This window comes from Drosophila melanogaster, chromosome 2L (assembly GCF_000001215.4).
Source record: "Drosophila melanogaster chromosome 2L".
Classification (NCBI taxonomy): domain Eukaryota; kingdom Metazoa; phylum Arthropoda; class Insecta; order Diptera; family Drosophilidae; genus Drosophila; species Drosophila melanogaster.
Genome location: NT_033779.5, coordinates 20213196 through 20274143, shown reverse-complemented (window position 1 = coordinate 20274143; position 60948 = coordinate 20213196). Strand labels below are relative to the sequence as shown.

Sequence of the window (60948 nt, the reverse complement as noted above, 5' to 3'; positions counted from 1 at the left end):
CCACACTGTCGGTATACAGCGACTCATCATTTATAAGATGGTCACTAGCACCAGAATCAAGGACAAACCCGCAGTTGTCCATCACTGAAGTATTATTCACTTCTTTTACCATAAACGCAATGCCGTGTGATGTTGCAGTTTGAACTTGTTTTTCATTTTCTTTATTTTTATTATTTAATATTCTTTTATAATGGAAACAATCTTTTTTAATGTGGCCTTCTCTGCCACAGTGGTGACACTTGACTTTATACTTTGAATTTCCCTTGAATATTTTCTTTGGTTTAGTTACCCGATTTTTAAACAAATTATTTTTATAAGTGTTATTATTGTTGTGCACGATCGCATTCATAACTTTCTTGCTTGTATCGTTGTGGTCATTTTTAATTTTAATTTCTTGATCCAGCAATCTATTTTTCACAAACGCCAATGTCAAATTTTCTTCAGATAATGTCTCTATCGCTGTAATAATTCCATCGTAACACGAAGGCAATGTGATCAGTAGATGAGAAATTTTATCCATCTCTTCTATTTTTGCACCAGCTGCCAACAATTCACTTATAAGTTCGTCAAAAATATGAAAATGGCTTAATAGTGACATCTCACTCGATAGCTTCAGAGAAAGCAAACGTTTTCGCAGCGCCAGTTGCGACGCCAAACTTTTTCGTTCATAAACGGCGTCCAAATTCTCAAGAATCTGACGCGCCGTAATGTCGCTTGTTGCGAAATTTAAAAACGAGTCGCTTAGGTACTCTATTATTGTACTTTTTGCACAACGCTCTGCCTTTTTCCAGGAGTCATCTACCTCGTTAGGCATTAAACCATCAACTACTTTAAGCACATCTTGCTCGGCTAAAAGAGCCCTAATTCTAAATTTCCAAATCGCGTACTTCTCGCCATCAAACGGCTTAATATTACGTTTAGCCTTGTCCATTTTTCACTCAAATTCTGAGAAGGAAATAATTTCACAAGAATGTGAAAAAAAAAGCTATTTCACAAGAATGTGAAAAAATGCTATTTCACAATTTATTTTCACAATCTTTAATTCACAATTTAATTGTTTATTAGGCATGGACTGGGCCCATAACCTGTTGTAATTTATAATTTATATTTCCTTTCTTAATAAATAAATAAATAGTCAAGTTTATGTTTGAGTTTTATGATTTATATTTTAAGTTATTTCAACTGCAACACCAGCACCACGACCTACTCACAGCAAAAAACGTACAAGAAGGAAAGAAGGAATAAAAAGAGTGGTATTCTCTTACAATATGTTTTATGGCATAAAAGGTGTGGCCATTCATATCAAATATAAAGTAGTGTTGTTTAACGTTATTTTTGTAGGTTGAATAGTATATTCCAACAGAGCATACAGAATATAAAACACTGGCAAAGAAAAATTAAGAGTCTACAAAATAGAAAGTATAATTTGAGAAACTCTGTACAAAATAGAAAGTATAATTTGAGAAACTCTGTACAAAATAGAAAGTATAATTTAAGAAACTCTGTACGAAATCGAAAGTATAATTTAAGAAGCAATTGTAAAACAAAGAAAACAAACAAGAAGAAAAGAAAACCAAAAAAATGTTTAAGACCGTTCAAAAGTATCTCCACTAAGAAGAATAAAATAAGAAACAGGACCCTTAGCTTTAAGAAACGTTAATTGTTATAAAATCCTACGATCGGGAGATCTAGTTGTCAGGACGGCCGAGTTGTAGTAGGCTGCTCCTTCTACCCTCTTCCTTTACTCTTAGTCATACATACCTAATTATACATAGCCAATCTAGTCATAAGCTTATACACTCATACACCCATCCTTAACATACAAATATTATCGAGAAACTTATCGACTAATCGACTCGCCACTCTGCAGAGAGCGCGGCAGTCAGTCGCTGTTGAACCAAGCTAAAGGACAGATCAAAAATAAAAGAGACACGTGAAATTGTATTAGAATATTAACTTCTGTAAACGGCGGCTAAAGCACTATAAGTGCATTTTGATTGAGCTGCCTTTTGCTGTTATTTTAGCACCTTACGGCATGTTTAAAAGATTTTCCGTTTTTGCATATATGTATGTAGTGTTCGAACGCTCAGTTGGGGAAGCTCGCAATAATTTCGCCCATATATATATATGGATAATACTTCCCTAACTGGCGCCCGTTCCCCAGTTTTATCTTTAAAGTTTACCCCAACTTTTGTCAAGCCCCACCTGATGACGCTCCCCGACTATAATGGCAAGCTCGGAACTTCCGCTTTGTGGCTGGCAAACGCCGACGGACCCCCCCTCCCTCCACCACTTTTCAGTACGTGTTGTGTGGGAATGCACACGCTGTGCGCTTAATTTCTCAATAATGCGCGCCAGCACAAGGCGAGAAATTTGCCTGATAAGCGGTTTCCTCGGCATCCCCAGTCCTCCGTGCGATTCTACTGCCTTTCAACCCATTCACGCCTTGGAGAAAGAGCCCGGAGCCGATAAAACCAGATGCACAGTGGGGTTTGCCAGGGCACGATGGGGCAGGAGGAGACAAAACTCAGACATTTTATTGGCCTGGCCCGAAAAAGTCAAAAAAGGGCTGACTGAAGGTAAACGGCAGTGGGCGCTTCTATGCAGGGGAAATAATAATGGCGCCCAGCTGTGAGCTGCATTTGAAGAAGTCCCGTTGAGTGTGGGCCAATTAAAGAACCCCAGGACCCAACAGCCACAACAAAAAGCATTAAACGTGCGAGAAAAAATGAGAAAGAAAATGGAACTTGCAACTGCTTTTTAAAGTCGATTGCGGCGTCCATTGAAGTCGTATTCGAGTAACTCCAGCTCCAGCTCCCGCTCCAACTCCAACTCCAGCTCCAACTCCAACCGTTCTCCGCTCGATTTCTTTTCATATAATAATTGCATACTTTGCGGTTGCGGTGAGCGGTATGAATGGAAGTCATTTTCAGGGATAGAGCGGAGAAAGTCAGATGGGCGAGAAGGAGTGGCATAAACCAGAGCAAAGGAGCCAATATTTACACTTTAAGTTTGCGTGTTAAGTGGATAAATTAATTGCTTGGAACTGTTTCAGTGCTATCAAATTTATTGCCAATCCAAACGAGCTCGACCAGCTCGGCGTATTATTTATTGTAAGATTGGCCACTTCGTAGCCATTAGGGCACTTTTAGCAATTGCATGTCTTTTGCTTCGATATGCAAATGAAATAGTTCTATATTCTTTATTATATTCTATATATACTAACGCATATGCTAAACTAGTTTTACTCTAATTGGCTATCCATTACGAGTGTTTAAAACCAGCTGCCGGTCTCAACTCCCATTATGCTGCGATAAATTATTATCGTAGCTTCAAACTTTATAAAAAGGATTTACACCCTTTTTTTGCTGCTTCCAGCGCTTGAATTTTTTCTGCGAAATCAATTTTTTTTTCGCCGCGTTCCCATGGCGCTCCACCGCGAATTCTTGGGCAAACAAGCAAAAGTTATAATTTGCCATATAGACACAAGCATTAGGGATGCGTGGCATGGCAGTGGGTATTTAACTCGGTGAACTGGGGGGATCCTGTGGGGGAAAAGTACTGGGGAGTGTGCTTTCGCATGCGAAATTGCTCGGAAGTAATTTTGTTTACCTACTATTTTGCGGTAATTGTTTGCATATGCAGCTGACAAAATTGTCCTCCGATGGCTAACAAAAATATACATCCGGTACGATGGGTGGCGTACGGTGGGTGGCGCCCCCGCGAACAGCTCCCCAAACAGCCTTCGGCGATAGGAACTTTGTGCGTTGACCGAGTTGTGGCAGGTGGGTTGCAGGTAACAGAAAACTAGAATCGGAAGTGCGTGCACTTGGCAGTTGAAGAGCGTTCTTCCCAGCTTATCCGGTAGTTTGAAGACTGGAAGTGCAGCAAATCAGACAGCCTAGCACTTTCGAAGGGGAATTCCTCGAGGGCCCCATAGACAGGATTCAATTGATTGTAGCCCAATCATAAACTGTGATCCACACGGCGGATTCATATGTGTGCTGTTCCATATTGTTAATCTATATTTTTCTATTCTTTAGAATGCAATAAGTATTGGAATGTGCCTGTATAACAATTAGCTTGCTCAGTTAGGAATCTAAAAAATAGTACGAACTATAAGTACAACTATAAGACGAAACCATCAGGGACCTCAACTCCCTTCATACCCTACTCTCTTCGTAGGGTATCCGAAAAGTTGGCGACTACTGAGTCAAAATCGCTCGCGACCACATTTTGTTTTTAGCTTCAGCCCAGCCTGGCGCTTTGATAAAGTGCAGTCCCCGCAGCATAAACAATGAGGATATGTGGCCAGGAACCACCTTCCGTGGGCGGCTCCTCCTCAGTGGCTGGCGTGGGGGCGTGGCCAGGGCGCTGCGAGCACGTGTTTTTGCCCGTCGAGTGCTCTTGGTGGCCGTTAATTGAAATGCATGTGGTGGGCTTGGCCGAGGAGCGGGGCTCCTGGATCCAAACGGCCGCAGAGGCGTTGACTGGCTCTAGAAAGCGGCTAAAGGTGTTTTCGGTTAGTCGATGGGGAAAAGAGCAGGCTTATCAGACTGCAATGGTACCCCTTCTTGAGGCGTTAGCTTCCACCAACCGGACTAGTACCCATTAAAGAAAATGGAACTCTTCAATAGAAACAGAAATTAGTCAGATAAATTATTTCATAGAAAATAGGATTTGGAAAATTACTCATTATGAAAGAAATAAGATCCGTATATACCACCTCCCACGGATGACATTCGAATAATATTATAGTTTTAGGTCGCTCCACTAATCCAAGGTACTCCTGGGTACTTAGGGATTTCCAGTCGGACTTACAATCAAGAAATATGTACACTTGCGGTTACTCTTTTGTATCCCCGCTTTGTATCCTGGCGTTCGACTTTCATCTCGGGGCGTTTCTGTTGTTTTAGTGCCCCCGCTTCCGCCCATTTTCACGCCCACATACCGCCCACCGCTACCGCCCGCCCGCCCTTCTCCATCGGCGGCCCTCCCTTCGTGTTTACTTTTGCACGCACATTTAGCCGGCGGCAGTTAGATTCATTTTTGGCTGTATACTTACGTGTGCGTGTTAGTATCTGTGTAACGGTGTATCTGTGTTGCTGTGCATCTGTGTACCCGAGTATTCGTGTATCTGTGTGCTTGGCAGTTATAACACGCACATTTCGCCTCGTGTAGTTCAAGCGGTTTCTAATTTGCTTGCCGCTGGCTGTAGCAAATTCTAATTTATTTGCAAACTATGTAACACACTCCCCCTCCGATTCGCAGCTCCCCTCCGGGTTTCGGTGCCCCCGGGCAGCGGCAATTGCAGCAGGAAGGGCAAAGGTCGCAGCAGGAGCAGGTGTGTCTGCCGAACGAGAGAGTTTCGCCAAAGCGTTGATTAAAATAACGCCCTTGCGAAACAAAGCATATGAGGGGAAAATAAATAAAATAGTTACCTATCGCCGCGGGTGGTAATAATGTTTCGCATGTGTTGTACAGGTGTTAATGGGCAAAATGCATAAGCTTTAGTGGGGCCAAAAATTCGACTTTAAAAAAAAAAACGCAAAGTGTTTGTTAGAAATTTTAGAAATAATAAATAACCAGAGCCCTGTGTGAGCTATCAATTCTGCATTAACTAGCATCTTTGATGTTGGCCGTCCGTCTGTTACAATGGCAATTACAAGTACTTAATATCGGATATATGGAGCTCAGCAATATCGAGGCCAAGTTGACTTTGCAGAATATTTTCGCAGTAAGCCCCCAAACTTCGTTTTAGAGCAGACAAAGTACACTTGTCCTGTCTTGTGCATCCGGATAATGCAGAGGACTACAAAATGCCTATCCATTCAGTCAACATCAGTCAGATTATGTCCTCATCTGCGCAGGCACAAACGAAAAAGGACACAGAGTCGGAGTGGAGTTTAATTTTCAAAAAAAAAAAAAAACCTTAAAAACTTCAGCTCGCCCTGCTGCTGTTGCTGGTCGGATGGAAAAGTCAAAAATCAACGAGGCCCGAGCTCAATGCAATCAATGGCTTAAACCAGAGCACAATCGGGTGGCAGCAACAATAAAACAGCATCAAAAACACGACCAACAACTCCAGCAACTTGTCAAACAACCAGGCCACTTTACACAGATTGAGATAGGCAGAAAAATTGCACTGAGCTGAGAATTTCATAACAATTTTCCTTGCCAGACTGTGGGGCTTTCAGGCCCAGTCCAAAGTAAACATTGCTGGGCGCCTAAATGTATGCAGAGCATTCTTACCGAGCCACCGGGATCGGAATCAAGTGGGTGGGTGGGGAAAGGTAAAAATCTTGCCGATTGAATGGTTTTAGTCCCACTCAAGCTGCCCACCCCGATCTCAGCCAGTATCCAAGGCAACAAATTGACAAAAATTGAATAAAATAATACCCGGGCCTGGCTGAGTTTTTCATGCGTATGGCTTAAGCCAGCACAGCCACTAACACCACCACAGGCACCACTGAAATATGGCCAGGTGGCTTTAGCTTATGCAATCCTGCAAATGGAAATATGTTGTATATATTTATCGCTCGCATCGCCTGCTTTTCAAGTAATATGGAAAGGCAAAAAGTTGCACTACGCAAACTCGATTGCAACACTTACATAGGCAACCAACTGACACAAGCACACAACGCACACTTTCGAACGAGCTCCCAGTGCACAGTGAATCAAGATGGTGTTAAAAATGCATTCGAAAACTTAAATTAAATATATCTCAAAAATTATTTATTATTCAAATTGATGGCAAGGGAGAGTATATGATGATATGAGTATAAAACTGAAAATTGTTTCAAGTGAACTGCACTTTCGACCCACTGTGCCGTGCAGCGCATAGTGAACATTTGCGCCTACAAGCGGGCAATAGATTTTGCAATCTGCTCTGTATTTGCGCACATGATTTTTCTCACTCAACGTGCGTTGCTTCCTGTCCGCGTTGTTGTTCACTTTGTTGTTGCCGCGCTACCCATCTTCGGGTGGCTGGAAAAGCTGAGAGTTAACATGCCGCACAAACTTTGGGGCTTCAAAAACTTGTGAATAACATTTGCATTCTTTCAGTTATCACTCAGTACATTAATTACACGCTTATCTTGTTCGTACCTCCACTAGCTTGGTGGAAATCCCAATCTCTATCAAACTTTAAGAGTATAGATATACTGTGTTACAGGACGTACTTACTGACTACTTTAAGTGTATCTTATAGTTATCATCTGACAGTGTAGGAACTTAAGCTGACCAACTTAATTATGTGAAATCCTTCTGAAGAGGGTATGCAAAAGTCGGATTATCCTCGCACGTTTCATACACGTCCGCAGGGTGTGTGGAGGAGTGGCCCCCCGAGCGGTGTGTGTAAATGTGCATATGGAACGTGGCTGATGATGGGCCACTGCGAAGAGCGACGAGGATGGGACCCATCTGGATGGCTGAGGAAGTGGCGTGGTCGTTGGGCGGAGTGGCATCATAATGCTAATGATATTTGCCTTAAAGAATGGCAGCCGGAGTCGGGTTACAGGTAACATCCAGTTAGCAGCTGCTGCCGGGGACTTTAGTTGATGAAAAACTCTTTAGAAATGCATTAGTAATTTTCCATGGCTTGTTGGCCAGGACCTCGGTCCTTCTGCTGTCCCTCCCACGGATGTGTTTTTGTTTTCACAGGTTTTCACAGTCAATTGACCAATGAAATGTGCAGAGGAATGAAGCGTGTATAATGTGGAATGGCCGATGGAACGATCAAATGGATAAGGCGGAAATTAATAAAAAAAAATTTATTTTTATTACCTAATTAGTTTACTTTTAGATCATCTAGTCATTAAATATATATATATTTTTTTAAAGAACCTAATTTATAGAAATATTATTTAATGGAACTAAGCTTGAATTTTATCCTCATTCCATTCAAAAGTATGACTGGCACTATTATTTTCGTTAAAACCATCGGGTTATTTCATTAATTTCTTTTCTCACCATATCAGCATTTATAATTATGAACTTAATCTGCTTATAATTGAAAGTTTTTACGAGCACATAATTATCTTTGAATGAATTTATAAGGCAATTTAAAAATACTAACCATTAAATTTCGACTAAAGTCATAAAAATAACTCAAACTTCGATATATTTTTTTCGACTTAAAACCACACATTTAATTGACTACCACAATTTCAGCATTTTGTTTGTTTATTAAAATCGAACTTATTCGTTTATATTATGTTTTATTCGGTAATTAATTTACGAAAATTTTTAAAGCTACAAAAACGCAAATTACACATATACTTGTTATTGAAAATTAAAAACAAAATGTGAATAAATATGTGAATACCTGCACTGAAATTCGTTTTTAGTAATAATCGTAATTGACAGCTCATTTGATATTAAACAGCGGTGTAAACAGCACATTTAAATCCCCCTGATAAAATCAGATTACAAATAAATATGAGCAACTAACAAATTCGAAAAGCTAATGGCAGAGGCTCGTAATTGACAGCTCATTTGATTTCAATCGTTTAAAGCCGGCATTAAAATTGAATTCAATGCAAAAGTAATCTGTTTTATATTATTTAGACCCTACTACTACTTTCAAAAGTTATGAATATACAGAATTATATTGCTTCCCTTCCATTTTTTACTCTATAAATCGTTAGCTTTGTCAATGTGATTTGATCCCCACTCGACAATCGCAGCGGGAACATAATTAAATCATTAGTGTAAGGAATAGGTCGAATGGATTTACCCCTCACACACAACTCCCACTAAATTCGAAGTGGAACTGGGCGTTCTGCGATAATGATGTCGTCGAGGCCATGATGATGGCATGGGCGTGGATAATCGTAACAATTATCAGCGATGAGTCTGCGACACTTGACGACAAACATTGTCACGCTTTATGCCCCAAAACCCCCTTCAACTTGTAGTGCTTGCGGGGCACGGGGCTCCTGACCAAATCCCCCACCCCACCCACTTGGGGGCGATAAAATTTTGTTGCCTAGAGTTACGCTCAACGATTGTGTTCATTGACTTTGGTCTAACGATTTTGTTGAGTAGGCTAATGTGTCAGGACGGGCCCTATCCCTATTGTAGCCACTTTATGGTGGCAGATTTCGGAAGTGCGACTTTCGGCGGTGGGAGCCAATGCCAGTGCGTGCGGACTGGGGCTTATCAAGCTTATCGTCCAATAATTCCCCGATAGCGCATTGCGCACATTCGACTGGCCCCCATGAATCAGCCGTTGGATCCGTGAGCGTGATTTGATAACTGGCATTTTGGCTTCATCTGCCCGCCTCCGCGCTCCGAACGTGACATTCCAAAAAGTACGTTCTAGACGAAGGGTAGGGTATCTGGCGAGGTTCTTCAGTTTTGACAGCAGTACAGCATAGCTCAAGGTACTCAAAAACTGTAAATATTATAACAATACTCTCTACCGTGAGTATACAGCTCTTCAAATATGTGAAAAACCATTGTAAGCCATTCAAATTTTCTTTAAATATATTCTGTAAATTCCCTTAAACTTTCACTTTCCCCGTAGTCATTTCATTGGTCGCTACAACAAATCAGATGCATTGCTTCATTGGTTTTTATCAGGTTCTTAAATAACCTATTAATAAAAGCACACACACCAACATATTATTTGTGTGTCCATGGGTTTATCAAAGTCAAATTGGTATCGCTATAAAAACACGGCACTTGGCGCCCAACATTTAGTTGCAGAGATTCTGTCGAACACACAGGCTCTGTGCAGTGCAGGGAAACTAATAGTATTAATTAAAGTCATTGAACATGCCGTAGCTGGCGAATAAATTATAATAATTGACAGTGCGAGCGATAAATTAAGCAGCAAAAAATGCCGAACATTGTCGCACTAAAGCTGAGCGCCAGCTATCCGCTGATGCCGGGCCACAAGGACGAGGGCAATATCCTTGCGCTGGACCAATTGGCGCTGCAGCAGCAAATCAGTGCGAACTTCATTTTCCATGCGATCTCGAACTACAAGAAAACGCCATCCGAGCGAAAAACGCTGGTCTTCATTGCCAAAAAATGGCTGCACATCCAGATGCTGTGGCGCGAGTTCCGGCTGAGGGATAAGCAAATACGGCGGCTTGGCCACAAGGATGCACGCGTTCTGGAGCACGGCTACTTCCAGCAGGAACTCTTCGAGCTGGTCCACGAAAAGTATATGGTTGTCCGTGGATTCCTGAGTCGTGACAAAAGAAATCTGCTCGCTGGTCAGCCAGCAACACGGCCATAATGTTTATTCAGACGACAGTCGACGGTGACAAGGCGGCGCAAGAACGCTTCACACAAAAGCGAAAAGGAGCCGGCAGGAAAAGGATGAGCCAAAAAGGATACGGCGACACGTGAAAACTTATTCCCCTGAAAAAACACCATTCGATTGTGTGTGTGTGTGTGTGTGTGTGTGTGGCCTGCACTGAGTCAACAGTTCGATTCCGGCTCCGAGATGATATCCGTCAACAGCGATTCCATTTCCATTCCCCAATGCCAATTCGAATCCGAATCCGAATCCGAATCCGTATCCTTCCAATAACAATCCCAATCCAATGGGCAATCAATCTGACTGGACTCTGGACGCCATCTATGCCCAATCCCAATGATTGATTGCACTCGGCCATGATTACCACAATTATTATGATTTGCCAAAAGGTTATACAAGTCACGCTGATGACGGCGATTGGGGCGACCGCCGATTTTGGCCATAGGCACTTTAACTGCTTGAAGGCACCTTGAAATTTAAATAAAGTATCGAACTTATACCACTTACTAAAAATATGATCAATTCGATGGGGAATTCCTAGTCGACTGGCCGAAAACACTTGACGATTGTCTCGGTCAAATCAGCGATTAGATAAGTCGTGCCTTGGGAATTCCGCTTTTTAACGGGGGGAAATGCCTTTGCCAATTAGGGGGATAGCCCGCAGCTGTCTGCGGGGCAAACTTAATTTACTGTCCGGAATTATTCTGTTTTGGCCAGCTTCTTTGAGCACGGAAATCAATTTCCCTGGCCAAGTGCAGCGCTACACATAACAGCTAATAAAAATTGGCCGCACACAAAAACAAACTAATTCGATAATTTGCTTTAGATGGCCAGGCGAATGAGCAAAGGGCATCGCAAGTTGGGTGTTTAGCCACGTTCTTGGCATTCGCACTGCTTTGGGCCATGACCATCGGCTTATATCTAATTTAGCGCGATTAAGGGAGAGCCGGCAAAAAAGCGGCGAAACAAAATCGAGGGCAGGCCACTAAACTGAATTAAGACCGCAAATTTATGGGCGCCCGCTACTTTCTCCAATCCAAAAACCAAAAACCCCAATGGGAACCCAATGTTGACAAGAATAATGTCCTTGTGCTGAGATATTTTGAGGATGTTTGTTCCGATGAATATTTTGTCGAAATTAAACGTAAACGTAATGGAATTGTTGTAGTTCCTTATGTTAATTACAATAATTAATGTGGTAACACACCCAGTGATGTGATGCAAAAATGTAAAACGTAAATTCTAATATGTTTTATATCTGTATAGTTGTTTACTACTTAAGTAGTGCAAACGGTAGCTACGGTTGGCCATAAATCAAGGAACACGCTTCCCTACTAGCAATCATAATGTGTAATAACATTTTTTGGATAAACATTTTCCACCCCGATTGTAATCCCCCCCCCCCCTCCAACCCGCTGTTATGGTCGACAATCAACGCAAATTGATGTACATTAAAGCCGCGTCCGACCCTCCTGCCCGGCCAAACTTCGATGCCAAATAGTCCGGCGGAGTGAGAAATAAATTTATGTAAAGCAAACGCAAGGTAGACAGACCACCCCCCACCACCCTTTTAGTAGGCCTCTTAAATGGTGGTTCAAATTCCACCGTGTGGTGTTGGCCAAAAGCAACGAACGGCGGAAAATAAAAACGTAGCATATTTTAGAGGCTGTGCGAGCACTTTAATAAGATTTATTAAGTCGCGAAGGACCGCGGCGAGGACCTCGACATTGACTGTGGGTCCTTGGCACTGTCTTAACCAACAAAAGAGGCAAATAGCCGGACTTCACTGGGTGGTGGTTGGTGGGTGGTGGGTGGTGGGCGGTAAGTGCTGGGTGGCATTTGGGCCAGCTTGTACCGCGCTGTAAATATTTGTTACCCAACTCTTGCCGCCACTGTTTGCGTTTTGTGTTGTCGGCTGTTTCTGTTTGCTAGCTGTTTGCGTCTTGCTCTCGGCTCCTCCAGCTAACCAAAATACTAACCACCATCCACCACCCACATCGCACCACCCCCCGTGTTTATTTTGCAGCTAATAAAAAGTTGATGTGTTGCCTCTGTTCTGTTCTGTTCAGTTCTGGGCTGGCATTTTTTTGCTTTTCTGTGGAATTTTTCGCAGTAAGCTGCTGTTGGCGCCTAAAAAGCGGCAATGAACTTTCGCTGAACATACTTGGATTTTTTACCCCATTTCACGGGTTTCTTCCTTTCCTTTCCTTTTTTTTTTTTTTGGCAACGCTTTGAGGGTTAACATATGACTGCAGCATATGTGTGAGTCAGCAGGGAAAGTCGGTTAAATGGAGCGGCAATTGTTTGTTTGAAAACTTTGGTTTCGCCAGCTTGGGGGGCCAAAGATTTGTTTGTTCCGCCACAGAAGTTTTCCCAGTTGATCTCAATCGGAAATCGGCGAGGATAAGAGTGTGTGTCCTTGAAAATTCGAGGCAATTAAAACTATAATATCTTTTCAATTGAAACATACCCGTGTCGAATCATAAAGATAGTTGTATCACAGCTCAATGATCAAGAATATTGCGATAAGAATGGTTCGACATTCAATGGTCTTTTCGTGTGTGATGATAAGCTTATCAGAAATTATTTTAAGTTCCAATTAAATTAGTGAGTAATAAACAAGGTAAAACTTGAAGAGTTTTACCATTTTGTTAGGGCAAATACGAGTTTTATTTATTCCAATATGTACACCGAGAATAAATGAGAGCGACAAACGACATTATCACCTTCTTGATTTCAAGACGAAAACGATCTCAATGTTGATATTTTTTAGACGCGAACAGTAAGATTGTGAAAGTGGGCCTTGTGGGGAAGGCTGAAAAGTGCAATCTGAGAATGCTACGATCTTGGCTAGATTTTAAGATCTTATATCTCAAATCGAGATCGCTTAGACCGGTTTTTTTCCGAGTGTTGATGCTAGTATGTGTAACTAATTCAAGAACATGAAATATCAAAGAACATCATGCATTTGACTCCTATTTGCGGATGCCATTATTCTTTCAGCCAATTGGGCAATCAATTTTGGTTCTAACCCACTAATCTAGGATCCCTATACCATTCGCTGTCCCTTTGCTAGCCCCAAAACATATTAGAGACGAGACTGCAACCAATTGCTTGGCTTATTCCAGTACTCGCTCGTGTTTTTGTGCTTATATCGTAAAAGGGAAATTTAATAAATATTTTTTCGGGCTTCCAGTGGCAGCAGTGGCAGCGGGGGGCAGTGAACCATTTCAAAAAGCGGGAAAAAAGCATGAAACAACAGAGGGAGGCAGGACGAAACGTGGAATCATGAAAAATTGATGCCCCTGTCGTCTGGTGGCGCCACCTGGTCTGCCCTCTCTCTCGCACGGCAGCTGGCCGTCTCTTTCGTGCACACACACCCAGTAAATAATGTAATAATCTGGCCGGGTTGTGGTCTCCCTGCGACGACCCATAAACCGAAATTTATGCACGAAATTCAATTATGCTTAAAATGTGGTTAATAGGCCGTCTGGCGGAGCCTCCAACTGGCAGCCATGGCAACAATGGCCCACAATGGGCCACAATGGGCAGGCACCCCATGGGAAGAATATGCAATGGTTACGACCTCCCAGGTCCCTAGATCCACTCCCCGTATTATACCTTTAACCTATCTAACGAAATTTATTAAATATTACTCGGCCGACACACCCTCCGCGCCTGTTGAAATTAGATATTGTTATGTTGTTATTTAATAACAATTTCGGTATTTGTTGTTACTCTTTTATGGCTCATATGTGGGAGCCTTAACCAGAAATGGTCGCACTCCCGCCAGGAGTTTTATGGACCCCCGAACCGAACCGGTGGGAGAATATGATTGTCCTCGGAACGGAAGCTTGGCTTGCTTTTTGTTGATTCTTCTCAAATGGTTTATGGACCGGGACACATCATATTTTCATCTCTTTTTATGATTTAGTGGAGATGAAAGTGTCTGTACGAAAGTTGAAAGTGTTTTATGAGTGGGTCAGAATATTATTTTGGACAGAGCTCGCAAAGGCAAAGTTAATTTAACCGAAATTGGCCAAATGAAAAATGCTCTACGAGTTGGAAAAACATAAAACGAAGTGAGTAATGGATAGAGCAGCAAGTTAATTCTAACTAAATGAGATCTGGTGCAGCTTGTTGCTTTTACTTGATAACGTTTTTGTGATAACCAACAGCCACACACACACACAACCTTGTAGGCCGGGCTGTAAACGAATTAGCTGCAATCGAATCGGATCAAACGCAGTTATTTGTCTGCTCACTTGATGGACTTAACACTAACTGAGCCCCTGGCTTTGTACCACCAGTTCCCCATCCCTTCCGATTTCTGGGTCCTGTACTTGTCTTCTCTGACACTCTAGCAAACGATAACGAAACAAATCCGTGCACATGAGCTGAACTCGGAGCAGGAAGAGTGGACGCATGGAAGCCGTGAAGGGAAAGTCTGGGGCAAGTGGAACAGAACAGAACAGAACAGAACAGAAGAGAACAGAAAGACAAACTCAAAGTCAGCTCAAAACTTGCAAAATGATTTTAAATGACACAGGGAATGGCAGACGCAACGCACACCACACACTCACATCCTCGGTTCTGGGTCCTTGGTCCTTGGTCCTCTCCTCGATCTTGTTAAGATAAAGTCGCCTTGCAAATATTAACAACAACAGTGCGCTGATAGAAAAAATAAATACGGAAAACAAAATGGCAACAGCAGAGTGTAGAAAGCGCCTGCAGGTTGTCTAGTCGCTCGATTCTAAGACAACAGCCAGCACACATGAGCAGCCATGACCATGTCGCGGATACAGGGGTTCCATGCATCGAGGATAATCTAGATTTGTAAATAATAAAATATATTACGCAGTTCAAATAAATTTACTGATTTATTTGATATAGCATTACCATTCACAAAGGTTAACAAAAGAACTCTCGAATTTCGAGTGAACTTTATTATTTATATTATTAAACATAGCACTCATACAGGTATGTTCCTTATGCATACTATATTTACAATTGTTGTTCTGCTATATCCTGCTACACTGTGGCCTTGTGTCCCGTCGTGCCATCGTTATAACGACAACGTGAGCCATTTCCTAGCTTTGTATAGCTCCATTCTGCAGGCGGTCGCTTGGTTGGATCCCCTTTCTCATATTTTTTGTAATCTACTCAGAGACATTTTTCTTTCAATGTTGTCGCAGCCCACTTCCCAACACCCCCCCCCCCCCCTGTTCATTCAGCTCTTTTTCTATTTGTCACCCAGATAAGTGTTTTGTAGTATTTTCTAGATTTTTTGCGTTGTTTCCTTTGATACGCCCGGCGAAGGAAATCCAAATCTTAACTGCACTGCGCTACGTGCCTTGTGGCCCCGGCATAACCAACTGTCATGTCAGACATGTGGATGTGCCGGGGTGTGTCGCTCCATCCACTAGAATAATCCTCCATCCCAGCAGCCCGGCATGCCGTGTCCCTCCAACCCAGCATCGGTTGCCCAGTTGGCAGTCGGTTCCATTCAACCGGCAACTGTCTTTAAGTCGCTGCCACCACACACACACAACCCACAGGCACATCCGCCCCCGAATCCGAGTTAAGTTGAGTTGAGATGCCGGGGAACTGCTTCGAATCTTCGGTAATAGATATCAACAACCTTTCGGAACAAGAACAAGAAGAACATGAGACCCGCTTCGAATCCTGTGCAGTGCCACTGCCCCGCTGCTCCTCGTCCTTTGCGGATTTAATAGATTGTTCTCCTCGGAGTGCGTTTCCTTTTTCGGAGGATGTGTGTGCGCGCTAAATTAAAAATGAACTTTGGCAGCTCAAATTCATGGTCATGTTAACTTCTTGCTGCACTTGCTCGTGGCTGGTCAACTCCACTCAACTCAGTTCGCCATCGTTTGTCTTGTTCGCGGCCCCCGAGGGCCCTTGCCCCCCAATCCAACCCACTCTACTCGTAACCACTTCAGCCATTCCACCCTCGATGTCCTTCGAAAGTTAGTTACGGACTGGCTTTAGCGTCTGTATGATAAGATAAAGCTTTATTCTGTTCGCGGTTCTTTGTGACTGCTCTGTTGGCTGAGCAGATTGCAGCTGTCTCCGGCATGTTTCAGAACTGCATTCTGAGGTTTCAACATCGAGCTCAAGATAGCCGAATCACATGAGGATGTGGGGCTGCGGTTGAGGGACTCCCTTTATTTGTCATAATTGGTTTATGACCTTGCCAAGGCAAGAACTTCGGACATTTGTCTTCCAGCTCGTCATCCTAAGCGAATGTAATTGCGATAACAGTTTAATAAGAAGAATTACATTACATTTATTTTAGGCTGAAAGTTCAACAATATATTAAAGCCTAAGTTCTTTTGAACAGACCGAAGTATTAGTCGTTGGAGTTACCCCAGATCGTAATCAAGACCATGGTTTTTCACAAGCATTGACATGGTCATTTTTTAAATAGATTGAAAACCTGCAGATTCAGTCATCGATTGCTGTGGGATTTTTTTTTTTTAACAACAATAACCCGTAATCAATAGAATTATAAAAACGTTGAGATTGATTTATAATCAGCCGTGATTGGCACGCGATCTGTTCTATCAATAAGAACCCCTAACCAAAGTACGCTTTGGTTATTTTGAATGTTTCGTTTTCCAAATGAAAGTATCCCAAAATAGAACAACTACAAGGAAGTATATAATACTTGGGTTACCCCATATATAGGCACTAGTTGAGCTCCTTGTCTAATAGATTAACTATCTGCGGTTATTGCCGAGAGCTATAAACCTTAATCGAACAGCGTCATGGACCTAGACTCCTGATAGAGAAGCTCTGATTTACAACTTCGGAGCCAGCCAGTCGCATGGTCGCCTCGATAAGGCCCAGTGCTGGGATCACTTGGCTTTGGCTATAAAAGTCGAGGTCTCGAACGGATTTGGTGTTAGTGATCACAGTGAGAATGAATCGTTTGCTATTGAGTGTGGTGGCGCTGGTCGCCCTGGCTGCTTCCTGCCATGGAAATCCGGGACTGGACTTCCCCTTCGGTCGGATTGTGAACGGCGAGGACGTGGATATCGAAAACTACCCCTACCAGGTGTCCGTCCAGACGACCAAGGGCTCCCACTTCTGTGGCGGAAGTCTGATCGATTCGGAGACCGTCCTGACCGCCGCCCATTGCATGCAATCCTACGCCGCCAGCGAGCTGCAGGTGCGAGTGGGTTCCACTTCCAGGAGCTCCGGTGGTGAGGTGGTCACCGTCCGCGCCTTCAAGTACCACGAGGGCTACAACAGCAAGTTGATGATCAACGATGTGGCCATCATCAAGCTGAGCTCTCCCGTTCGCCAGACCTCTAAGATCCGGGCCATCGAACTGGCCGACTCCGAGGCCGTTTCCGGAACCAATGCCGTGGTCTCCGGCTGGGGCACCACCTGCTTCCTTTTCTGCTCCTCCCCCGACACCCTTCAGAAGGTGGAGGTTGATCTGCTGCACTACAAGGACTGTGCCGCCGACACGTACAACTACGGCAGCGACTCGATTCTGGAGACCATGGTCTGTGCCACCGGCGAGAAGAAGGACGCCTGCCAGGGTGACTCCGGTGGTCCTTTGGTCGCGGACAACAAGCTTGTGGGCGTGGTTTCCTGGGGCAGCGGATGTGCCTGGACCGGCTACCCCGGCGTCTATGCCGATGTCGCCAGCCTGAGGAGCTGGATCGTTGACACCACTGACTCGTTGTAAATGGAAATAATATAATATAATGCAAGAGTATTTCAAGACATTTGTGTATAAGCATACATTGCGTTGATGCTTTAATTTCCTAGCTGCTTAAATGGGTACTGGGTACACCACAAGTCCTGGTAAACAATACTTTATTTTAAATAGAATCAATCGATTTCTTAAAACCAGCCAGAATTCATTATATTTTTCGTACGTTTTTTATACTGCTCTGCAAGTCTAAGTCATTGCAATTATATTAGCCAAACCAAAAAGGCCAAGTCAGCTGTGGTGATGTGATACAAATTGAGACCACTTTCCGGTCAACTTTTGTATAAAATCTGTCAACAAACAAAATGTTGAAATCCATTTTGGCCAGACTGGAAAGTAACTCAAGAACCCCGACCTGTTGCTGCACAACTGATTTGCTGTCATCGCGATTTCTGCTAGACTAGCCACACACACACACACACACCCAGGCGCCAGGAGACACCACCTCCTCCGCAATCGGGCCAGACTGGAATTTTGATGAAAAATGTATTTAGATACTAGATAAAGTTGGGGATACGTGTGCGACACAGGGCCATGCAAATAGGAACATGCTCGTGCTTTTGGCCAGAAAAGCAATTCATGTTTCGCCGCCCATTTTCCATTTTGTCTAACCGCCTTCGTCGGTATTTTATTGCTTGGCTCGATCTTGCTTTTGGGGGCGTGGCCAGTGGTTGTTTTCTATAAAGCTGTTAAATACTTAAGTGTAATTTATGGCATGCGATATTATTCGGCTGTGTGTTGTCATGTTTGCCCAAAGTTTTACATATGCCAAGCCCAAACTTAAACGAGCGAGGATAAGCTCACAAGGGCAGAGCCATGAAGTTGTATGCCCAAGTATCTGGTGAGTAATATGCTGGGGCGTCAACAGACTTACACGAATTTCTTATGAAATTGTTGTGGCCACCACATGTGTGTGTGTGTGTGTGTGTGTGTATATATGGCTTGTATATGTATGCATATGTGTGAATATGTACACATGTATGCCCGAGTGGCCAAGTTTGTCAACTCCCACTTAGTGCACAATTCTTTGCATATTTTGGGGCTGTCTGTCGCCTGTGGGGCGACAGGGTGTTGTTGCTTGTTTTGCGTGAACAGGAGCCAGTCCATTATCACTTAATAAATGAGCAAGTTATAGACAACTCGTCTACTGCTCACAGGAGTGTGGCTGTTCACGGCATGTCGTGGCATTTGGGGATTGCCATGCGGGGTTAGACGACCAGATTTACATCACTTGTCAGCATTTGAAAGGATTCAGAAGAAAAGGGACTCTAGGTTATAAAGTCAGTTGCTGAGATTGCCTTTCAGCTGTCATCAAGCCCCAAAATGTGTACGAGTTAATATAAAATATAGACTGCATTTGTAATGACCACAAAAATAGTGCTGTCATTTTATGAATATAGACTGAAATAGTTATGTATGTAAATATGTTTTGAATACCTAATATTTGTTTAAGGATACATATCATTATACCTGTGGTTATCAAACTGATTTTGATGTAATTTATGAAACTTATCTTTATCTGCTGAATTGAGAAAATTAAGGTAAATAAGCTGAAGCTGTTTCACAAGACTTCTTTTTAAACAAATTAATTAGTTTTAAGCTGCGATTCTCTCTAGATTCTCGATTTCAAACTCCTCTATTCAGGAACTTCATAAACTTCAGCACCCAAACAAATTTACCTCTGGCTTCCCTGTCTCCCCTTTCGTATATCATATCCTCGAAAACGCACAACTTTGAAAAATGCCAAAAATATCTCACATTGTGCCCGGGCAATTGACCCATGCAATTTTAGGTATAGACTTCAGCAACACCGGTTAATCCAAGTGGCAGAGGAGGCGGGGAATGTCGATGGGCTTCCCAGGGTATTTGGGCGTTATGACCCCGGCAGCCGGGCATCAAGCTCCTAGTCATCGGGACAGGTGAAAAATTATATGCCAGCAGTGGGGCATAGCACAAATCGCTGACGTCCTGCATGGATTTCCGATACACCGACACTTACCGTCTATGTGTGCGCTTCAATTTCAAAAGATAACAATTTTAATTACAACGTTTTGCGAAATATTGGCAACCGCAGCAGTCTGGGCACTCAGGCAACCAGCCGCCTCGTGGAATGGAATCCCACCGTAAAATACACGACACTGTACATATAGAATGGGTCCAGTCTGGTGGTGGCTCAAATGCGAGGGGAGAAGAGTACCTGTGGTATTATTAAGGAGACTACGTGTATACATACATATGATTCTTTATGAAATATGTGATGGAAATTCTTCCGAGCCTTCGAGGCCTTAATAAATTTGTAAAGTGAATACTTAAAAATGAGATGAGATGAGATGATGGGTATTTTCAAGAGTCTTGTAAAATAATTACAATACCCACACAATGGAACTTTAAGCCTTATAGAAATCAGAAGCAAAGTGTTTTACTTTCGGATAATCAAAACTGAAATCGCGTATACCGTTCAGCGGTGGTGCATTCAAAATTAATCAGATATGAAAATCAAGTTTACGAGTGTTTCAGCCGGTGCTGATGCTCAAAACTCCTCGATTTACGCGACGGGGGCCGCTCGAAGTGCCAGACAGCGGACTTAGCCGCATAAAATTCAACCTCGGGCGATGCCTCGGCGTCGCTTTCTGATTTCTTACTCTCATTCCGCCACATTTTATCCTGCATAACATAATATAATTTATGCCCGTCTGCCCGAGTGGCAGATAAAGGGAGAAACTGTGTCAACTTTTTACTCTGATTGTGTCAGTATCGGGGGGGGCTCGAAAAGTTTAGAGAAAGTCACAGTTATTTCACTCCTTGTTTGCTCATTACTCAAATCGGCTAAAGCATTGCTTTATTTATGTCTTAAATACTTGAATTAAATTCAATATAAAAAACTACACACTTTGTTAAATATATTCAATACCATACCCTTTAAGAACGTACCAACTGGCCATTATATTTTGTATATTTTGTTTGCAATGGTCTTTGAGCTCAACGGGTAGGCATATAAGCCATCGTCAATCAAATTTAAATTAATTAAGTTAAGTTAGCGCTGATATGAAGTCGCGGATTTTTCCAGGTTTGGCTCTTGACTGAACGCAAATTGAATTAAGTTGATCGGAGTAAATACAGAACTCGAAGCCAGAGCTGCCAATTAAGCCCCGCCCATCTCATATTTAATTAATTAATTCACACGACCAATGCACACATTCGTACTTCCACACACACACACACATACATATGAGCGTGGGTATGTGTACACGCATTTAAATGTCAAGCGAAAAAAGTTTCCAAGTGCTCGACAAACTTTAGAGTGAAACAACAACTAATTGAAAAAAAAAAAAAAACAGAATCCAGCAAATGCAGCTTGCAACATGTTAGAGTGGCCACAAGTAGCTTTCCTCACACAAATTATTTTGTATCACAAATGGCTAAGTGGATGAACATTGAATTTCAAGCTGATGTTTCTATGAAAAGGTAAAATAAACCTTTTGATTCTTCTCTGAATTGCCTTTGATTCGATTTATGTGCCCCTCTAACTATCTAACTATTTATTAACTTTGTAATTTTGGTGAACTGTAAAAACTTATATTTATTGGACTTGTGACCTTCCATCAACTTTTTTGTATCTCAATTTAAAATCTCGTGCTAAATTGCTTGAGAGTGAGCAAAATATAGCGAAATAGTTTCCTAAATGGTAGAAACAATTCACAAATTTTCCATTTTTCCATTTGGCCTGGACTTAACGTTTGGTGGCTTGGCTTTCGTTTTCGAATTTTGGTTTAGTGCCAGTGAGGGGGGCAATCAGTTGCGAGGAGGAGCAGTCGACCGGGCTCAGCCACTCATTACTCATTTGCCATAAACTTTCCTCGACTTTTCATATTTTCAAAATGCAGGCACATACACGACGGCGCACTCATTATGCGCTTTTCAGCCATATTGATTTTGCTCAAGCACTAAGTGCAAGTGGATTGGGGTGGACCAAAAACCGACGCAGCAGCAGCAGCAGCAGTGAGGACCAGGGCCAGACAACAAATCGGTAGCTATAAATTCTGCACTTAAAAGTTTTCAACAGTTTTCGGTACTTGTTATTTCTGGTTGAGCTTTTGCACAATCATTTTTTGCGGCCGGGTGGGTAGGCCTTTTATGGTAATCCTTGTCGCAATTTTCCCTCGTTTTTTTGTGGCCAGTATTTTCGGTTAAAATGTAATTTGTTTTCGTATCATTTTTTTGCTTCGAATTTTCTTATCTGCACAGTTTATTTGGCTTGCCATACTTGTTACTCGAAAAACAGCGGGCAGGGTCTACATGTGTTTTTGGCCATGCCCCCATCACTCTTGAAGTTATCCTCAGCTCCACCCCATTTCACCCACCCGGTGAGCCCACAACAAGTGGCTGCAAAAGGCCTTGGAATTGTTCGGTTTCAAAGGAATGAAGTTGAATGGGAAATGTTTCCACAGAAGTTTTCCCTCTCATTTCGTTTCGTGCCTTCCTTTTTTTGTAACAACTTTTTGGTATTTTCCAAAGAGGGAACGACATTTTTACCGAGGTCGCAAGGCGGTGGAGTGAACAAGTGTAGGCAATGATTGGGGTCAATGGTTCGTGAGTCTGCCAAAGCTTTGGCTAATTTCTCCGCTTTAAGCTTGCGTCCATTTCGAATCCTACATCAAAAACATTTCAGTGCAAGCGCTCACAAAGAATTAATGGCAAAAATAGTTATTTTCCTTATTATCATATGGTAATGATGGGCTGGAAATGAACTAATAGACTCATAGCAATTGATTCAGGCCATTGAAGGGATATTGCTCGAAACTCGTAAGTAACAGCATCTATGAAAATGTGGCACCCCCACCCCCATGCTCAATTTTATAACGTAATTATACCCCAACAATAATGTGGCACGGCATGCAGTAAAAGGAAAAATCCACATTTTGAAGGGCTCAAGAGCAAGCCAGAGCAGCAAATGCACTTTCACCAGTGGAAACTGCAGCGAACAAAGCTCAACATGCCGCAAAAACCTGAAACAAGGCAGCTGCCTGTTGAGAAAATTTTGCGTAAAAACTATTAACTTGTTTTGTTGGCAGCAGGCAGAGGCCCAAAGGACCGAAGTTCCGGGAGACAGAGGGCGGCTAGGGCGCACATGTTATCATAATTGCAGAGTGCACTTGCAGCCATCCTGACGCATACACTGAGAGAAATGGTTGAAGGCCGAATGGGTTCATTAATGGTAACCGATTTTTTTAAGTATCAATAACCTGTTCTAATGTTTAATAAATATATATGTTGACAAACGTAGTAACTCACGTGGATAAACATGTTTGTAAATATTCCTAATATTTTATTTACCTTTTAAATATGTTGTTTTACTTTATTGCTTTCAGTGTATATACATATGCATAAGGAGGTGCCCCACACGCACGCATACTTTAAGAAGCTACTCAACATCTACATACTATAAATGAGAAAGAGTTCGTTGTTATTGGGGGTGGTGGGGACTGCGGGTATGGGTATGGAGATAGTGGGTGTTTTTTGGTGGGTGGGGGGTGTTGGTAAAGAGTGAAAGGTTGGCTCGGCATTGGGCGAAAGTTTTATGTTTTTCTTGACTGAAAGTTCTGTTACCTTCTCGCTAGACATCGCAGTTGTTGTTGCTTCCCGCACCTCATCAACATTTGGGAAAGTTTCAGTTCGCTGTGCTCCTTTTTTTTACAGTACAAATTTTCAACGCTTAAGTGATTTTCGCTGTAGCATACTTTCGGATGCCATTCACATGCGTTCAGATTTTTAAAGTGGCGGCAAAAGCGGCGTTGGCGGTCAACACGCACTGCGGCATCAGCTCACACACACGCACACACTCGCACTCTTACAGGACTCTCAGGACCCCCTCAAAACACACCACCCCACAACGCCTCACCCCGCCACCCGTTTGTCTGCCCCTGTGGCGTGTGTCTGGCGTTAAATTGAAGGCGTTTAGCGTGGCAACCGAAGGACACTTAAATTGTTTTCGCTTTGCTACCGCTTTTCCCCCATTGCCGCTTGGCTGTTTTGACGCTCTCGTTTTTTCAGCTTATTTTTTCGTCGTTTTCCTGGAAAAAATCATAAAAAATGCATGGCCATATATTTTCTTGTTGCTCACACAAATTGCGCTATTATTTTTGTGTGTCTGCATTGAGTTGTCTATTAGGAGCGGCTTATAAAAGTTTCTTTTTGGTTTGTTACATTTCCCATGCAGTGCGTTCATTTGGCTTATTTCACATGTGGGCCAATGGTTATTTAGGCCAAGCATATATTTTAAATCGACGATGATGCCCAGAGTTGTTATTTCAGTTTCTAAAACGCTCTTAATTTTGAAATGATCTGCCAAAAAACTTTAAATACGAATTTATTTCGTATCCCTTTTCACTACAAATCAGTTGTTTTATGTGGAAATTTAATACTTTTACATTGCGTTTTTAGTTCTTGAAGAAATTCTTGTTTCCTATTTGCATCCTTAAAGTGTTGCTGTCATAGCCCAAAGGATCCGTTGCGATGTTCCGCAGGTCGAAACCTTTTTGTAAATGGATATGATGCTAAAATCCCATTCAACGGTGCAAACCTCGATGCCTGCTCACTTGGGACACATAAGACTTTCACGAGTGCCAAGCTGTTGACGGATTTAAAATAAGAAGGCGCGTTGAAATCTTAGGGACAATAGTCAAGGGAAGGCGGGGCTAAAATCTTTACAGGAAGCCCGAAAACAAATTGTAGCGGAAGCTCACCAAACACAATAAATGTTTAATAAGCCAAAACGACTGAACAAGAAAAGGCAGGCAAAAAATAGTCACTTTGAATCGGAACAGAAAGGAAAAGCGATACTGATGGGGAGCTGTCTGGAAAATGAAAAACATGGCCGATGGTATGTGCGTTTTGTAGCGGAAACTCAAGCGGATGCTTCGCCAGCAAAAACAAAGACGGCGAAAAGGAAAAGTGTGTAGCAGGGGATATTTATGCCATTTCAAACAAATTCCACGAGACACTTTGCCTGACATTTAAATTGTGTGGTGATGGGGAAGGCCGGGATGGAAAAACTACAAGCTGAAACAATGCTGATGATGAGTTTCACTCAGGCCACTAAGTGGGTCGCTTGAAAAAAGCCATAAACTTCACGAAGTGTATGGCACTCAAAAAGTCCACATCTCTTGGCTTTAATCACTTTTAAGGAGATATAGGAAATTAAAGCTGCCAACTATATGTATAGAATGATTTTAAAAATACAATACACCATTTATTCAAAAGCGTGATGATTGGTTTTTATTTTTGAACTTGAAGGAACCAAGAATGTTTATCCATTCTAACACATTTGGTTGAAGCCAATTTAGTTATGCATTTAGCGCTGATTTCATTAGCATTCGAAAGAGTGGCCTCTTGTCACCCAACGAAACCCACTTAAGTACGGTCCGGGGAATGTTCGAGTGTCCTTCATCTGCTGTCTGCTGGACAATCACTGGAGCACGACCCCAAACATTCACATTCCGATCCGCTGACCTAGGCCAATGCACACACTGTATCGCTCCAGTGTGGTGCACCGAGGGGTGGATGGGGGGGAAAGGCGGAAAATGGGGGAAATCGGGCGGGCGAGATAGGCAAAAAGTCAGTAAGCTGAAAATGAAATGAAACGCATAAGAATCGATTCGATTAGTGAAATGAAATTTACGCCAAAATAAATTTGCACGACTTACCGACTTGGCGCGCCTAAGTGTATGCCATATATTTTCCTCCCTCATTTTTCCCGACGCTTTTCCGGCTGCCATTGTTGTTGTCCTGGCCATGTCACGTTGTTGTTGCCGGCTTTCGTTGGACTTCTTGTTGCTGCTGTTGTTGTTGGTGTTGCTACTGGTGTTGTTGTCGTTGTTCTTGTCTGTTGTCGCCGGCGTCGTCATTGTCTCTAAACTTTTGTACGTTCATTAATCTTGCGAAGCGTTTTCACTGTTGCGCTCTGTATGTGTGTGTGTGTATGTTTATATTGGTTTGTGCTTGTTTCAGCCTGGCATGTCCTTCCGACCCCCCCCCCCCCCCACACACTTTTGCAGCCCCTCCCAAAAGTGAGTTTGCTTGCCTGTTCTGCCGCTTGTTTCCTTCCTCTCCGCCCCCCTCCCCCGCACTCACCACCCCCCGCCACACTTGCCGACATCCTCGTCCTTGTGCGGGACACTTGTGCGACAGTTGTTGCATGATAAGGTTTAATCTATTTAATTGTAATTGATATTTTCGCAAGATACGACAACCCTGCCTTTCTTTTCCCGCTCGCATTATTTTTTATTTGTTTCCTGTGCTTTTCCGTGTCTCTTACACCCATTTATAAACCAAATGAGGCGTCTACAACGTCGATAAGGATATAATCTGACTGTTGTTGGTGGCAACTTGTTGGCAACACAGGAGCTTTAGCGAGCAATCGGGGCTAAATCATAATTTATAAAGTGTCATGAAACGATAGCGAAGAGCAGTGAAGAGCAAATTCCTTTTTGGCTTTATGAAGGTAACCAAAAACAGTCTGAATTAAGCAAGTAATTAACTTCTTTTTTATTTTTTACAAAACACCATGGCCCTTTTGCCTTTTGCCAGCCAATTTTGCATTCTGTAACTAATTCTCGAAACTATTTTTTCACAAAAACGCAACCGAACAAAAGATTTGAGTTGGTTGAAATGCCACACCATGTGGCGATGGAACAAAAATTCTCCGGTTCTGTAGTATAATTTAATTATCCTTGTGTCTCTGGTTTTTTGTGCAGTAAACATTTTAGAATCTGGTATTTAGCATTTCAAAGCAAGCAAATTAAAAATAAACTTGTGAAGTATGTTGTCAACAAAGACAAAATTAATGTTTATAACGAAACCTTTAGTATCCGCATCCATGTTGGATACATTTAAACAGGCAAAAGACAAAGATAGGAATTAGTGGCGTTGAGTTAGGTAAATTAACTTTAATTTCGGATAGACAAGCTCCTTCCTCCGCCGGAAGTAGGGACTTTCACTTACACTTCCGCTTTGGGTTTTAGCCAGCCTTTTTGGCACCTGCTTAGACATTAACGGACGCGCAGCCCAAAATTTCCCCACCAGCTGCCGACCCAAAACATTTTCAGATAACCAGACGCATTGCTCACATCGATATTATTTATGCATGAGCAGTTGAGAACGAGAGGAGGGCCACAGAGAAAGCATTTTCCACAACACTGTAAATTTTAACGGCCAGGGGAGGGGAAGGAAGATTTTAACGGAAGGACTGGTTGGGGTTTCTCATCATTTCGCCCCCCGCCCACCAATCACGGCAGGGATAATAATTGTTGTTGCCTACTTGGCACACAGTCAGTCTACTCCTGCCACGTCCTGCCGCCTCCTGCCACGCCCCGTGTCATCCTCGGCTCTTGACTTTGGCTTCCTGTTTCGGCTTTTGTTTTTATTGCTTCATTTTCGATTATCGAGCAATGCACTTATCGCTGCCGAAGCTCTCGCCCATTGTCAACGTCTTCGATCTTTGTCAGTCGAAGGATAAAAAGTGGGCGGAGACAGTGGGGGGAGTGGCAAGTGGAGCTCAATCTCACAGTGTTGTTGCTTCACCCTGCCGAGTGCCTCATCTGTCTCTGTAATTGTTGCTTGTTGATTTCAGTCGCGAGTCCTTTTTCCTCCTCCCTTCCACACTCCCGATTTTATACTTATTTTTCTAGATACACATATTATATGCATGTATATATAGCCAGCCGTATACAATATACATATATTTATAGCGAGCGGCACGCGAAGTCAGGCCTTTCAGCCTGTCTAGGCCAAGTCCTTGCCCCTCGCTCTGTGCACTCCAAGGATTCAAGTGGCAAATGGCAACTTGGCCAGCGTGTCAAGCACTCCGCGCTGCAGCTGTCCTTCCACTTCGGCTTTTGCACTTGGGCCTTCCGCGAACAGTGCTGCTTGTTTTGGCCAGCTGCAAAGGAGTGAACTTGAGTGGTAAATGCAAGGGAAATCCGAGTAAATAATGTATAAAAAGATTAAGGAATAACAGATATTCTGGTTTTTGAAATCAAATGCTACATAAAAAAGAAACTCCATGTAATACTCATGCTAGGAACTCGAAATTTGCAGTATTGTAAGACTTAAGATGTAGATACATGTTTGATATGGAAGATAGCCTTTGCTTGCTCGCAAAATGGAAATTTATTATACACAATGTCGAATACAATTGAATGGATGTAGTAATAGAGTATGGCAAGTTCATATGAATTATAATAGCCCCTCTTCTCGTTAAACCTCTATATTTTGCTAGCAAGTTTATCCAACTAAATTCCCATCTATGCGACATGCAAAGCTAATGTAGCATTTAGAGGTTTTCATTATAAATTGATCCCTGATCCATTTGTGTTTGGCTTTCCTTCAGAAATCAAACATGGAGCAGCGACTGCTGAGCTTGTTTTAATCAGCACAGGACCATCCGCCGAGGGCCAGTTGGTGTGGCCTCTGATCGGATAGCCAGATAGACAGAGATGGAGGAATGGCCAGTGGCTGGCTTCTCGTTCGCCTTTTGCCAGCGTCATCCACTCACCAATTTTGTCACTAATTTAACTCTTCCGCTGCCACTTAGTCGCTTTTCACTGTAACTAACTATGTCCCAATCCAACGCCCCGCCTCCGCGAACTCGGCCAAAGCCTAAACCCAAAAACCTGGCGAAATGCAGAGCAACGTGTACCAATTGTGCAGTGTGGCAACTGGCGAAAAGAGCAATAACGGCCAGCAATCGCAGATGGGGAAAAACTGGGCCTCGGAAAACGGCGAGCTGCTGGAAACTGAAAACTGAAAACTGGCAGCAGAAAACTGGTGGCGTTGAAAAATGTTCGCTTGGCATTTGCCGAAAAAGTTTTGTGCGCTCACACAAAATGCACGACAAATGCCAAAAGCTTCTGCTTGTCGAATGCAGGACTCAAAGCCAGTCGTCCTGGCAGCATCGCAGGACCCCACCCCCCGCACTCCCCTGCTCCTGATAGTGCTTCTCCTTCTCCCCCCTCAAATCTCATGTCTGTCGTCCTGGCTGGCTTTAGTTCCTTTTGTTTTAGTCAGGTCGAGCGCCATTTTCTAGCAATTTTTACTTTTTAATTGACATTTGTTTGTTTATGTGTTGGTATTATAGAACTGCACACGGACATGTATACATACTCATACACATATATACGTATTATGTCCATGCATGGCATGCATACGTGCATTGTCCTCGTGTTGGTGAGCACTTTACGACCGGCGGCAGACATTTTTGTAATTATAGCGCAAAATTGATTTGATTTTTGAGTTTAATAAGTATTGACAGGATTTTTAATGAAGTGGGCAGCGTCGAGTGTGTGTCGGCATATGTTTTGCCACGCCCACCCGTACGAACGTGCCCAAGTAAGTGTTTGCCTTTGCGGGTGTGGGAGTTGGTTAGTGGGCGTTGTGCACAAATCAGCCCAAAGTATGCAACATTAAAATGTAATTGTATAATTTTATGCAAAGCGCTTGTAAAAGTCATTGACTTCATACGAGATTCCATTGTTGGCGGCTATTAAACTGATGCTGCCCAAAAGTGCCCAATTTAAAAGAGGGAATTTCCCGAAATCGCAACGCGGGTGTTTTAAATTTAAATTTAATCTTTTATGCTTGTTTTTCGGTTTTCTATGTATTTTTTAATTGGTAATTTTAGCTCTTTCGTAAATAAATTAAATTGTTTTTCGAAATTTTATTCATTGGCCTGCAAATACAGTAAAAGGGAAAACGTTGAAGAGTATTTAATTCGTACTGGTAATATATTTTAAAAGCAGGAAACATCCACGTAAATCAATAGAAATTTTAAAAGTGCAATTGAATCATACGTAATATTCGAGTACATTTTAAATGGATTAACAAATGTTATACTATACCCGTCAGCTTATATATGAGAGCCAAGCTACAATTGAAGTATCCGATGAATTCTCACCATTTATTAAACGAACTTGAAACTGAAGCACCATTAAGTATCATAAGCCAGAAAACCAATAATACACATTTAAGAACCAATTTAAATATTTAATAAGCGCTTAATATGTTGAGGTGGTCCTTGTTTGCGTAAATTAAATTGTTACAGCACCAGCCCCAGTCAGATATTTTATTCATAAATTGTTTAATTTCATTTCGGGCCCTTGTTTTACGCTCGGCTTGTGCTGGTCGTGTTCCTGGCTCGATCTAAGCCAATGTCCTGGTAGTCCTGGCTGCTAGTCGAGGGGCACTCGGGATGCGGTGTGGAATGGTCAGCTGGCAGCCCGACATAAATTTGCAAATCGACAAATATGTCATGCTCAATACAATGCGGTGTGTGTGTGTGTGTGTGTGAGGGTGTGTGCAGTGTGTTTGTAGGTGGCATTGGTGTGTTTTTGATGGACAATGTTTGCTTATCGCTCCACAGGCTACGTCACTGACCCCAATGCGTTCTTACCCCGCTTCCCCCTTTGCATCCCCTTCGCCCCTTTGGGGGCACGTGACTGACGCCTTGGTTCCAGTTCCCAATCCCAGCCTTATTTTGGCCAAACCCGACTGTCCTGTGCGCCTAAATGTATGCAAGATAGCATCTGTTTTCGTCGTGTTTCCGACTTACACATGTAAGTCACTCATATTTGAGTGTGCGTGTGTGTGTGACTAAGCGCCTACATTCATAACACATGTATGCGTATTAGGCGCAAATATTGAGGCTTTACTTAAACAGCATTAAGTCGAAATTAACATGTCTAAGCCAGGCCGAAAGGACCTTCGCAGGCGATGCCTCGAGTAGCACATAGATTGCTGGATTGCCGGGCAATTAATCTCAGCCGACTTTCACTCATCAGTCCGATAAAACAAGAAGTGTCCTTACATTCAAAATTCAAAATAAACTTTATTCTTCGCTCAAAAGTAAAGCGATGCAAGAACCACTATAAAAAATGATTCTAATAAGTTAGAAGAGCCATGCTCAAGCATTCTCCATGGCATAAAAAATTTGTGGAAAAATAAACCCATTAAATAAATAAAATTCACGTGCCCTACACGTTTTGTTCTAAAAATGTGCCAAAAATTGAAGTTCAGCTACTAAATCCGAGTGACTCAAAGCTTTCCGATGGCCCACAGAATGAGCTTTAAAGAGAATCAAAAGAGTGCACAAAATTTAGTCACTCTCTTTAGTGGTGAGTTTCCGTGTTCGGCAGGACTCGTGAGAATCGTAAGAAAATTGAGTAGTAAAGAGAGCAAATTTGAGAATTTTATTGTTGAGTGATTTTATATTTAGCCATTTGTACTCTTACAAAATTTCAATTTTTCCAAAACATACCAGAAACTCAAAAGAGAAGTTAACTTTATTTGTGAGTGAGTTTTATTTATAATGTTAAAATTGCAACTCAACGGAAAGCATACTAGAAACTTAAAAGAGAACTTAAATTCGCTCGAGTCAATTTTATATGTACATAAAGTTAAAATGGCAATTGAGTTCAACTCTAACACATCCTTGTTGTGAGTGAGTTCTCTGTTAAGTCAGCAGTAGAACAACATTTTCATACTTGAAATTTATTATTGATAACAAATATAATATTTGTACAGTATAAAAATTGTTAATAATAAATCAATAAAATACAAGAAAAGTATTGTTTGCCAAATACAAATAAATCTCACGCTTAAGTCTTAATCAATCCGTGATTTTAATTGCTTAAACTAAATCCCCCAGTCTTAAGTGCTTTTAAATTGTAGTCAAAAGTCAATAAGTTAGGCTACAAGCGGATTAGAATTGTGAATATGGCTTATCGAGCATTATTCAATTGAAATAATTATTAACCTATGATAATAAATGAATATTAATAGTATATGCTGTTACCATTTATTTTGTATTTAAAATACCATAAATTTATATTTAAATATTAGTTATGTTGATGTAATCAAATCAATTTACATTTGCACAAAATTCTGAATCTATTTCGCCCAAATTTCGCCTACAGTATTTATATCACAAAAGACTATGATTATGACTACCTTAGTCTTAGTTACAGTCTTGGGTATTTTTTTATTTACATATTTTTTAAGCTGCAACCCTTAGGCAGTTAAGATTTTAGCTACTGTCGTGTAAGTGAATTTGACTTAGCTTTAAATGGAAACAACACTTCCATTTTGTACGAGAGCTCAGGTGTGGTAACATACACAAATTGACTAAACTGGAATACCGCAAATTGCTAAAATATTTACGCACATATCAAACATATTTAAGTTACCCTTCGGCTATCGATTATTTGTCGACCAAAATGCGGAAAATGCCACAAATTCTTGAAATAAATGCGGTCGGCTCTGCCATGGCAGATATTCAGATAAATGGATTCAGATAAGATGCATATTCTCTGCCGTCACGGCACCGATGCCGAGTAAAAGTCATTAATAATTCATAAAAATAAATTTTACAATGAAATTCAATTGATTGTGTAAATATTTTCCTTTACCGCAGAGGCAGAGGCCAAAAAACCAGGGAATGGAAAGTGGCAAAGGCAACTGTTTCGCGACCCAATTCGCTCTGGCGATATGAGAACACGGGAAAGTGGCTTCTCTTGCCTTTTGATATCCTGACGGGTTGTGATAAATGTCCTGATCTCAATCCAGTTCGGTGTCCTGTGTACACCTGTGTGTTTTTAACGACGGTTCAAGTCGTAAAAACGTATCACCTAACCACGTTTTTCACAGCAAAATATATTTGTTTCTACGCTTAACCTAACATTCTTTACATAAATCAAATAAAAATTAAAGTAAGTACTTAATAATACTTAGACATATATAATGAAATACTTGATCGTTTAAAGCCCACACGTTTGATAGATATTCCACTTCGAATTAAGCTCTAAGCTCTACATAGACTTTATTCATTTGCTACTAATTATTAATTTTTATGTTTCTTTGCTCAATAGCCATTCGACTTGTGCATTTTTAATTGTGTGTCTGAGGTCAATAAAAGACAAAAGTACACCATTCGTTCTTCGAAAAAGATGCATAAATAATGTATAAGTATACCTGCTTTGTATCTGTAACTACGATACACTCCCTAATAGAAACAACAAAGTTGTAAAAACAAATCTCGGCCTAGCCGCACTAACAACAAAACCCATGGAAAAACATTTATACACCGAGCCAGGCCGCAGGTTAAATGTATGCAAATATAAACAGCGTGTGAAAGATATGGCCAAAGGGCACAAGGTGGGCGGGGCTGAGGGCGTTGGGGGGCGGCAGAGGCGGTGGGCGTGGCACCTTACTTGTAACCGCCTTGAGCGGTACTTATGCCAATGTTCTCGCTCTCTGCCAGTGCTCGCCTCAAGTGCCTACTCCACTTCATTGTTACACTTGCCATCCCCATCACGAATGTGTGTGTTTTAGCGCAGGGTATAACATGGGTATGATGGAATAGATATAATCTGACCTGCATAACCTAGCACTTATCTAGGTTTATAGGTGTAAGGTTATGCAACTGCGTAAGTGGTCAATCACAATAATCCTAGGAATTCTAGGAAGGATGCAATCGATCCTTAAGCATCCATTTGGACAATAAGTTCATTATTAAAACATAGTGACTGATTAAAAAGGTAATGAAGAGGGAAATACACTTTTTAAAAACCCAATTTAACCTACTGGGAAAAACCTTCGGCGTAACCCTTAAGTGAGAAGGCACAGCTGCTTACTTAGAACATTTGCCGCATGTCCTCAAGCTGATTAGTGTATGCCGTGGCATTTTGATTGCCTGCCTCGGCAGCCTGCTCCTTGAACACCTGTTGTGCCAGGACCTTTTTTTGCCTCTTTCCGACAACGCTTCTGGGCCTGTTGGATAGGTAAGAAGGCGAGAGCAATCGAGCGCGTAGCGCAATAAATTAAATAAAAACAATTGGCGGAAGCTTGGAAATTATTAATAAAAACAAACCAAATCCAACCGATCCGCCGAACTCAATTCATTTGGTATGCATGACTTATGGCCGCCGACGATGATTTGCTTTTAGAAATTTAATTAGCGCTAAAATACTGTTGGCAAAAGTTATTGGCGGGCGCAAGACGACAAAAGTCGCGTATAAATCGTAAACTTTTTAGGGTCTCATTTATTTACTTTGGCAGGTTGGACCACTTAGATGGCGGGAAAGCGCAGCCATCGCAAATTAGTCCATAAAAGTTATGAGTTTATAAGCGTGAGCCGTTAAATTGAAATCGGTCTGAGCGAAATGAATATTTTATTCGGTCCAAACAAAGTAAACCGAAATGAGTCGGTCAAAAAAATGATATCAACGAAATCAATTAAAAAAGGCAAAAGGTTTTGACCAGTTGTTAGCGGAAAATTGTTTTTAAAACGAAAAGTTTGTTTGTGTGACAATCACGCGAAGTGGATTTAACCACTTGTATGAAAATACACATTTAATAAACATTTAAGTTGACAGCGAATGGTTGGAATTGATGGAATGAAATGTATATTTTTTCCCATGGCAACTGTGCCCAAGTGAAAAACTGTTGTTGAAAGCTGAATATATCAAATATAAAATGGTATTCAGGGAAAAGTGAACTGCAAGGAATTGTTTTTTGGTTTTTGTAGCTGAAGAATAATATCCTAAGAATTTAATTGCTAAATTTGGATTAGCTTAAACTCGGTTCAACACTATAATCCACCGTCTTATTTATTCTCTGAGATATTTCAATCACTCAGCAGATTGACATTCACTTGGCCAGCTTCTTTTGTCATTAATCAACACCTTTTTGCCGGTTTGTGAAACACCTTTATCCCATTTCCAGGCAAAGTTGACATTCTATTAGTCAGGGCAAAAACAGCAAACCAAAGTCGGAAACTACAAATGGAAAATTCTTGCCGCTCATTTGCATAAAGCGACCATAAAACAAAACCCTAACAAAAATCGAACAAAAAGTGAAAGCCCGAAAAAAACGAGAACGAAAAAAACGAGGCAAAATCCGTAAGGAACCGCAGTGGTAACTTCATTTATCAAGTGTGCAGAATCTACCGAGCCTCTCGAACACATCTAATGATAAATTGCCCAGCACTGAGCGGACCACATGTCGTATGATTGACGTGTGCTCTAATGCCCAGCCTCGGCTTGTGTCCCATGACCCCCCATTTCCGACTGCTGCAGTGCCTCCTGCCTTTCCTGCCCAATCCCCCGCATAACTATGCAAAATCGCAGCCAAACTATTTATAATATTTTAAGCCCTGCCCCCCCATCACACCCCCCATCACACCCCCCATCAATCTGCCTGCCTCATATTAGTTATGCAGGCGGGGCTGCGTTGATGAGAAAATGCAAATTAGTTACTAACTTTGCCACAGCCCGCTACTCATGGAGTAAATAGCAAAAAAGTGCAAAAATAAGGGATGCAACGCAGGGGGTAGGAAATGTGGTGAGGGGCGGGGCCAGTTTGCATCGCCATCACCTGCTCTTCATCAGTGTCACAGACAGCCGAAAAGTATGCAAACATTTTTCGCACTTTATAATTAAACAACTCAAAAGACAAAGAAGACTTAAAGGCGTTGCCGGCTCCCTTCCTTTCGTCCTTGCGTCCTGTCGTCCCCTCGCTCCCCCTTTCTGCCGCCCTGTTAACCAAGACTGGCAACATTTGCACTGTAATGAACTTTTGCAATAAACTGCGCCGCAATTTTTCGCTGACAAAGTTTGGCCCCTTCCCCCAAAACCCAAACCCAAACCCAGACCCAGACCCATCATTTCGCATGGACACTCGAAGGAGGAGCTCGGAGAAAGTGCGACTGAAGTGGGGCTAGTGGGGCGGAAGTGGGGGCGGCATTCTGTGCCTTTGCTTATTTGTTTTGTTGCGTCTCTTATTTCCGGATAGCTGCGCATTTTTATTGCGCTCAAAAAGTATATGCAAGTTCAAATGTCAAACTACTTAAAAACTTATTGTTAGCAGAAGTACAGAAGTACAGAAGTACGGCGGGACTAGACAAAACTAGCTAAGGATGGTAGGGGGCAGAATGACATGCGGATGCGGATGACTCCCACAACGAATGGTGATTGCCCTTAGCAACACTACGCAGAAATCTTTAAATGAAATCAAACATTTTTTTAGTAGATCAATTTAAAAAAAAAAAAGAAAAGTGTGTTTTGCTTTTATTCAAGTGCAAGTCGGATTAATATTTTGATAGCAAGCTTATCAAGCGATATCTTTAGCACCCCTGATTATAACCATTTTAAAAGCTTAACAGCCGTCTTACCCATCCGCAGCTCTTTCTCCAGCAATATTCCAAGGAAGTCAAGCGGATCGCGACAAGTTTTTCGGGCAAATTGCAAAAACCGGCAACGAAAGTCAAACATTTTCAATAAAACTGCACAAATTATTTGTCATCTGTGAGCGTCTCTGTGGGATGAGCTGGATGCCATGCGAAATCCACTTCACACAGAGAGAAAGATAACCGCACCACGTAGCTCTGAACACGTTTCAAGTTTTCACTTTAACTGCAAATCAAAATGTATTTAAATGCATTTGGTCGTGATGGGTGTACGGCCCCAGTCTCCCCAAAACCAGGACCTACCACCTCAAGTCCCCATTCCGCATCCGCATCCAGTTCCCCTGCTGTTGAGCTCCAGTGAGCTCCTCTCCTGGCAGTCGCCTTCACCTTTTTGGTGGCACAAATAGACATTGTTGACTTTGCATAATAATTGAGTTTAACTACTGCAAAATGGGAAATGGAATCGGGAGCGAGTAGAAAGAGCAGTTCGAGCCTGGCTGCCCGGGTCTTGGGGGTGTGAGTTTAGCTGCTTGGATGGGTTTTGTTTGTGGTTGAAGAAGCCCAACCAGCCGAGAGTCAAAGCCAACTGAAGGACATGCATCCACCCATCCACCTAGCCAACTATCCACCTAACCAACCGCCCATCCGAAATCCAGCCTCAATCTCCCTCAACACACACAGTGAGTGTGTGGCATCGAAATTTTTGGAAATTTCCTCTGAAGATACGAGAGGGGCGGGGCAACCCCTGTTTCCAACCAAACACGCACACACACACACCAACACCCAACGCTCATCTGCAAAACAAACTTGGGCATAGTGCAAACTGCTCACGCACCATCTACCCATATCGCAGGATCGAAGGATCAGGAGTGGCAGGAGTGGTTGCCTCCCCTTGCGGTAACCAGCCACAGTCTGTGGTGAAAAGTAAACGGCAGACGCCATCAAGAAGGCTACAAGTCTAGTTGACACTGCTGGTGGATTTACGGGGTATTTTACGTATAGCCCACTGAAATTCGATATGATTCGCCCTTCCAATTGCCAATTGATTGCACGACACTCGAATTGCAATCCACATTGGCAAGTGCAATTAGAAAGTGGCAAACGTTTTCGGAAAATAAATTTAATGAGCTACTGGCATGCCTTAAATTACACACGTTGAATATAAGCTTGGGCACTGTTCATGATTTATATCGTAGAATATTTGAAATTGAATATTAGAACCAAAAAAAAATAACTTTCAATTCAAACATATATGTTTTATGACGAAACCAATGGAGCAATAAATTTAGGTTTTAATTAATGAAAGGTTTTTGGCGAATGCGCATAAGTGACACATACGAGTTCTATTTGTAATGTGTAGATTAGCCTAAGCGAGCACAGCCTTCATCATTTACTATTTGAAATAGAATTGATAATTAAAGCTTTCAATATAAAGGGTCATTCATTTATAGTCGATATTAATAGTCGAAGAACGCACCTTGACCACGTTGCCCCATTACTTTTCATCCGGCCTGTAAGTCTCTGTTGCCCGACTGCAAAACTAAATCTATGGCTTCCAGCATCCGGCGTCCTGCATCCTGCGTCCTGGACACTGCATCCCACATCCCACACATCCTACATCCATGGCTATGTAAATCAGAGTGCAGCTCTCGGCCAGTGTTGGTATTTGTGCGGCTGTGTGTGTGTGTGTGTGTGTGTGTGGAAACGCCTGTGTTTGTGCGGCCAGTAAGGAGTTGTCAACAAAAACATAGAGACGCACTTACGGCCAAATATAGGCAAAAATGTAGCTGATGTGCTGCCGTAGGAGACTGGACTGGGCGAAAAACCGTAGACAACCTGCTGCAGATGTTGTCCTGCTGCAGATGGGTGTCCTTGCCGTCCGGTGTCCTTTCCTTTGGCGTGCTCATGCCGCCACACTTTCGGAGAAGCTGCCGCAGACGCCTGGCGCCCCGTTCGCCATCGGCCTTCCATCTCTGGGAGTGTGTGTGTGTTGGTGTGTGTGTTTGCGAACTTTATTAGCAAAATTGTGTTAGTACCGAAATATCCATTAGCCCAATTACGTGTACTTTTGCATCAGCCAGCACAGCAGGACGAGGAAGCAACTCCTGGAGATCCTGTAGCACTTCGGCAACGGGGACTGCCCCACCAAGGCTGATAAACAAAGTGCAAGCACTTGCACAATACCAAACAAACGAGACGACGACAGTCGGGTTGACAACCAAATGTTCGGGACTCGCCCAGGAATAACTCAGCCCACAAAAATAATAATAAATGTAAGACAAGTAAACGAAGCTTCCGAAATTTTGCTGGGCCAGAAGCGTTGTGAAAGTGCTTTGTTTTTTGAAATGCTTTCTCTCCACAAAGTTTTTCAATTGAAGTGTATATGGTGTTTCAAGAGGAAGGAAACTTGATGCAGACTGCGAAAATATTATTCCTGCACTCTCAAGGCTGAGTAACTTTGAAGAGGACCAAATCGATTGGGGTGTATTCCAATTGGAACATTTTCATATACAGCAATATATGCTTTACCAATTCCATACAAACTACAAACTATTAGCAAGGGTATCCATGAACAAAGTCAAAGAAAATGAAAACCAAATGGCAGAGATTTCCCTGGCCAGTCTGTATGATATTGTAGTCATATTCCAATTTCCAGAAATTAAGATATATGCTCATCGAGTGGATTTGATTATTATTAAGTGATAAATATGTATGTATCCCTGTGCTAGTGTTTTGCTTGGCCAAGAATGAAGCCGACATTGCCAAGTCGTTACTGGCATACTGAAAAATATTGGCTTATACCAGACTATACAGGATATGAAATCGAGAAACGGGCTTTGTGGTCTAAAGTCTATCGTATTTGTTTTACCCCAATGATTGTGGACGTTTGATGGACAACAGTCAAGTTTGGAATATTCAAGAGCTTTGTACGCTTTGCGGGTAATCAAAAGACATAATACATTTTCCCATGATATTTTCTTTGTCATTGGATTGAGCTTTGTATTTTCAGGTAAAAGCAAACGATCCTCTTGGGAAATGTGGGCTGCTGAAACACAATACCGAACAAATTTTCATTTTGAGCAGCAATTAAGCAAGTACTTGGCTAACCTAATGATACGGAAACAAAAATACATTTGTATTTTCATCTGCCGTGGCTAAGTAACCCAGTACATTCCCTCGATAGTCAGCTTCCCCAGATGAATTCAACTAAGTTCTTTGGGAAATTAAACTTTTTACCATAATTACTCAGCAAGCAGACCTAGATAGAACGATTGTCTAGATTGTCGTATTTTCACACCATTTTTGAAAACTTTCTCTTTTATTTAAATGTTAATAAAGGAAAACGCGGCGGCTTAAGGTGTAAGAAAAATCGGACAATATACGATAAATAATTTCCAGCAATTTTCCTCTTTGCAAGGCAACTCTTCCTCTTCAACGTTTTAGCAACATATTTTTCAGCCAACGGCCACCTTCCAGTTCTCTCTTAGCCATTTGCAGACCCCCATTTTCCTTCTTTAAGCGTCTCTTTCAGCCCGTAAATAGCGGAAAATTCAATTAAAAGCTTCAGCCACTAGAAAAATATCGTCGCCATGGCTATGACTATGACATAGGAACAGCAGGCTCGTCCCTTGAATTGCGTAGGAGGATGAGCGAAAAGGATTCCCTCTGGCTTTTCATTTTTGTTTTCCCCCCGTTAACACGCCTTCCACGGCGCCGACAGAGCCACTGACTAAGCGCAGGAGAATAAATTGAAGAGGGGTAGCTTTAAGGTGATGTCACAAGGACCCTGTTGCGAGAAAGGCTTATATTGGCCACAAGGCTTAGAAAAGGATATTAGAAGGTATCCAATTTCAAATTTAAACTTCGCTTACAATATTTGAACTATTTATAACACTAGTCAATTGAAAAATGTTACATAGCTCTACGGATAGTTCTCTTATTCCGTAAAAGTGCGATCCCCCCCTAAAAATCCCATCTCCACCCTTGACCACCAACACTGGAGTCCAGTTGGCCCAAGTTTCAGTTGAGCAATCACGTGACAGGTTTGTCAGACTTTTGCTGGAAACAAACCGAGCCTGCCAAGTCCTCGTTCCTCCGCCAATGAAAAGAAGTGTAAAATAGTGCACAGTTCCGTTCAACGATTGTCTGTGTATTCCCGTTGGAAGGGAAAATTGCCGACATGCTCATTGCTTTATTCCTCTATGCTCTATGCCTTACCGTTTTTTGGTCCTTCCCCGTTATCCTTTTGTTTTTATTGTCTTTTTCGTGGCCATTACCACGAGCTGTTACCACTTAGGGGTAACAATCAAAGGGACTGTGGCGTACGAATTGATCAACAAAAAATATTTTACAAATTACTTATAGCAAACAATTAAAAAATATTACAACAAGATGCATCCTATAATTATGAGTTATTATTATTTTAAATTACTTTAATTTAACATACTCTTCTTGCTTTTAATTGAAGTAATTTTAATAATAAGAATAAAGTTTTTATTAAATTAATTTCATAGGACCTATCGACTACCATTTGGTAGTATCTGGTATCTACCTGTTACTTAGCTAGAGTAAAAAAATCTGCAAGCTTAATATTAACTTTTTAGATTTTATAGTTCCTTTGATCGCAGAGTTGTTACGGACAATCGAACAAACGGACGGACAGACAGACATGGCTTGATCGGCTCGTCTGATTATGTTGATCAGTTCTAATAATCTAACTATTACATACCTTCCAATAAATCTCCTATGTCCCTTTAATCTACGAGTAACGGGTACGAAAATTGGAAAAATAGAAGAGGTGGTTGTATAAAGGGATGAGAAGCAGAGTCAGAAACATTGAACATGCAACCTGTCGCGGTCAGTTCACTGTCTTGTTTTCATCCCTTTTTGCCATTGCTCGCTCTCCTTGGAAACCCCCATCTTCAGTCCTGCTCCTAACCATTTCCAGAGCAGTTGGCCCCACACTTTAGGCCCATTCCCACTGCCACTCCGAGGGATTTGTTTGTTTTTTGCCCGATTTTCCAACTACTCTCCCCGTCTTCCGGACCAGACGGGTCTCGTCCTCTTCTGAGTCGAACCAAACTGATCCGGAGTGGACTGTGTGATAGACACGCTTTTTCGCTTCCTTGCTTGTAATTGACAGATTTTTTCCATCGTTAAGCCAGACAAAATGGTAACGACATCGTTGCCTACGCTGTCGACAGTAAGAGCGAATCCAACTTGGTCAAACCTCGCAGAAAGGGAAAAGAGGTTACCATTTTCAGAATCCCCGATTCTTCCCCGTCAATCATACTCAAAATACGGACTATATTTGGCTATATCTAATGAGATTTATCTACTAATGAGCCACAGGGGGATAAGAAACTAATATAATACCTTCTATCATTTAAGTTTCTATGCTTAGCATTATACCAAAATATATGTCACGACAACGCTATTATATTGTATTTCACCAAATAGTTAATTAACATTAGTGTTGTTTCAGTTACTATTCCGTTATTAATTAAGTGGTCGCATCTTGCCAACAATTTGATTCCCCTGTAGACCAGACCAGTTGAACTTCACTACATTCCTCGAGGTTAAATCTGCCATTTATTACCAATCCCACATTTGTTTGCCTGCCACCAACACGGACTTTGTTTGCACTTGGCGCCTGCTGCATTTGATTGGTCGACTTTTGGCAGGGCCTCGATATATGAATATTAATAGACCTTCGGGCCATATGCATCGCATTCGAAATTATGCGTCGTAGGACGCAGACCCAAACAAAAACCCCACAAGAGTCGAAAGGGGGACGCAAGGCGATTGAAAAATGAAGTTAAATAATGGGGAATATTCATTCTACCCGGCGCCTGGACGGCCAACTTTGATTTCATACTTAGACACACGCACTCATGGAAGGGTTTTGCTCCTTTTGGCTGTCTCCTGCTTTGCCAATTTTTCACTTTACTGCATAAATATTTATTGCAACTCAATTTCGCAGGCAATAGAAATGCCATTTGCACCATTAATTCAATGCAACACCTGCCAGCGACGACTTGGCTCTGCTCCTGACTTCTCGACGGCAAATTTTTTTTTCTACGACTCTGTACTTGCCCTCCTCCCTGGCTTTGGCCATCTTGCCAAGGGATTGGCTGGATTTAGGTGGTGGTGGTGGTGACGATGGTAAGCTTGGAATTTGAAAAATGAAGTCGTGCTAAAATTTTTGTGTGTTTATAAACATTCCAATAGCTTTATTTGCCATATACTCTCCCACAGCGTAGTCCACGGTGAAATGGGAAAAGGGGGTGGCTGGGTCTGGCTGTGGCGAATGCCAAAGGAATGCCGAGAAAGGGTGGCCGGGTAAGCTTTTGGCCATCATCGTCCTCTCGGCGAGATTGCTGTATTCCCATTCATGGCCTTTATCGTTTGTGGCAACAGCTGTTGCCTGAATTATGCTAAATTTGCGCCCACACCCGCCGAAATGGGGACTCGAACAAACAACATCATCGTGGACGTACCCCCATTTTGCACCGGAAACTTCATCATTAGCCGCCCAAGCCCATCGAAAGCCACAGCTACCTTCACACCATCATTGTCATCATTTGCGGCCGTTGCTGTTACTCTGCCAGCTATTTTCGGTTATTTTTAAGTGATTTTTAATAAAGTTGACTCTGGTCTATGTGGCGGGTGAACAAAAAAAAAAAAAAAAATGAAAAAAAAACGAAAGGAGCGAACTGCGCCAGGAAAAACCGCAAGTGTAAAGCGTTTGTGTGTGTGCGTGTGTGTGTGTGTGGGCGCCAACAGGAAGTTTTATGCCAAACTTTGGCAATCACCCACTCAAACCGATGGAGAGAAAATGGTTTGGCATTTATTATGAAATTTGAGGTTAAGTTTTATTTCATTAATTTGCCGCACCACTGGCGAAATCTGTATTTTTCATTCCGTGTTAATGTGCTTGTTAAGTTTTTCCAATCAACAGTCCTGCCTCGATGATACCCACTTTTTGCTCCACTTCCTCTCATCTCACGTTGGTTGTGGTCATTTTGGATAGCCACAGAACAGACAGTCGAAGCAATTTGCGTTTTAAAATGATATATGCATGATATGGTGGCTTTGATCATTTCAGGTGTTTTCTGTTTAAGAATGACAAAATAAATATAGCAAGGCATCTATTGTACAGCTTTATGCTTGTTTTACAGACTCTTTTAAAGTTCTTTCATTTTGCAACGAAAACACTTTTGAATTTAACGAAAGGAAAATTTTCTAAGTTATCTGTATTATGGATCGACTTTTAAGGCATGGTTGGTAAGTAGAGTATCTTACTGCATACTCGATCCTACACTTCCTTAAGCGTGGCTTTTATGCCCCATCTCCTTTTACTACATCAATTTACCAATCTGCCGCTCACAGTCATTATTTAGAAAACACAATAATATTGATAGTAAAAAAGCTGAAACGGAGCTGGAGCAATTCAAATCAAACTATTTATTATCTTGTCATCCTTTTTCTGCATTCTGCTGCAAATGAAAGTCGACTAAATTAAATTCCGTAAAGTCCTCGTTCCTCAATGACAAACAACAAAAAACAAGTGCAAACCGAGAATGAATAGTGCAAATGAGAAAAGCACATCACTCACATCACTCCCCTCAATGGAAAATGAATGGGTTTCATTTCACCCCTTACTGAGAAATGAATCGCTTTTCGTGCGAGTATGGTTTATAGCAAAGCTTTGTTGGTTTCTTTTAAGTCATCCCTTAAATTATATCAAAACAGTATAACACACATTCAGAGACGGCTATAAAAGTGTTTATGGAGTTGATGTCATTTTACTTCGCATGAAATCATAAAGCTCAACTGACAAAGAAATTGTTATATACATATGACTGCTTTGAATAACAGTAAAAATTTAAAACTGTTATACTGTTACTATAAATTAGCTATAAAGCTTTTACAAGAGATTAATAGCACAACGTTGTGGTGAAAGCACTTTTATGCACAATTTTGAAAACTCTACACTTCGATATAAAAGCTTTAAAGAAACTAAGCTTTGAGACTTCAACTTTTAGACTTAAAGGGAATAAAACATTTATAGAACTGTTAAAACATAGAAAAACAGTAGATACTTTCAACAATCACTTTATTCTATTTGTAAATATATATCTATATATATATCTTTATAACAATAAAGTAGACTTTTAGAAATGGCTAAGCTAGGTAGTATTATTCCTCTAACTTTACAAATTTACGTAAACACGAAAACTTTTGTTTACATTGCATTGAATGAATTCCAGGCAATGAAATCTTGTTGCTGACGTAACTAATTGCTTATTAATTGAAAGAAAATTAAATTCTCATTTATACCTTAATAGGAAGCCATTTGAATCTGTTCACAGTGTGAGTTACCATTTATATTTTGTAGTAACCGATTTTAAATCGTTGAATTCAAATGCAAATTCGATTGCCACATCTATGAATGATCACTTAATTACTTTAGCTGCGTAATGACATACATGAAGGTTTTTCTAATTAACCAACTAAGTTAGTAAAAATCGTTGCAAAAGAGGAGTACAGGACCCATTTGTAAAAGCTGTTGAATCAACGCAACAATCTGTGGAAAGTGGCCTCAATTTTGCCTTGGCATAATTTAATTAAACCAAAACGCTACAATTGCGGATATAGGAAAGGCAAACAGTCCTTTCCCCCAAAGAGCATCGCACAATCATCTGACTTTTAAAATCCGCTCAAATTTAATTAAAAAAAACTTCTTTGCCTTTCCCAGTGCACACAAACACAAATAAAGCTCAATCAATTGAGCACAGACAAATAAGCCCCGGTGCAGCGGAAACAACAGAAAACTAAAAAACAAACATGTATAGATATACTACTATACAAATAAACAGAAATTGCGGCTATAAAAATGCCAAAGCCGGCGGAAAAAAACGCTTTCAAATAGGCCCAAAAAACGTAAAAGAAATATTTTTAAAAATGCATGTAGAAGCAGGGAAATTCAGCCAGCGAGATAAAAAATTGTGCCACAAAAAGGCTTCAATTTGCGTTTAAATTTCAACTTTTTCACCCAACACTGCATGGATTTGGGGCAAAAAGTCGTTTTGTGGGTAGGATGGTGTTATGTTTATTTAATTTTAAGAGGGAATTTTTAATTAAAGTGTTTACCCGATACAAAAACATGTATTTATTAGCCTGACTAATTTTTGAATATTAAGGAGATAATAAAACAAAGCCGTTGATGCTGCAAATATTCAGATAAGTTAACGATAGTCAGCACAATTTATTAATTCTCATTTGTGTACAGTATAAACCCAATTTACCACGAGAATAATTTGACTTCTGACCACTTTAGTGACATATTTCACATATTTTTGGCCCTGCTTCACTGCTGTTTCCATATTTTGTAGTCTTGTTTATGCGCTATTTATTTCTTTTTCATTTTTATGTGGACTGGCGGCTGGTTGAGAACTAAACGAGATTTTACGCTCAAACGAACAGGCCGCCAGTCAACGCAAAAACAATGTAAAGAAATCAGTTTTTTACACTCCCTACAACATTGATGCTAGGTATTTGGAAAGCCGCAGGAAAACAGTTTATAAACAGTCACCCTCCGGTTCTTTTCCGTCTCAAGGGGCGGGGGGCGGCGTAAGGAAAAGGGGGGCGTGGGGCTCTGTGGAAAACTCAACGTAAATGAAATGTGTTTTGCGTGCCGCTGCCAAAGTCGTGAGTCGTGAGTATGTGTGTGTGTGTGTGTGCTTGGTCCTTGCGCGTGTGTTCGTGTGTCAACTGCAAAAGCCGCACGTCCACACACACTCACACCGACTCACTTCCCGAAAGGCAAATAAAACCTGAACTGCAGCTGCAAATATGGTTAAAAGGGTGTGAGTTCAGGGATCCACAAAATCGATCTTCGCCTGCAAAAGAAGGACTAAAGTTCCAGGGCCTGAGTGATTAAGATACGGAGAATGCTTGAGAAATTAAGTTTTAAAAATAAGAAATTGTTATACAAACAGAAATTGTATTTTCAATTTTTAACAAGTAATCATTTGAGTTCATTTCTCAGATACAAATTATAAATGTATACGAATGAAGTATTCTTTTCTGCACAAAATGTATCTTCTAGTTCCACATCATACAATTTAACTTTGAAAACCCTCTTTAGCTAGCTGAAAAGTATTAGGACCCCAAGCGGCGGTTTCGCAAAATGTCACATGCAACAATTTCCGAGCGCATTTTAAAGACGCTTTTTATGCGCGCCTTTTTGCGAGCATGAGTGCCACCAGCAAATGCACGTACACCAGTAACTGCCTGTGTGTGCGTGTACGCTTGTGTGTGTGTGCAGCGCAAAATTTTATTTGACTTGCGTGTAATGTTCACTCACTTTCGCGCACATCGGAACAGAATGCCATGCGTCTACATACATATATGTATGTATGTGTATAGAATGTGGCATGCATAGGTATGTATGTATGTGCTTAGCTACAAAGTGTGCCACTACTTGTGGCACGGATGTGCCTATGCGGCTGCTGATTAAATAAGTTGGCATGGGGCTTTAAGAAATTGAGTTTCCAATGCTGGACCAATGAAAAAGTGCCACCATACAGCATTTCAACTCGAAAAGGGATATACGAATGAGTCAAAGACAGGACAGAACTTTAATAATGCAGAAAATCGTAATTTGTAGTCAGTTTTCGGGTAAAACACATGCATGCCTCGCTCTGTGATTATTCTATATCCTGTCTGCGCTGCAGTTTTCCCAGCTTCTGTGCCCGCCTGTGTGCGTGAGTTGGCTTCATGCATTTTGTATAAGTCCCTGCTTAAAATGCTTTTTGGAGTGTCTGTGGGATTATGACCACCTTTAGCAAAATTCTGGCAAGAAGATGCGAATATAATTACATTTCGACTAAAGCCTCAGTCTCAGTTGCTTGTAGTTTGCCGCTCGGGGCTCTGAGTTCTGGGTTACGGGATTACGACCGAGATGCCTCTCGGCAGGCAAAGGGAATAGTAATCGAAAGAGATGCTAGAATGTTAGAAACAAGCATCACTCACACCGACCGACTTAAATCAGAGCTCAGAGCCTTTAAGTTCGTGTAGATTCACCTTGATGGCGAAACTGTTGATGGCCGGAGGCAAATTGTTCCATTCAATTTGCGCAAATGCCCTCGTCAGGATAACAATAAAACTAATCCCTGCCACAAAAGTCAGGCTAATTACGCGTAATAGTTTATTTAGCTGCCGGCGCAAAACCACAAACGACGATTTAAATGGCCATCCGCTGGAAAAGGAAGCATTTTGTAATTTAATGTAAACAGTGGCCGAAACAAAACGGTGTCACAGTGGGCCAAATTCGCTGCGAAAGCACTCAACTAAACTTAGCACGCACAGCATGTTGACCCAAAATAAGCTGAAACTATTCGTGATCACAGTACTCGCATCACGTATACGCCGCGTTGTCCGAAACAATGAAACCGAAAACGGGAGCGCAGTTACACCAGCTAGCTGACTGCTGTCTGGACAAGCTAATGTACGGCACCAAAAGCATTTGCATGGTACGCACTCGGAGTGTGTGGAGCTGGTACGACTGGTATCCCCTACAGAGCTCCTAATGAACCAGGACCGCCATAAACACTTTGCCACCACCAGCAATCCCAACCCACCTACACATCCTAGCTGTCGAGGATGTGCCTGAAAGTGATAGTGAAAGAGTTCTTTTTTAGAACGCACACACGCGTGCACAGCCAAGTGCATGAAGTTTAAAGCCCTCACGTCCCTGTAATTATGCAGACCGGAAAAAGCAAGGAGCAGGAGCACAAAAAAGAGTCCTGCAAACAAATAAACGAGCTTACACACACACACACACACACCCCCTAATGCCGGCGTCCCCGCACGTGTCTCACATTCACAGGCACACGCCGAGATTTAAGCGCTCGGAAAATCACTCGGAAACTCTGGGGGAAAAGGATTTACCAGGGAACTGGCTCGAGATGGCTAAAAACGGGTGAAAGGACCCGGGCAAAGTAATTACACGAGAACCGAATGTTCGATGCTTATACGGTTAACTTTTTATTGTGAATCTAAAGAGTTAGCAATAATAATATAAAATCTATCATACAGCATACTAGCTCAAACTAATGTGTTAATCATAAAATATCGTAATTAAATTACAATGAATTCTTATTAGATATGTATGATAATTCACATTTCAATAAATGGCTGCATTAAATACACTAATTCTACGCACTTAGAGTATAATATTTGGGGACTAGGGGCTGGTGAACTCAGCCCAGGATCAGGTCCTTGGACAAAACGAGTATGTGTAATCAAGTTAGGCAAAGGGCTATGGAGTAAGTAACTCTGGTAAATCGAAAGGAAGTCGCTGCGTTATGGGGCCTCTTAACCGTCGAGGGGTGAGCGGAAAGCAATTAAATTCAAATAAATGAGCTTAATTGAAGCAGATTAACCCCAGCAGCCGTCGGAAGTGCCAACAACGAGCGAATTGCACCGCCGGCACGGCGAACGTAGGAGTGGAAACGAGGATGTTGGCCATGCCGTGTGCCTGCTCACCCAATGTCCTTGTCGGCGACATTTGCCCTGATTTCACTTCCGTGGCAATATCCGTCCTCCTGCCCTGCTCCTGGCTTTATTTACACAGTTTTGCTTAAATTGTAGTTCGAGTCATTAAATGAATAGTTGTTTACTATTGGGGTTAGCCCAGGCGAAAGTTAACCATTCTCCACAGCCTCGTTGCGACTCGACCAGAGTTAATGTGCCGCGATTTTAACGCTTGCAACTGGAACAACAAAGTGCACGCAAGTGTGCATAAATGCCTTTGCAGGACTTGTGGCAGCATGTGTTCCTAATTTCGATAAAGGCATTACCCAGATATGGAACAATAAGAGAATTTGCATTAAATATGGGGTAATTAAAATGCATTTTCTTAAATGTATTAAAAGATATGATATCAAAATATATATTTTACACCAAGAATTAATATTCAACTTGGCAACGAGAAAGCTTGCTTCCCAGAACAAACCATTGAGCAAGGCGTGCTTTTTATGGAACATAAACTTGTGCAGGCATTAATTTAATACTTCTGCACCACTGAGCAAATCCCGCATGCATTTGCATTTATAAATATATCAAACTGTTTCACAGCCAGCTTTGCATGTGTGCACTTGCGCACTTGAAGGATTAATTGATGGCATGCGAAAGGTATTAAGTTACTGGGTCGCTCCAACTGACCTCCACTGAGTAGCAGTTCATGTGTTTAAGCCTCTTCTGAGAGCTCTCACAGTGTAATTGGACCAATGGTTAACCAATGGTTAAACAATTTGTAAACATAATATCAGATTATAGCTGTTTCATACGTTTGTTTTTGCCGGCTTGTTGGTAGAAGGTCATATGCAGGAGAAGTCTAAATTGCGTTATATAATATTAATATTTATATTTCACATCGAAATTCAGTTGTATATTGAAACCGAGCTTTTTAGATCGTTTAAAGTACATATATTTATCAACAAGATCACTACCCAAGTCGAACTATGCCACGTCTGTATATTTAGGTTTGTTTTCAATCGATTGATGATATGTCTTACAAAGAGATCACTCGCAAACCATATTAATCAGTTTTAATTACACGGAGGTTAGTAGAGGTTGTTAAATATATCGATGCTATTTACAGACAATTAAATGGGCGTACACAATTTGTTAAGCATAAAGACATTTTATATGAATAGCAAAAAAAATAATAAAATCAGGTTATTCGTTATGAAAGCATTCTCGTTGCAACTTACAATTGAGTTTTATACCCGATACTCGTAGATTCAAAAGCTGTACTAGATTTATTAAAAACTGCGTACAAAAAAAAAAACTGCATAAGAAGGTGTTCTTGATCAAGATTACCGGCCTAACCGTACATTTATTTGAACGTCAAGATCTCGGGAACTTCAAAATCTAGATATTTTAGCTTAAGCTTGAGAGATCACCAGATTCTGGTGACCTTGCCACGTCCATTCTAACGCCCTAAAACCGCCAAAACTGTCACGAAACTTGCAGCGCAAGTCAGTCTCTAGAATCTGTATGCTGATTCCCAACCTTCTGGCTCTTATAGTTCCTGGGATCTCGACGTTCATACGAACAGACGGGCATTGCCTAATTAAGAATATATATATTTTATATGTTTGGAAACGCTTTCTTCTGCCTGTTACATACTTTTCAACGAATCTAGTATATTCATTCATTCTATAAGTAACGGGTATAAAAAGTTTAAGCTTTGAAAAATAACGGCGCCTGAATTCAAATGATTTACGTGTACTTATTGTAAGTTTTCTTTCATTTTACGTTTCTAATGTATGTATATATCAAGTATTTAAAAACGAAACCATTTCTCTTAAAACCTTTATGTTCTAGAGCAAATTCATATATTTCTACCGAAAGATGTTTGGGCAATCCTTCAGCCGATTCACCGACACTTTACAAAGCTTTCCTGAGCTTTTCGCACTCTTCTTAAGGGTGTTTGTATAAAGCCGACGAACCGGTCATGCCGCCACTTTTGAATAATTTTTAAATTTTTTCTCATATAATATCATATCATATCATTCTCATATCATATCATTCTCATATCATATCGTATTATGAAATTTCGCGAAATCCATGTATTTAACAGGAAGAGTTGATTAAAGCGACGAATAATGAATTAAAAATGAATATAAATAAGAAATATGTAGCGGAGGCATATGTTGAAAAACCCTGTCATTAGATTGACACTAAGAAGAAATCTTCTTTGCTTTGACGGAAGTTGGGATTTATGTTCCCACGTCGAATTTGAATCTTCTAAAAACCACCACCAAGGTTTCTGAGAGCTTGCTAAGGTTTATTGACTCCGCATAATTCCTTTTGGAAGCCTTTTTTAAGCCCGGTGCATTGGTTTTGTAATATTTCTATTCACTGACTTTATTACTCGAGAGTCTTCAGTCGTTGCGGATGTAGCAGAATGTCGGACCACGTATTTATCGTCGGGCATATCGCAAGTGGCTTTTACTCATTGCACTGTGGTCCAGAATTCGATTTTTTTGGCATAAAGTCTAAAAATTGAGAAATGACTTGAAACTTTGTACATTTTGTTTTCAAACCACAAATAGTTTGCACACAAAATTTGAAGTCTGTGCGACCACGCCATCTCTTGCCTCCCATATTAACTACTGGTATGACTGAGGAGTCAACGAAATTTCATTTTTTTTTTTTCTAAATAAAAGTGTGTACATTATTGTTTTAAAAATAATCGCCCTCTTCTTCTTCTAGCTCAACATTATAATTTTCCGAATCTGAACTCGAATTAGAATCAGAATGTGAGTCCAATATTTTGTCTGATGGATCAGGTTTAAGACTAGACTGTATTTCCAAAAGACTTATTACTGCCTTCGGAAGTGGTTTTTTCCTATTTTTTCTCTCTCTCTTTCTTTTAAACATATTGTTGATAATAGTGGGTCCGAGGAATCAATAGCTCTGTGGAAAATATCGCTCATCGTATTGATCCGACTATTTTTCCTTGCATGTGATAATCGGTCCCTTTTGTAAAGTTTATTCCGGGCTTCACTCGCATTTTCGCCTAGGCATCCAAGTGGAACCAACGCCGAATTATTGATTAGATATCCGTGGACCAGTACAGTACTTTATGGATCGTTGGTGACATAGGATACCATGGATACGTTTGCATATATAATTGAAAAGTTATATCGCAAAAAGAACGAAATTTGTCGGAATTTATAAAATAGTTGGATGATATTGCTATTAAAATAATGTGAAACTTTTCCAAAAGATTCTGCTTGTAAGCACTATGACCAGTTGTCCCATCAAATCCGTAGCTGCAAATTAATTTGATTTTAAAGATATCTGGAAATTCCTTGAAAACATCAGATTGCAACTTAATTAATCTTTGCGCTGTATGATCCAAGAGATTTTGTAATAGCACTTGAGCAGTGTTTTCCATTACTTCTATACCCTCTGGTCGGCACTGTAATTTAGCTTCGATAACTTCATTATACGGCGGATATATATCGCTGTTATGGCTTTTATTTAAAAGCCTGGTGCTTATATATTGCTGTTTTGTCAGCGTGTTTTCCAGGAGATAAGCTAGAGCTTCATCTGGTGAAAGAGGAGTTGGTTTTTGGCATTGAATTTGCATCCGCTTGGAAATTCTGGTGTTTTTAAAGTTTCTTTAAGAACAAAGGCAACGTCCCTCTTGCATTCTTTTCTAGCAGAAACAGTTGCTGCATGAATCAAAAGACTTGTGTCGTGGTCACTTTCACTTGCCAGATTCGATGCCAGTTTCCTTTTTAATCTTTCTCCTGCATTTTGGTAAGATAAGTTTCGGCGTCCCATTTGCTGGGGTATATTGGAGTTTTCAAAATCACTAACAACAATTGTTATCTTAGACGCCATCCACTTGGTATGTTTGGAAATAAATCGGTCTAGTTGTCTGTTACACTCGGGCAGTTTTTTTTTAATAAATAATTCAAAATTTACTATTTTTTTGTCAATCTCTTCTGTCTTTTTCGATTCCTGATTACTTGCCTATATAAAATCAAATTTTTAAGAAAACGAGCAAAAATGGGCAAAAGATATTACTTTACCGTGAGACAATAGTTAAAGGTACAAACTGACGTTTTTAACTTTTGTCAGAAAATTAGTTATACTCCACGAAACACAGGGGACACGTTAGAATTTTCTGTTAAAATACACATAAATTGGATGTCACACAACATAAAAACAGTACAACTACACATATATTACATATATACGTTAAAAACATCATACCTTGACATTTATTTTCCATATTTTACTATAATTTTTGGATGCGTATTAACGATCGTACTACGTGCAAAAGTAAACAAATAATTTGGCGGGAATTGCATTCTCTCAATCAGCTGTTTAAAACTTCAACTTTAAAAGCTCATAAAACGATTTAGTGAAGCTTTCGGTCAATTTTGTTTTTGGTTTTTATTTATATGATCAATTTTCTATTAGAAAATAATTGCTAGAGGACGATATATTGACATAAAAATTTAGACTTTATGCCAAAAAAAAACGAATTCTGGACCATAGTGCATTGGAGCCCAAGCGGAAGGGAAAGAGTTTCGTCTGGAATGTCTTAAGCGGGATTATTACAGATGATGGATCAATTTTAAATGACTTGGTTCATTTTCATGTCGAAAAATCCTAAAATATGTTGACAATCAAACTTCAAATTTAGCCAGGCACAAATGTTGTCAATCTGTTAAGCAACCAACTGCCCTGCGGATTGTGTCTACTCCAGACAAAAAGGAGGCGTTGAATGCGGTTTCGAAGTGGACTGTTGGGGCCTGCCCCCCGTTTTCGGCTGTGACTGGATCCGGATTTAAGTCAATGGTCAAATTTTTTATAAAAATTGGTTCTACCTATGGAGAACTAGTGGACATCGACGAGCTGATTCCAAACCCTACAAGTATCGCTTGAAAATGCCAAAAAGAAGCTGAAGAGAAAAAGCCAGATCTTAGCAATGAGTTGAAGGAAGTTGTAAGTCGAGGGGGAGCATCACTGACTATGGATTTATGGACCGACAATTATATAAAACAAACATTCCTTGGAGTAACGATGCATTTCGAAAAGGATTTTCAAATGGTAAGCCTAATCTTGGGTCTTAAATCAATGGATTTCCAAAGATCAACTGCAGCAAATGTACGCAAGAAGCTAAAGTCCCTTCTGAACGAGTTCGATATAAAAAAAATGGAAAACATTAAATTTGTAGCAGACAGAGGTACTAATATAATTAAATCATTAGCAGCAGCCATTTATTTGCTAATGTTAGCTAGTTTTTTTATTTATTACTTAAAATCAGTACTAGTGGACAATAATTAAATTTTATGGGGGGGAAACATTAACGTAAGGGGAGTACTTGGAATGTACTTGGGTAGGGGTTAAGTATAATTATTAGTGTTGAGTAAGGTCAAGCGGGTGCGTTTTCTGCAGGCGTCTTAGGGATTGGCTATTATCCAGAATGTTGATGGCCAGGTGGTTGGGGTGGTTCTCCAGTCTGCTAGCATATCTCACACTGTGTCTGTAGATCTCGTCATCTACCCATGGAATTCCGAGCTCCTCGTGGATGGCGGAATTTCGTGGTAGGGATGGGCGTTTGGACTTTTTTCCGATGAGCCAGTGAAGTTGCTTAAGGCGTATGTTGGCCTGGATACGCTTCCTGTTGATGTGAGGGCCCCAAGTCAGCCTTCTGTCCAGGGTTAGCCCTAAGTAATTGGGGGTGCTGGTGGTAGTGATGGTGTCGCCGTCGAGTGTGACCGGGGGGCATTCTCCACTGCGCAGAGAGAAGGTTGTGCCAGTCTCTTAAAAACGTATGTGTCGAAGTGGACCTGTAATATATGCTCTGAGCAAACAATTTTTCGCAAACATTCCATCCTGTATTTGTGCCCTTTTTTCCTTAAGAAGCATTTTCATTTCCCGTTAAATTAATTTTTTCTATTTCAGAATATATGTTTTTTTCGGTCTTAGATTCCAACCTAACTAATATTCTTTTTAGATTTGAGTTTTCTTTCCTCAGCATTTTAATTCTAATTTGTCAATTTTTTAAAACGGAAATATTTTTTTTGAAACACTTTTAATGTTTTCGGGTTTTTATGGCACTGCCGACAAACTTCAACAGGGGATTGTGAGCGGTCTCTTTTTCGTGGAGGCGACCTTACAGTATTTAAGTTAATATCGGCATTATTGCAACTTTTATATTTTATAAGATTGCGATCTGGAATTGCCCCTTTCTTCAAATATTTAACCCCAATATCAACTGGGGAGAAATGATCTTGGCATAAAAACAGTGATAAAGTGCTCGCCACAAAATCTTCTGTAAATTGGCATTTTTCCCCCATCTTATTAGCATTGTTGGATCCCTTTCAGGAAATCTAAACAATTTAAGAGCGGGGAAATCGCGCCTAGATTTCCGACAGTGGGATAAGCTGCACTTGTTCCCACTTATGTATCTTCTTTTTTCTTGGCCATATCCATAAGGTTATTCATTATGGGCCATTAAAATGTTTTTTTTTTTTTTTTTCACTTACAATTTATAAATTTCAACTCAAACCTTTGTCGTAAAAACGTAACGTAAACACTATTCACTATTCACTATTTATCGCAATTACTATTTGCGGTTATATTTCCGTACTTTACTTTTGCAACAAAACGACTTTAGGTGAATATAAATTCGATTATATAGCGAAAATATCAAAAAATTGAGAGGCTCTGTGTATAGCCAACTTTAAGCAAACGGGCTAAGAGAAATTAAAAGGAAAAACAGAAAAATTGGGGCGCTTTTCTTACCACCCGAAATGCGCGCTTTTTAAAAATATCGAATTGGAATGTAACAAATACATATACATACAGTTGTCATATCTTTGTTTGGCTTTGTATATCTTTGTTATCACTGCACTATGGGGCATTTGGCTTTTTTTTTTTTTTACAAAAATTTATAACTCCTAAACTACGGGAGATATTTGGATGATTTTTTTTTAATGGGTTACACATGCCCCTAGGAATTCGTCCCAATTTTTTTTTATTTTTATAAAAGTTCAAAGTTTCTAAAGTTAATTTTCCATTTTAATATTGTATAAAACTTCTTCGTCACAATCAGCAGACGAAGACCGGCCACCCCTTTCAGCAAACCCTGCACCATCAAGCTCCCAAGTATCTCCAATATGAGCTACAGAGATGCGCTCATGTCTACCCAAGTGCCTCAGCAAACCAATCCCAACCAAACCCGTCAAACCCCACCTGAATCTCCGCAACCCAGTAACATGGAACAAATGTTTGCTCGCTTCGAAGGAATGGTCGAAAGGATGATGGAGAAGATGTTCTCGCAAATGACGCAGCTTGTTGCTTCCATCCTCAACGCAAAAGTATGCAAAGCCTAAAAATAGTTATTTGGAATGCTAATGGCCTGCAGAGGAGCAGAGCCGAGGTGGAACACCTCCTAAAAACAGATGCCATCGATGTACTACTGGTATCAGAAACCCACTTTTGTCCCAGATCCCATTTTAGCATTAGCGGCTACGATGTCATCCCTGCCAACCATCCATCTGGCAGAGCGCGCGGAGGAGCAGCCATGCTCATCAGGAGTGGCATCCAGTACACGGAGCTACCTGCGTTTCAGGAGGAATGGGCCCAGTGTGCCCTGGCCAGAATCTCCAGCCTACATGGAGACATCACCGTTGGAGCGGTCTACTTCCCACCTAGACACTCGATCACCGAGACTCACCTACAAGATTTTTTTGAGTCCTTTGGACCTCGCTTTATAGCAGCTGGTGACTTCAACGCCAAACACTCCTGGTGGGGGTCCCGCTCCATCAACCCCAAAGGCAGAACGCTCCACAGATTCCTGCAGAGCAGAAGACTGGATTGCCACTCCTCTGGTGAGCCTACCCACTGGCCTTCAAACCCTTCCTTGCTGCCCGACCTCCTGGATTTTGCTATCTCCAAAGGCATAGGGCAAGACAGACTAACTTGCTCCAACTATAACAAGCTGATATCCGACCACAGCGCTATAAAAATGCTTCTCAACATCCCCGTCCTCAAAAAAGAGTTGCCCAGAAGACTCACCGGGAAGCACACTGATGCCTCCAAGTTCACACTCTGGATGCTGTCCTCCCTGCACCCGGATCCTCCACTCTCCACTCCAAGCAACATCGATGCGGCAATCAAAACTCTCACGGATGAGATGTACAATGCTGCCGAGTTTGCCAATCCTCCTCCTTCAACGTCCCCAAGAACTCCCGGTAGAGACCTTCACCTCTGGTCTCCAGAAATTGCGGCCTTCGTAGCGGAAAAAAGGCGCCTCAGGAGAATCTGGTTCTTCTCGCGCAACCCAAGGGACAAGGCAGCACTCAACAGAGCCATCAAGGAACTCAAGGACAAGCTGTGTACCCTACGGCAAGACTCCTTCGACAGATTCCTTGAGGAGCTGGAACCTGGTGACCCGCAACATAATCTGTGGCAAGTCACGCGTCATATCAGGAGGCCTGCAAAGAAGGCGTCGCCGGTGCGCAAAGCGGACGGCTCTTGGTGCCGCTCTGAAGCCGAAAGAGCTGAAGCGTTTGCAGATCTCCAGAATGCATTCACACCATTTGACAGATGCACTGGCGAAGAGCGTGCTGCAACCACCAGGTTCCTAGAGAGTCCATGTCCTCCTAGCCTGCCCATAGAGCCCGTCACCCCAGAAGAGGTTGCGCAAGAGATCGCCTCCCTAAAGGCTAGCAAATCCCCAGGACTGGATCGCATCGACGCCACATCCCTTAAAATGCTGCCACCTCCCTGTTCCCAGTTGTTGGCCAACATATACAACAGATGCTTCTCACTAGGGTACTTCCCGAGATCATGGAAACGTGCAGAAGTCATTCTCATCCTCAAACCTGGAAAACCTGAAGCCAATCTTGCCTCATATAGACCGATTAGTCTGCTGACAATCCTCTCCAAAATACTCGAAAGAGTATTTCTGCGCAGAGTCATGCCAGTACTGGACGAGGCTGGACTGATCCCTGATCACCAGTTTGGCTTCAGGCGATCCCACGGAACACCCGAGCAATGCCACCGGCTCGTAGCACGCATCCTAGATGCATTCGAGAACAAACGATACTGTTCGGCCGTATTCCTGGATGTCAAGCAGGCGTTCGACAGAGTGTGGCATCCTGGACTCCTCTACAAACTCAAGTCCCACCTTCCCAGTTCCCACTATGCCCTACTCAAATCGTATACTGAAGGAAGAGAGTTCCAAGTGCGATGCGGTTCCTCAACAAGCACGACAAGGCCTATACGAGCCGGAGTACCTCAAGGCAGCGTCCTTGGTCCCATCCTCTACACCCTGTTTACAGCAGACCTCCCTATCATACCCTCCCGTTACCTCACAGCAGCCACCTATGCAGATGACACGGCGTTCCTTGCCACCGCAACAAACCCTCAATTAGCATCAGCCATCATCCAGAGGCAACTGGATGCACTGGATCCATGGCTGAAACGCTGGAACATCATGATCAACGCTGATAAATCCTCCCACACCACCTTCTCTCTGCGCAGAGGAGAATGCCCCCCGGTCTCACTCGACGGCGACACAATCCCTACCTCCAGCACCCCCAAATATTTAGGGCTGACCCTAGACAGAAGGCTGACTTGGGGCCCCCACATCAACAATAAGCGTATCCAGGCCAACATACGCCTAAAGCAACTCCACTGGCTCATCGGTAAAAAGTCCAAGCTGCGAGAGAAACTAAAGATTCTCGTCTACAAGACTATTCTCAAGCCAATCTGGACGTACGGAATTCAGCTGTGGGGCACTGCTTGCACATCACATAGAAGGAAGATCCAGCGATTTCAAAACAGATGTTTGAGAATAGTCTCCAACGCCCATCCCTACCACGAAAATTCCGCCATCCACGAGGAGCTCGGGATTCCATGGGTAGACGACGAAATCTACAGACACAGCGTGAGATATGCTAGCAGACTGGAGAACCACCACAACCACCTGGCCGTCAACCTTCTAGACCACAGCCAATCCCTAAGACGCCTGCAGAGAACGCACCCGCTTGACCTTACTCAACATACTTAATCATACTTAACCCCTACCCAAGTACACTCGATGTACTCCCCTTAAGTTAATGTTTCCCTCCAAAAAATTTAATTATTGTCCACTAGGACAGATTTTAAATAATAAATAAAAGGCTACAAAAAAAAAAAAAAAAAAAAAAAAAACAATCAGCAGAGTCTAAAGAATCGTTATCAGGTTCAAATTCGTAAGCTAACATTTGAATGACTTCTGGTGGAAGAGGTAGTCGATTCTGTTTTCGAATGCGTCCCTTTAAATTTATTGATGATATTATGGAATCCGAAGTATCCATTGCTCTTTGAACGAGATCTGCGAAGCTACAAATACGATTATGCTTTCTTGCATGGTGATGTCTGTCTAACTGGTAAATTGTATTCCTCGATTCTGCTGCTTCTTCACCAAAATAGCCGACTGGAAAAACTGTTTGCTCCAAGATATCTTTGGAGTGAACCAATATTTTGTGGACTGTCGCTGTCATGGGAAGCCATGGATATTTGTCAACAATATTTTGTCCAGTTGTATGACAAAGTTGCTCATATTTTTCAAGGTTTATAGGTAATTGACATGACAGACATATTAATATTGTCCTCATATTAAAAAATGAGCTGGATGTCAACGCCTGTTATTTCGGAAAACTCCTTATAGTTATTAAATGCACTTCGCGCCGTATTGCCAACATTAGAACTACCGAATCCGCCTTGTTTTGGTTGAATTTTAAGCGATAGTTTTTCCCAAAACATTCGCTGGATGCTATTTTTCGCTCTAACACCATATTTTTATCAATTTTATCCACTATTCTCCAGTTTTTTACTACAGTTTTGTACCCCATATTTAGTACGAACTCCAAAAATGGAATCCAACAAGGAAGTGGACTTAATCCATATTTTAAATTACCTTGAATTTCCTTCTTTTACCTTAAGGACTAGGTGTTCTTCTAACCACTTTGAATAAACGTTCGAAAATTCATTTATTTTTCGATTGCATTTTCCCCAATTTTGCAAAAGATTTACTGAAAACATTCTCGCCTTTTCCTTTAGGTATCGTTCGTTAAAGTCTAGCTTGCTATCAGAAAAATGCCCACTGATAAAAGTGTAAATAGCATTTTCCTTTTGACGAACACCCTTTTGCTTGCGCCACACTTCCAACAGGGCAGCATTGGCAATCGGGATATTGCTCCCTAAAATATGAAATTTCTCAAAAAACCTCAAAAAAGCTCTCTTCAAAGTTGAAATTTTTTTCAAACAGCTACATGTGGACACCACTTGCTAAATGTACAAATTGTTAGAAATAGACGCACACAATAAACAATATATTAAGAGGAACACATAATACGAACCTGAAGATTGATTATCCATTTCAAATAATACTCTTTTGCGATCTTCTTTTTAAGTTCTAACACTTTGAAAGTTAAGCTAAATTTTGCGCGCAGCCACGTGATATGTGCTCGCGCAACAGCTGACTTTAACAGCTGATATTATAACTTTGCGCTGTTAAATGAACTTTTGCGGGCTGTAACATAACAGCATTAATAATGTATTAATAATGCATTAATAATGTATTTCCAATGTATTAATACTAAAATACTTCAAATTTGCATACTTGTGATAAACACCTCTTCTTTGTCACCATGAGTTCTTCTCGGTCAGACAACTCGTTCACGAGAGAGGCCAGGAATTTTTTCCCCCTTATGGAAAAATCATTTATTATTCGGACGTCTGTGGCCCGCGTTAGAGCTGGGAAAACTATCAATAGTGGCGTCATTCGATATTTTCGATGCCTTGAGAGCAAATATTTGATACTATCGATAGTATCGTTTTTTTGTGCGCCACTTTAAAACAAAAGCTCATATTTTTTATAAGAAAAAAATTAAAGTCGTAAGTTCTCATATTTTATATATTAAATAATATAATAAACTTAAAGGAGAGATGAACTACATAATGGAATTGGTAAAACATAAGGTACAAATAAAAATCAAGTTCTTTGTAGTGGGTCATTTGGCCTGTTTTTTTTTTTTTAACAAAAATGTGTTTTTCACAAGTATTCAAATTTGCAGTATTTTAGTATTATTATATTGG

At 41.3% G+C, this 60948-nt stretch overlaps 2 protein-coding genes and 3 long non-coding RNA genes across 6 annotated transcripts, besides 11 other annotated features; 4 read left to right on the top strand and 1 right to left on the bottom strand.

The window, feature by feature from the left end:
• Window positions 1-1362: part of a mobile genetic element that runs on past the window's edge.
• Window positions 1-1977: part of a mobile genetic element that runs on past the window's edge.
• A 7742-nt stretch (window positions 1978-9719) lies between these two features.
• On the top strand, window positions 9720-10725 carry CG17570 (uncharacterized protein). Its single transcript, NM_136266.2, has one exon. It carries the CDS (start codon window positions 9845-9847, stop codon window positions 10247-10249), a length of 405 nt encoding a protein of 134 aa, NP_610110.1. The 5' UTR covers window positions 9720-9844; the 3' UTR covers window positions 10250-10725.
• Window positions 10726-16951: 6226 nt separating this feature from the next.
• CG17571 (uncharacterized protein) lies at window positions 16952-18156 on the top strand. 2 transcript variants are annotated; one of them, NM_001299167.1, is made up of 1 exon: window positions 16952-18156. In NM_001299167.1, the coding sequence occupies exon 1, from the start codon at window positions 17214-17216 to the stop codon at window positions 17988-17990; it is 777 nt and encodes a 258-aa protein (NP_001286096.1). In that variant the 5' UTR covers window positions 16952-17213; the 3' UTR covers window positions 17991-18156. The 2 variants fall into 2 exon arrangements, with proteins under 2 accessions (NP_001286096.1, NP_610109.1); NM_136265.4 differs by having other exon boundaries at window positions 17192-18156.
• A 1538-nt stretch (window positions 18157-19694) lies between these two features.
• Window positions 19695-20328, top strand: lncRNA:CR40465 (long non-coding RNA:CR40465). The gene has a single exon (NR_002694.2). It is a non-coding gene; the product is annotated as a long non-coding RNA:CR40465 (long non-coding RNA).
• Window positions 20329-24421: 4093 nt separating this feature from the next.
• Window positions 24422-25216, top strand: lncRNA:CR40172 (long non-coding RNA:CR40172). Its single transcript, NR_124393.1, has one exon. It is a non-coding gene; the product is annotated as a long non-coding RNA:CR40172 (long non-coding RNA).
• A 55-nt stretch (window positions 25217-25271) lies between these two features.
• On the bottom strand, window positions 25272-26105 carry lncRNA:CR40341 (long non-coding RNA:CR40341). The gene is made up of 2 exons (NR_124392.1): window positions 25721-26105; window positions 25272-25640 (listed from the first exon to the last, which is right to left on the bottom strand). It is a non-coding gene; the product is annotated as a long non-coding RNA:CR40341 (long non-coding RNA).
• Window positions 26106-50317: 24212 nt separating this feature from the next.
• Window positions 50318-50503: a mobile genetic element.
• A 786-nt stretch (window positions 50504-51289) lies between these two features.
• Window positions 51290-53348: a mobile genetic element.
• Window positions 53349-53610: 262 nt separating this feature from the next.
• Window positions 53611-54049: a mobile genetic element.
• A 46-nt stretch (window positions 54050-54095) lies between these two features.
• Window positions 54096-54609: a mobile genetic element.
• Window positions 54610-54612: 3 nt separating this feature from the next.
• Window positions 54613-55627: a mobile genetic element.
• An 81-nt stretch (window positions 55628-55708) lies between these two features.
• Window positions 55709-55818: a mobile genetic element.
• A 24-nt stretch (window positions 55819-55842) lies between these two features.
• Window positions 55843-60485: a mobile genetic element.
• Window positions 55917-59018: a mobile genetic element.
• A 411-nt stretch (window positions 60486-60896) lies between the features above and the next one.
• Window positions 60897-60948: part of a mobile genetic element that runs on past the window's edge.

Bases quoted from the DNA above. Each gene is read 5' to 3' on its own strand.
- CG17571 (NM_001299167.1), top strand. From the start codon at position 17,214: ATGAATCGTTTGCTATTGAGTGTGGTGGCGCTGGTCGCCCTGGCTGCT.
- CG17570 (NM_136266.2), top strand. From the start codon at position 9,845: ATGCCGAACATTGTCGCACTAAAGCTGAGCGCCAGCTATCCGCTGATG.